Genomic DNA, 72,089 nt, shown 5'->3' on the forward strand with positions numbered 1-72,089 from the left:
TGAGATATTCGGCGTGTGATGAATCAAAATCCTGGGTACAATTAATTACTTTTATTCTGCTCCAAGTTCTTACTTCAACACTTTCGACATTCTTAACTTAACACGCAGTAAGCCTTCCTACTCAATGTTACCGGTTCAAGCGCCAAAGCGAGAATGCCCCTTCCATCCCATGGTAAGTTACATTTATACTTTTTCATCATTTTAATTGGCGCGTAGGAGAGAAGGGTCATTTTCACGACTACCGACAGATTAATTAACAAATGTTCGGGTAAACACAAATCACATTTCTAATCACTACCCACTGAATGCCATAAGTTTAACATAACTCACATAAAATAATTATAATTTATTCTTGAAATCTTATGAAATATCACAGGCGTGATAGAGATTTCTAGCATAGAGTCTGATCAGGGAGTCGTGACACAAGCTATTTTTTTTAAATTCTTTATATGGCAACTTTTTTTCCTATCACATAAGCTGTCAGTTTCAAACTGTCATTTATTTTCATAGTAATTTTATTGCCAGGTGCAGTTCTTATTGAAATTCCCACGTTTTTTTTGTGACACGACTCGCTGGTCAGATTCTATGAGTACCGCGGAATGGTGGGCGGCACGGAGCTACCGTTGTCATTCGAGGCAGAATTCGAGGCAAAAAGAGTACCAAAGATCGGTTTTCTCTTTTACACTGTGAGCCAGAGCACCGTCAGCTTTTCGCAGTGGTGGTAAAGAAGACTGACCAAAATTCCTTCGGCAGCTTTGGCAAGTGCTTTGAACGCGCGACTCCCCACTGGGTAACCCGCTAGATTTTCAGTAATCCTGCCAAAGAAATCGTATTTGGCTCTGATAATGGCTTTGTTACTGGACCTCGAACAGCATTTAATTTGCGTTTCATATCGGAGACGTTCGGATCCTTATTAGCTATACTGCCTTTGTCCAAGCCCTGTAAGCGGCTTGCTTGCAAACTGTAGCTTCTTTACAGGGCTGGTTAAACCAAGGACGTCTCTTTGCTCCCGCACCTATTACCGAATTGGGAATGAAACAATCCATTTTTGTATTGCTGTTGATGCCCCAAAAAACCACCAGTATCGTCTCGGGGATATATATTGGCTGCGCAGGATATTCTGATGTGAATCAGAGCTGCCTACACGGGTACGACGCGTAGAATTCACGCAGTCCGTTCCAATCTGCTGATTTATACTGCCGTACGCGTCGTGAGCTAGTTGGCCGTGGTGGATCGCATGGTGCAAGTGTCCGGACTAGACAGTGATTGATTGATGAACATAATTTTATAAAAAAAAAACCAGAGGCAGTAATCGGATGAACCGAGAAGCGCGTTCACTGAGACGGAATATCCGTCCGGACGTGTGGTCTGCAGAAGGTCTAGTAGAGAGCTTGTATGGTATCGGTTTTCTCGTGGGGGAAATTACCAGTGGCGAGAGTTCATAGGCCAGAGACAATTCGTAAGCAGACCTTCCTGCGTGGTCGGCGGACCAGGACCCAAGCCAATCAATGTAGTAGACGTTGAAATCCCCCAAAATCACCGTAAGACCTGTACAGGCACGCGTAGACGTGAGTGTGGCCACTGTAGTCTACGCACACGCACACCCACAGAACTGACAGGTCAATAGCTGTCTACATAGGCATCAAGGTGGTGACAGCAGACATCCTGCCGGACATACACGACATATCCCGGCGTGTCTCATGAACTTGTGTTCAAGTGTATAGCCGGGATATATTTAATAAGTATGCAATGTCTGCCGGGCAGGATATCTGCGTCTCCATAAGAAACACGATGGTCGGCTGCACAGATTCTAGGTCAGTGGTTCTTAACCTTTTCAGTCCGGTCACCCCTATGACTAACTAGGGAACCTGATTTTACCCCTCCTCCCAATGGTAATGAAAAATAAAACGTGTACGTTTGTTGTTTTGTTATATTAGGCTAGCTTATTACCCCCGTAAAATACCAGTTTTACCCCCACGGGGGTAATTATCCCTAGGTTAAGAACCACTGTTCTAGGTGGTGATGGACTGGGATGGGCATAATTATTATAGGGCCTTGTCAAGTACGTAGGTAATGGTTATAAAGTCTGACAAAAAAGAGTAGAAATTAAAAAGTGGCAACACTGTAGTAAGGTCAGGTTTTTCTTAGATTGATTTGAAAAGGACGACACTACAGTATTGCCACTTTTTAATTTCTACTCTTTTTTGCTTATAAGTGTTTGATTATGCAAAATATTCTTGTTGAAATCAAAAATAAATACAGATTCGCAACTCAATTTCTATACAAATGAATAGAAAGCATTCACATACACCAGAGTAAACACACGAAACTGTCATTTTCGAAACTTTACCTCGGTCCAAACGTTTTCAATGGATTTATAATTTGCGAAAGTGGTACTTTCGTGAGTTCACTATGGTGAAAAATCTTATCTTTTTTTTGCTATCTATGGAGATGCAAAATTGCGAATGTGCTGTAATTCCCAATTCCAATAAAATAATGCATATCTGACAAATTGATCATGATATACATGCATTTTGAAAACACTGTGTGTATACTATATCAATACAACTGCAACGACTACTTCAAAAAAAACAAAATGGAATTTTTAGGAGCTTCAAATCGCTCTCCTCAAAAATGTGTTTTTTACAGTTATGTTAGTTTAGCATGGGGGCAACGATAAGGTACCTTTACCATGGAACGTCACATTTAAAGTCGTGGGCGTGGGACGTCTCTGTATGTCATCTTGCCACATTACCACGTCCTGCGCTCGGTTTGCACAGTTAACAACAACTTTTCTCCTTGTAAAAAAGTTATATTTTCTTCCTCGTAATGATAGTGGTATTTTACAGAGGTTCTAAGGTTGTGGCCCCTGGTGGGCGCGGCAGATCGGCGCTCGGTGGCGCGCTACGACTTTGGCCCAAACCAGACCGATGGAAAAACCCACTTTGTTGTAAGTTCATCACTGACAGAATGACCTGACACTAATATCCGTCTTTAATAAGTATCAAAGCACCAACTTGGCTATGTGTATAGCAGAGCCGCCCATAAACGCAATTTTTTTCACAGTATGTATAGTCGGTTTTTTTTAGCATTAGAAAGAACTTCGCAGAAGTAAGCTTGTGGTTCCAAATCCGGCACTTTTAGCGGTAATAATTTGAAGTAAATTATATGTATTGACCACGCTATATTAGACAACTTAATAATTATTAACAATTCAAGAGCCTGATAAGAACGTCACCAACGTTGTCTCTTAGCTTGTCAAGTCGGTGCAGACTTATGTTACACAAACTCTAAGACCATTTTTGACACAGATTTACCACACAAGACTACCGTATGTTTATAACAAATCGAATCTCGTGCTGTATAGCTAGCATACGTACACCACTAGATTTCTTATGATAGCGCTTCATAAAATGGAATTATCGCGCTTTAAAACCAATAAAAACTGAATGCGCAGACTCATAATCTATCTGATAACAGTTAGTATTTATTTATAACGACATATAAAAGAAGCATTAAGTTTAAATGATCTCAGGCAGATGCGGGCGTGCACATATGGCTACCAGTGTATTCCGTGCATCGTGATGAACGCTACTGGGCACACCCACACCAGTGCGACCCGGAGCGCTTCTCTTCTACCAACAAGCAGAAGATCCTACCATATACTTACATGCCTTTTGGTACAGGGCCTAGACACTGCATCGGTGAGTAAAAGTACTTAAGACTGACCTACGGTATAGCGGGGTGAGCGCTATTGGTCAGACCCGCAGCAGTGTGACCTATCTAGAGCGTTTCTAGTCTGCCAACAAGCAAAATATTCTGCCGTACAAAATACATGCCATTTGGCACTAGACTTAGACACTACATCGGTAAGTAAAGTATATATGTATACTGTACATCGTGAGTGCTACTGTTCACCAGAGTCATCCGGAGCGCTTCTCGTCTGCCAACAAGCAGAATATTCTACCATACACATACATGTATTTTGGCACGAGATCTAGACACTGCATCGGTAAGTAAAGATGTATACATATATGACTACCGGTAGTACCGGTATACTTTACACTGTCAGCGCTACTGGTCAGACCCATACCAGTGTGATCGAAGCGCTTCTCATCTGCCAATAAGCAGACAATTCTGCCACACACATCTTCAGATATTCATAGCAGTGATTTACCAACTTGCTCCAACAATTCATTCAAGTTTCAAGTAAATAGAGTCGCATCTTAATCAAGATCACACCGAAGTAGGCCACAGAGTTCGGAGTTAGTTTCGCACATGTAGAGCTGTCTATTAAGTTTATTGTAAATGTGTCTCCATCTTAAGGTAAAGCTCGGTTGTCAACTGCAGCTGCATTGTTAATGTTGCGGCATCTGTGTTGCCATCGCTGTATCTGTCAATTTCCTTGATAAAACAAGTGACGTTTGCCGCCGCATTACTGGCGCTATAATAACATTTATGGCGCGATTCGGGAAATGAATTAGAGATTAACTAGATACGATATAGTAAAGATATGTGACATCCCACGGGTAAAGGTACCCTATGGCTGTTGGCGCTTACGCTATTATTAACGCCGCTCCAATATTATTGCGGCGCTATGCGACGTAAGCGCCGGCCGCTATGAGGTACCTTTTTCCGTGGAACGTCACATATCTTCACTATTTCATATCTAGTGAATGGCTAATTCATTTCCCGAATCGAGCCGTTATTCTGTCTGATCAAAGAAATTTACAGATACAGCGGCGGCAACAACGATGACAACAGTAGGTAATACAGCTGCAGTTGATATCTGAACGTAACTTTAACGGTTAAGTACATTAGTAGGTACTAGGTAAGTAAGTACCTATAACAAAATCGCTGTGATAAAACGTAGGTAATAACGGCTTTAGTTCAGTTCAAGATGTCAAGCATTTTATTTAGATGTTACAGTAGCATCGCCCGTTTCCCGCTGCATGCTGCAATGCTGCTACAGTCGTAAACAGAATGTATCCTTACAAAGACGTTTGCTTACACGTGCTAGACTCGAAGTCGATTGCAATTTAAATATTAACACTCACATTAGAAATTTGTCGTAACTTATAACGCCCCCGCAATATGTTATAACAGAAGGGTAGGTAATACCTAAACTAAGCAATCTCGCTCATTATTAACCTCCCCTTATATTTCAGGGTCCCGTTTTGCGACAACAGCGGCTAAAGTGTTCCTGTCGCAGTTCCTCCGGCACTATAGCGTCAGCGGCGGTTCCTCGCGACAACTTGACCCCAGGGCCTTCATTCTGCGACCCAAACACGGGTTCACTCTCACTGTCACTCCGAGAAACAACAACACCAATATATTATAGTCAATACTTGATTATTATTGCATCATTTATCAAAAGTCACGGACACTTAACACTAGAAGTGTCACAAAAACTTAATCCTAGGGCTTACATCATGCGGCCCAAAAAGACGACTCCATTCTCACTGTTTAAATTATTATATTCCTATTTATAGTTACTCTATCATAATAATAATTGTCTTTGCAACTTTTGCTATGGCTTTTTAAATAAAAAAAAAACAACGGGTTGCACTCCAGGAGTGCCGATAGAAGTGAAAACTCAATGACTAGTCCAAAATATCTGCAGCACTATGTATAATTGACCCATCCTCCTTTCTATTGAAAAACTTTAATGCCGAAATTGTTGGCCAGTGAGCTTAAATTTGTAGCGTTAATTGTTTAAAATTCGAATAGAAATTGTAAAGTTACCTTGCAGACCTCGCATCTAAATATATTTGATCATGATATTTTGAGTTTTATTCACCAGTATTAGAGTTCACTTTTATTAGCGATTTCATCAAGATGTAGATTTATTGAATTATATTTGAGTGATATAAAGTTAGAATGTAACTGTGAGATCCTCTTATTTCAGCCCGTACAAGATTAGAACATTGAGCTTTATTGCTTAATATAAAATCCAGTTTTAAATAATTGACCTGATAAGATACGTTATGACTAAGTTCTTTGGTGAATAACATTGTCCGTGACACATGACGTCAGCGTTACGTTACGCGTTACGCTGAATCGAGTTTATTATTTTTTCCCCACCTTAAAAAGTTACCAGCGCCGCTAATAAAGAAGTTTTCACTTCAAAAAATATTATTTTCTTTAACCTTAAAATAATGCTGCAGAAAAATAAATAAAACTAACAATGGAACGAACACTGTGTGGGAGAGGCCTTGAAAAGAGTCGCGACTATTATGGCCACAATGCTGCCTCGCCGGCGCCGCGCCCGACCCGGGCTTATTTGACGACGAAAATATACAAAAATTAAGCAGTTAAGCTTCGCTGATGGACGATTAAATTTTAGATTCGTGAGGCCATCTTACAAGATATTATGAAAAAAAGAACTAATGATCCCGAATGAATAGCTAAACTATAACTTAAGGAGCCCACTGATTAACAGTCCGCCGGACGGTATCGGCCTGTCAGTTGTTCGGAACTGTCAAAATTTTGTGTTTTAACTGACAGTCCGATACCGTCCGGCGGACTGTTAATCAGTGGGTCCCTTTAAAAAGGCTCTGAGCAAAAGCAAGTCTGTTTCTTACTTTTGTATTTAAAAGTGTCATCATACTCAATTTTATCTAAGAGTAGGATACTAAGTATTTCGATATAGTGTATTCGTTTTTTTATTAATTAAGTCGGGACTTGATCGTGTCTGGAGAATAATTTGTGAAAATCGTGAAAGTGTACCTAAACCAAAACACTCTTTTTTATAAAATAGAACTCGGAATTATAACAGATTTAAACTATTTAAGTAGTACGAGTAATAGCATTAAAAACATGTAGCAAGCGAGGCATGAAAAAGAAGTTGAGCAGCGAAGCAATCTTCGTATATTCCCGACATTCCCGTACGCTCCACTACTCGCAACAAAAATATCTATTAGAAGTATTAAAACCCGCTCGCTAGCTAACTTCTTTGTACGGATACTTAAAGTTAATGCAGCGAATTGAACTTAAGAATTACTTCAGTCTGAGTGCTGGGAACTAACCGGGATTTCGATGCAAATTATAAAAGGAATGTTTGGAGAAAGTTATGCTGCAAATAAAACATTAAATAGCTTACTCGTACATTATTTAAAATTACTATCTTAAATAATTACAAATTTCACAAGTGCAACATTTTTATCGCATACTAGGCGTTACTTTGAAACCAATAAAATTGCTGTTATAATAACTTCATTTGGGTCGCGCAAATCATCAAATGGCATATGGCGTATTGCCTACGTATTCTAGCAATGCTTATTAAGTAATTTTAGTATAAAGCACAGGTGTTAAATGTGATGAATAATGGGACTTCATAGACAAGCTCATAAAGAAACGACACGAAGCACGAAGAATTTCGTACATGCACCATCCTGTACCTATCTCTATCATACGCGCGTAATTACATATATTCCTGTCCCGCCGATGATGCAGGCGGTCAATGACACTGTGCCAGCGGGATAGCAATATGCGCGTGCGATAGAGATAGAAGTTAGAACCAGGTCAAAGTACGACATTCTTCGCTGCTTAGAGTCCTTACTTTACCTACCTAATATTTTGATAGAAATCTTTTTATTATTATTAAACCAAAGGTAAGTATAAAAGGCGCGTTAAACTTGTTGACAGCACAAATTCAAAAATTAATTAGTTATTTTATGAGCAAGTTCATTAAAATTTTGGAATGGTAAATAACTGCCTCGAGGGCACCATCTATTATATTAGCAACAACATTACGGGTAAGGACGTGCTATGTTTTGTATCTTTTAAATTCATCCGATATTTAATCTTGATTGTAATAAAATATTTTTATAAGAGAAATCTAAATAAGCGCCCACCTAAGTAACAGGGTGGTATAAATAGGGTGCATACCGCGGTTCTTTTACCTACTATTGATATCGTGATTGGACAGTAATAATGTTTTAGATAAAATTCTTTAGACTGTATTTAAGATAGGTATAATTAGTTAATTAGGAATTATCAATATAAAAATTCCTGAGTTCCCCAAATTCAACAGACGACTAATTCAAATTTTGTGGGCCACTAGAAGCTTTATTGATAAAAACAAAATAAGAAATAAACAAAGATAATAAAACTTAAAAACCTACAGATAAAAATTTTGACCCAGATACCCGTCAGGTCAATATAACAAATATACTCACGAGTAACGCCAATAATATCCATCTAGCCCTCATCCAGCCCATACTCTATTGTAAAATACTGGGACGTGTAACTATAAGCCTGTAGAATTGTAGATGATCAATAACATTTTCATTTAGATATCAATTGATATCAAATAGGTAGATAGATTAAGTTCGAATTTGCTCCCTGTTAACAGCAACAAACGCCGCAACGCGTAGCAAGCTTTAACTCTAACACGTCCTATTTATGAGCACATTGTACAATAAAAGAAACGAAAGTTGGCCAATTCTGCCATGCTAGCCCGTCTAAAGCAGAAACGACTTCACAGAGTTGCTGGATCACCCCAGGAGTCAAAACGTATGTCAGTGGTCGACGCGGCAAGAAATGCCGAACGGCCATTGGATTTTACAAAACAGCTCGAGCCATCGCAGTCTATGATTAACATTAAATATATGGGGTTAAACAGATCACTGTGTTACGTTCTTTCCTGTAGACATACATAAGAGTTAAGGGCTATAAAGAGAAAACTAGCGTGTTCGCGCGAACTTTACATTTTTCTCTCCTGTGGGCAATAGTTAACAGCTTGTGGGCATGTAAGTAATGATTTTATCATAGTTCTGTAAATAAAAGGAGGACCTTTTTACGTGGGTAAGGGTAATAAGAAAATTTTCCTTTATAGCCCTTAACTCTTGTGTATGTCTACAGGAAAGAACGTAACACAGTGATCTGTTTGACCCATATACCTTCTCAATATAGGTACCTCCTTAGACGCTGCAATTATCATCTTCAAAGATGCTCTCACCACGATGAGCCCAATCAAAGCCCAATACGAATTTAAGTACGTAGGTACTTAGCGACTTCACATACCTAATACGAGTACATTTACACTTTTGAATTTTATCGCAGCAGTTAGCAATTTCCCACACCGAAAAATACCAAACTGATAATTCCCACCCCATTTTGCTATTCTAGCAATGCTGCCATCTACAGCGTTCTCCGTCGCGCAAAAACGGTGATTCACAAACAATGCACGGGAAGCCCGCTCGCGACTCCGGCGTGGGTTCACATTGAACGAGCGAGGCGACGGCTCAAGGGCAACCCGGTCGCGACTCCACGGCCTATTCAAGCAGGCCAGCATACAACGGTGATCCACAAACAATGCACGGGAAGCTCGCGCTCGCGACTCCCCGGTGGCGTTGGTTACAAAGGCTGTGCGAATGCTGGCTATAATAGGCCGGCTCAGGGTTTTCGCCTGATGAACCAATGTTACATGACCTGCAGCAGCCACTATAGTAAAGCTCTCAAACATTTTTTTAGTGAGACTCTCTGAAATCAAAAATGTGTGGTCTTATGATGAGGTGCTGGTGATGAATCAGATGAATGACACTTTGGGAGTTTCCAGTCTTCGAATATTATCGAACGAGCAACCAAAGCGGAGCGTAGTTCTTACATTCAACTTTGAACAGACAGCTGGCATCTCACCCGAGGGACATGTGTGGTGAATGGTGAAGGAAAACGGGAGTCAATATTAATGGCGACAAAGTTCGCCCACTTTGATTTTGTCCTTTTTTGAGTTCAGTGGTCTGATCTTTGAGTACACCACTTGTCCCGATTCCACTTGTCGATGCATATTAGAGAAAATGAAACTTACCTCAACGGTGTCGCCAGGACTCGGTAAGCTGGTGGGGTGTGGTTGGGGCGACAATGCGCTCGTTATCCCATTATAACGACACATAATGAGCCGGGCACTTTAATTACGTGCGGACTGCCCTGTTATCTGCTCACGACAGGATTTAGTGCGCTAGATAACTAAACATTTCTGACTGAAACACACTTTTATTATACTCGTACCCAGTGGCGGATTTCCCATAAGGCACAGTAGGCCCGGGCCTAGGGCGGCGAGATATTAGGGGCGGCAAATTGTGACAAAAAATTCGCTGATGTTAACAAAAAATAGCTCACAATTAGGCCAGGCAACGAATTCTAAAAAAAAAAGTACCTATAGAGGGAAATGCTTGAAACACAATTTTTGACTTTGTACCTACCTAACTTTATTTGGACTATCTAGGAGGTGAACATATTAAAAGTGCTACGGCCGGGGGGCCGTAGCCCTTGAGCCGGGGGAAGAGAGAGGTTTGAAGTCACATTTTTCAGTTTTTCGCTTATATCTAGGAAACTATGCGTTCTAACGACATGATCATCATACAAAATGAAAGTTGGTTAAATTTGCTACAAGCTACAATTTTTACGATATCTGGAAGGCCATCCAAACTTGTGCGCGAATCGCGGCGCGAAGCCGCGAACGTGAGTGTGGCGTCGATTTCGTATATTGTTGACACCTTCGCGCCTTGTTCCCCGTTTATAGGGTTCCATACCTCAAAAGGAAAAAACGGAACCCTTATACTCGTGCGTCTGGCTGTCCGTCTGTCACAGCCTATTTTCTCCGAAACTGCTGGACCAATTAAGTTGAAATTTGGCACACACATGTAAGTTTGTGACCCAAAGATGGACGTGTAACGTAAATAAATGAATTTTAAATATGGAGGCCATTTTTGGGGGTAAGTGAGAAAATTTAAAAATAAAGATTTTCTAACTATATCGTGTTACATATCAAATCAAAGAGCTCATTGTAAGAATCTCAAATATTTTTTTTTATAATTTTAGGTTAAAAAGTTTAGCAGTTATTCAAGAAAAAAGGAAAAAAAATGTTTTTCTTATGTTTCTTTTCTAGATTTTTTGGATGGTTTTGTAGGATAAAAAGTCAATGTTATTGGTAAAACTGTGACTTAAAATGAATAATGACGTGTAGTTTCTGAGATGTAATAAGCGAAAAACCGAAAAATGTGACCTTCAAACCAAACCATAGGGGGGTCCCCGCTCAAGGGGACTTTTGATATGTTCACCTCCTAACGAGTCTAAAAAAGTTCATCATCATCATCATCTCAGCCATAAGACGTCCACTGCTGAACATAGGCCTCCCCCTTATGGGGGGTGAATGCCATAATCGCCACGCTTGGCAGGCGGGTTGGCGATCGCAGTCGAGTACACCGAATTTGAGGGACGCTGCTGCCCGTCGACCGTCCCTAAAAAAGTTACTAAGTAAAAAATGTGTCCCAAGCATTTCCCTCTATAATACAGGGTGTGTCTGACTATGGGGCTTTAAATCTAGGGCTCGATTCTACTCGCTAAACTGAGCTACTTTTTTTATAGCACCAATCCCGAAATCACGAAATTTTTTTTAGTTTTTCACACATTTTGGTTGATCAGATGTCGACGTTTTCTATGGAAAAGCCAAAAATTTTCCCACGATTTTAGGGTTGGTCCCATAGTAAAAGTAGCTCAGTTTAGCGAGTAAAATCAAGCCCTGGATTTAAAGCCCCATGGTCAGACACACCATGTATATATATCTTTTCGTTGCCTGATCTAAATGTAGTCAATATGATGGGTGCTGATGCTGAGAAAGGGGCGGCTACAAGGCTTGGGGCCTAGGGCGGCAAAGACTGCAAATCCGCCACTGCTCGTACCTATGATAAGCTTTTATTTTATGAGTGAAATTACTCTGGGGATACAAAATTTGTATAGACATTTCTTGAAAGTTTAGCACTTTAATTTATTTAGAATTGTACCTACCTACCTATGTAACATTTAAGTACCTAATGAATATAGAGTTGGTACAAACATATTTCTTCAATACTTACCTATATAAGTACACACAAGTCGACCGAGAATAAAGTTTATTTTAAGTTCAGACTGCGTTTTCACACTGACAGGTTTTATTGGTCATAGTTACATACTTACTTTTTTTAAAATTACGCGGAAGTTTCAAAAGGATTTTATTACGTACCTACCTACCCAATTCTTAAAAAACTACCTACATTTGAACTCTGCTGCGTTCTGATATCTATAGTAACAGCCAATGGCAAGTAAAATTGGTTATTTCATAGCGAGCCAATTTATACACGTGCCGGAAATGGAACATATGTGATATCTGCAGCAGCCGTCACTCCGAGCTTCCGTTCATTTCATCTCTAGATAAATGGATCTGTCAATCCACCTTGCATAATTCAGGTTGCGGAGGTTTTTATAGTTTTAGTACCTATACCTGCTTTTGTTAGTGTTTTTTAATTACTTACACGCACAGTTAGCCACCATGGGATTAACTTACCCTAGAATTTGTTTTTTTATGGGTTAAACATTTTACAGATCAGTAAATACTGACCAGATTTTTTACAATATATGGGTCAATTTCACCAAACGAGCATTTTTGTCTAATTTCCATGGAATTTTGAAATACCAACATTACACAAAAAAAAAATGCTGAGAATTTGATAAAAAATATAATAAATATTAATTTTCTTATGGGATAAAAATATTCATAAAACTATAAAAGTTATTTAAATTTCAAATTTTGGTCAGGGCACGGGAATTAGTGTGTCCATGGAAATTAGATTTTACTAGGACGGAAATTAGAACACGGCACGGGAATTGTTTTCTTAACTTATTTAGGTACTTAAAACTATTATTTATGTATATTTTAATCTACAATAATATACTGCAACCATACTGAAGTGGCATCGGACATATTTACCTTCTTTAATTTTAGTTTCGAACGACAAATCTACGAAAGTATGTTACACTAAAAACTACGTATTTGACTAATCCTTTCCTTTATTTTAATGGCAACTAATCTCTCTTTCTTAGTAAAATGTACATATTTCAAAACAATACTTTGAGTAGTTTCGTAAACTTGTCCGCCTTTACATACAAAACTATTCATTAAAAAGTGTCATTATGTATCTGCATGTAGATAGGTACAAGGTGTATGATCTGGTATATGGTCTTATAGGAAATGATACTAAGAAATAAATACGCACAGTGAGAAGAAGTTATTGTGTAAGTTAATCTGAAGAAATCGAATATGCTGCCTTCATAAATTAATAACCCAAAAAATTGTTTGAACACATATGAGGTAAGGTGGGGTAAGACTATCACCGGGGTAAGACTATCACTTGTATGGAATCCTCATACTGTTAGTCTTGCCCCGATCAAAATAAACTAAGTTAGTCTTACCCCGCCTTACTTTACACATAGGTAATCGGGGTGTCCCTGCCCTGCGGGAAAATCTTCAAAGTGTAGGTTGTTTAAGTAATTTCTCAAAAATATCATAATCTTCCTAAACAAAACTTGCTTACAAAATACCCCCTGGCACTGACTAAAATAACCGACTTGGTTTCACATTACATCCCAAAACTTTTTTGTAGTAGAGTAGAAGAACTGCGTTGCGAGATTTGCATCTTTTTACATGAATTGACATGATCCCATCTCTTTTTGTAGGCTGTCCTACTTTTCGGGTAAACATACCCATACTATACTGATACTATGTATATACATATCATAATACATCTTTATTCATACTCACATCGTCCATCGTAGTGTACCTTTACTTTCCCTACTAATTGTAAGAACTAAAAGGTAACGTCGTTATCGCATATATTTCTATAGGAGTAAAAACTTAATTATGCAGTTATCTTTAGAACGTGACTAATATTGCAGTATTATTAGATTTTTATTGGCTTAAAAAGCTAAAACCTAATTACGTTTCAAATTTGGAACTTGTGGGTATGCTAGAAGTACCTTAAAATAATATTGATTGAGAGTGATTGTGCCAGTGACAAAACTAAGGGATTTTAAAGTGTATTAATTCTTAGACTACATGCTCAAATTAAATGTTATTTAGATAGAATGTTATTGAGATTTGATGGTACGGCCGTGCCACTTTGTTTTGCTCGACTTGGCGGCGGCACTACCGTGCCCCCAGATCCTTTGTCCTTCTTCAGGCCTCAAACTATTTCCATGCCAAATATGTATTATCAGATGATATTGTTTCAGCGGCTTAAGCGTGACGAGATAGCAGACAGACAGACAGAGATACTGTCGCATTTATAATATAGTAAGAATAGGATATATTTAATTTTTCTTGTACCTATTAATTAATAATTATAAGCCTATACGGTGTCCCACTGCTGGGCAAAGGCCTCCCCCCTTGATTTCCATTCGTCTCGATTTTGGGCAATCTCCGGCCAGTCGTTAAGGTATGCGTCCAGGTCGTCCCGCCATCTCCGTCTGGGCCTACCACATCCTCGCCCGTCTTGCGGCACCCATACCGTGGTTATTTTGGCCCACCTCTGTGGGTGCATGCGGCAGACATGGCCGGCCCAGTCCCATTTCAGCTTGGCGGTCTTAGTTCCAACATCGGTAATGCGCGTTTTTGAGCGCAGCGTAGGGTTACGGATTCGGTCCATCCGTTTTACTCCTAGTATGCTGCGCTCCATAGCTCTCTGGCAAACCTTCAATTTGGTCTTTTGCGCCTCGGTGAGTGACCACGTTTGAGCACCGTAGGTTAGGACAGGCAGAATGCACATGTCGACGAGTTTCCGTTTTAGGGTCAGAGGAAGGTCGCCCTTCATCAGCTCCTTCATAGACCAATAGCTCCTCCACGCGTTTTGGATCCGTCTTTCGACTTCTTTATCCTGTCTATGGCTGAAGGAGACTAATTGGCCCAGATACGGGTACTCGTCGACATAATGTATTGTCTGCCCATCTACCTCGACCCCACGTTTGTACCTATTAGAAAAGCTAATTTACAACAACTAACCTATTAAACGAGCAATTCTTGTATATATTTCGGGGATCTCGGAAACAGCTCTAACGATTTCGATGAAATTTGATCATATATGGGCGTTTTCTGGGATGAAAAATCGATCTAGCTAGGTGTCTCTGGGAAAACGCGCATTTTTGAGTTTTTAGGCAGGTATAAATGTTTTCCGAGCAAAGCTCGGTCTCCCAGATATTTAAACTTTATACGGCTTACGCTGTCAGCTGTCAAATTTACAAAATAAAACCATTGTAAATTTGATTCATTTTGTTTCATGTAACCTTAGGTACAGGTATTATAATATGTAATAATTCCAAAAATTGTTTTATGTTTATATAATTTTTTAATATTATAATATGATAAATGAATAAGGTAAGGTGGCGCAAGACTAACAGTACGAGGATTCCATACAAGTGATAGTCTTACCCCAGTGTCGTCTTACCCCACCTTACCTTACGTATTAAAATTGCCCGGGTTATTCGGGTCCACCCTGTAAGTATGTACTATAGTACTTATACTAAAAAACCGTTCATAGATTTTTGTGCATTCTCTGAGATTTCCTTAAATGTAAAATAGAAAGATATACGTCATATTATTATTACATATAATATATATTCAATGCCAATATATATATATGTAATAATAATATGACGTAAACATTGCCAATTAACTTACAGTGCCCCCAATTAAAAATTTGTTGACGATAAATGTAATACTTTCTAATTCCCGTGCCACTTAATCAGCTGTTTTAGGTAAATATTCTATGGGAATTAGGGCACGGAAATTTGAATTCGTAATAAAAAAATTCGCCAAAAATTTAAATCGTGTTTAACCAAACTGTTATGTTATCGCTTACATAAAGATACATAAAGGGCTCCTAAATATGACAATTGTTTTTGAAAAGCTATGTGGGAAATAAAATTTATAAGGGGCATCGAAATTAGAAAAAAATTGTCGCCCACCCGGATTCCGAAATACTTATGCGATTTGCTCGAACACGCCGTGGCTTGACGTACATCCGCTTGCTTTGAGAATCAGCCGAATACTGCCAGTACAGGTGAGGCCGTGAGGCGGGACACGAGGCGGTTCAGATACAGACGTCGGCTGTGAGAGCCCTTTGAGTTTTGCCGACGAAATTTTACTCGCGCGCTCGGACAAAATTTAAACTTCGATCACGAGTTATTTACCACAATGAAGTTAATAGTGTATGTGCTCAGTGATAGTAAATATCATCTAGTTTAAGTATTTGACACTAAATTAGTGATACTAATGTAGAATTTTTCGTAGGATTTTTCATTATGCTCAAAAGTAGATTCCGGACAGGGCACGGGAGTAGTAATTTGAGCCTTTAGGTATACTCTAAAAACCAATTAATCAGTGAATTCATATGGAACCCGGTGTGAAAGTGTGGCTTCTTTATGTAAAAAAAAAATGGTAAGTATTATTTGATGCCAACCCGCGATTTTCATCACGGACAGAAAAAAAATCGTGTTCAGAAATTGACCCATATAGCGAAGGTGGTTCTTGGCCTACTCTGGTTGATTGGCCCTTGCGAGGGATAATGTGTTTTTGCATCGCGCTTTCTACAGAAAGTGATGAAGAAAGTTACATATGGAATAGTAAATGGATGTTAGGATCCTAAATAATGTGTCCTGCAAGAAGGTAAGGTACGAATAAAAGTCATAATCCCCTGTGCCCTAAAAGGTATTGCCCTAATCTCGCACTTCACTCTCCCCGCAGCCCGCAGCGGTAACGCTGTTAATTTGTGGTTTGAGTTAGGTACAGTTGGCAAGGAGGAAGTAAGACATAGGTAAGTGCACAAATTTTTACCTACTCTACAGGTAAAGAAACTACTTGAATAACTTCAGACCCAAGCAAAGGGTCTAACGCGCATCGAAAAACGTTATCTGTCCCTCCATCGCTTGAAATCTGCAGCGGATTTGATAGCCCACGCAGTGTAAATGTTATTTGTACGTCATAATTTCATAGAAGTATGACGTTTAAAATGACACTTGCACTGCGTGGGCTATCAAAATGGCTGCAGAGTTTTTACGGTCTGACTTTAGAGGCAGTAGTAGATAACGATTATTAGGTTTTCGAATGTTGGCGGTAGGCCCTCAGGGCTAGTACCGCAAAACACTACTTTCGTTTGTTTCTTTTACTGCAGTATTAATTTTAATTTATTTGTAGTTTTAGTTTCCTTAAATTTAATGTTATTCAAACTTTATATGCATCCAAAAAGTTTTTTTTGTAATTAAATCTCGATTTTTGATGTTAGCAATAGTTGACCACCAGGTATTTCCCATTTTTGGTATTTTCTTTACATTTTTTCACATTAATGTTGCTGCTTTAAAAAAATTACAAATCTTGGCGAACCATAGTTTTAATTACTCCAAAGAGTACGAGTACCGAACTTTGGTACCGAATGATTACTCTTTTGGTAGTAATGTTTGGCGATTTATTCGATATAACACGCGTCTAAAGTGTTTTTGTCGGGAGCTCAAACAATCTGCCATTTTGACATTGACAGTTGTTTTTGTGTATGCAGCGCGAAGCGCAAGATTTGCCGCCGTTTCTCTCAGATTATTGTGTTATTTTCTATTTGGACGCCAGATGCAATTTATTGTGGCCTTCGTGACACGTAGCACATAGTCAAATCACAAATGCCGTGGGTCACATAGTTTAAAATATATCTGTTATCCAAGTTCAAGGCCTATTTCGAAACTAATTCCGAATATAATGTCTCAAATGAAATCAGTGGGCTCCGCTGCACGTTTGGCGGGCTCTCGGCCCTTCAGAGTGTCCATCGAAGGCAACATTGGCTCAGGGAAGTCGACTTGTATCAAGTTCTTTCAGAAAAATCGCAACGTTGAGGCACATCCGGTGAGTTACTGAGATACCTACGTAATTGACAACCAGTAAGATCCAAGCTCATATAATGAGGGTATACCTGTATGACTTCATCAGTAATGTTTTTCATGAGACCGAAGTGATGAGAGCAGTTTTCGACTTGCTCTAATATCTCAAATTACTAAATTAGCGGGCTAAGAGCACTTTACATATGGTATCTTCAGAGAGAGATTAGAAGCTGTCAAAGCTTGCCTGTAGTTGCTAGGTTCACTCCCTCCTCATTTGGATTAAAAGCAAAGAGAATTAAGTTGATAGGTATTTTATTGTCTTTGCTTAAAGTTAGTAATTATAGTAGTAAATAGGGTTAATATCAACTGCACCCTTTTTACTTAGGGTCAACTTTAGCATCTCTGTGGAAAGTAAGTATTGCTGTAGTTTCAAAATTGCCCTGGGGGCTATGATATGAAAACTAACAATATACATTTGTTTTGCAGGAACCCTTGAATGAATGGAGGAATGTTGGTGGCCACAACCTGCTGGGACTGTTGTACGGGAATGTGCACAAGTGGACCTTCCCGTTCCAGCACTATGTGCACTTGAGCCGCCTCAAGATACAGATTAGCCCACCCTCGCACCCGGGGATCACTGTCAAGATGTTTGAGAGGTAAAATGTAGTTTTGGGACCATTACCTATGCCTCGCAAAATTGTTAATCAAAGGGCAAGGGCAATCAAGGTTCATCAAACTCTTATCTCGTGTCAAGGTTCCTTCCCCTAAACAGTGGATGCTCAGAAAGCATGCAGCAGTGCTGACAACCCAGACTGAGGCAGCTTCATAAAATATTTTTATTAAGGTTTCAGGATTGATCAATTATGTATACTGCCTCTTATTCCTGCTGTTCTTGCACTATATGAAATAAAGAAACATGTTGGATTCTGTATTTGCAGATCAGTGCAGAACAGCCGGCACTGCTTCGTAGAGAATGCCAAGAAACAGAATTACTTGGAAGATGCGGAGTACCAGGTATTGATGACGTGGTTTGATTACACGGAGAAAAATCTTGACATCAGCCTGGACCTTATCGGTGAGTTTTAGAGTCTACGAGTTATATCTTCAGAAATCAGAATTCTTCAAAATGAGGAAGTTCTGGTAGAATTTAGAGTTTCAAATACAAACAGAGTTAGATGGCCATTGTTATTCTTAGACCTATATCAATGGTGGTAAAAGTTGTCAGTGGTTTAGAACAACTTTTATTTATAATTCCAAACAATTCTGATTGTCGGGTTATTCCGAAAATGGACTCTGATGGAATTATGGGTAATTTTCGGAAATACCCAAATAGGAGTTTTTCAAAGAAATCATAATAGCATAATATCATTTCAGTATACTTGCGGACGACGCCACAAGTGGTGTACGATCGCATGCTGAAGCGAGCACGCGCCGAGGAGGCCGAGATACCCCTCGAATACTTACAAGAGGTAAGTTCTATGCCCTGGATCACTGAGTACATACTTTGTCACAATGACAGGGATGGGAGATTGACATCCCTAGCGGCCTTCATATTGTCACTGTGGTAAGGTATGAAACTGCCCAGAATTTATATTGCTTAACTGTATTAGACTCTATAGACTCTGGCTGGTATAGAATATTTCTCATCAGCTTACAGTCAATAACGTCAACTGACTGGCTACAGCCCAATACCAATCTTCGCGTGCATTCCGACAAGGTTCATGTTGAGGTTAAACAGTTAAACTAATTAGGCCCACTTGCACCATTCCACCAACCCAGGGTTAACTGGTTAAACCTGGAGTTACCATGGTTATCAGTACAATTTGACACTAGTTTAAGGGTTTAACCGCTTAATCACGGGTTAGTGGGATGGTGCAAGTGGCCCTTAACTGATAATTTGTGACGTTTTCAACCAAGAGGCGACCAACCCACCGAGCCGACATCGTCGGTTGTAGATAAGGTTTATTTCAAATTGAAGCTATAAGAAAATAGCGCCTTTGTCGACAACCGACAATAAGTACCCTTTTGATTGAGAATAGCACATTTATAGTGTTTTTATTAGACTTGATCAATACAGTGACATCTATCCACAGGTACACGATTCATACGAGAATTGGTTGAGCTCCGGGTCCGTGGGCTGCGAGGTGCTCACGATCGACGCGGACCGCGGCCTCGACCGCGTCGTGGAGGACTTGGAACGCTACTCGTACAAGATCCTCGGCGGGAACCACACCAACTGACACTGGAAACTCCAGAGGGGCTAAGGCTGCGTTCACACAAAAATGTACGAGGATACGTAGCGACGTGTTTGTTAATAACCAATAGAATCGCTTAATTTACCTAGCTCGCTCAGCGCGGCTCCAGTGGACAATATCTTATCCCTCACTACGCACATGGATCCGCATGGCACGCATTATTGTTAGAATTTATACCTCTCCTGCTGATAATTATTATTTACTATTAACTGCCAAATAAAAACACCTGAGACATACAACAAAATCAAAAATGATCTTAGGTTCTGTGAACACTAAAAATACTTATGAAAGAGCCAAAATAGCCAGTTCAAATATCAAGTTTTACTGCTTATTTTATTATAGTTACCTCTAGCATTCATTAATTTATAAGTATTGTAAGCAATCAATGGACTGAGTAGAATTAAAAATATTGCCTTATTGTTGAACAATAATCTTGGAAGCTGTATTTTAAAGTTGCATTTGCTTATTAGTTTTAACATTTACAAAAATTTGAGCTTGCAAATGATTGGCGCTTATTTATAACTAACGATTACCTCAATATGTGTTATGTCAGTTAAATTTTATTAAATCAAGTATAACTAAATAAATTATTTTTATCTAAATATTTTTTTATTTATGCTATATCCAGTGAAATAAAAAAAGGTGTATGAGACAAACCGAAAATACAATACAGTGAAACCTGGATAAGTGAGATCTCAAGGGACGAGCAAATTTGTCTCACTTAAAGAGGTTTTCCACTTACCCAGGCTCCCAGTTAGCCAGGTACAAATAAATTTCTGTCTCATTTACAGAGGGTCTCATTAATAGAGGTGAGAATAGAGGATTATATCTCAGTTATAGAGGTGGTTAATAAGGTATTTTGTAAATATCTTTAAAATGTTTAGGTAAAATAATCCTTATCCCTAAATATTTTTTAAGTCTGTTTAAATATTTCTTTGAATTTAATTTGAATGATTTTCCAAAGGATAGCTTTTTTCAATTAATTTTGATACGGACTTCATTGCGTCTTAGAAATTTAATAAATAAAAAAATATTTTTTCGTGTTATTTATCAAAATTTCAGCTCTCATTACGATAGTTTTAAGTACTTACATAAATTAACTAAATCAAACTTGAAGTTGTTTAGACACAATTAGTCAAATGCGGGATTTTGTGGATAGATTATTAAGAGTTAGTAAGAATACGGAAATTGTTCAATGAAGTCAAAGTGGCAGATCATTTTGAGCGGTTTTTCTCGAATATCCCGGTAGAAACAACAAGATCCCTTAATTCATCGCCAGACGTCGCTGAAGAAATTTTGAAGACAAATGTGGCAGAATGTACAGAAATCTTCAAATTTTCGTATGTCTCATCGAATATAGTTCTTAAGACTTTTAGGTCTTTAAATTTAAAGAAAACAGAAGATCTTTGGGGCCTGTCTGTCAAAGTATTAGATTCCATCATTGAGTCAATTACACCATACTTAGCTGAGATTTTCAACAGATGCATTGATGCTGGAATTTTTCCAGATATTATGAAACATAGCAAAATTATCCCTCTGTTTAAATCAGGAACGAGAACAGATCCCACGAACTTTAGACCGATTTCAATACTACCGGCATTAAGCAAAGTGTTCGAGAAACTTATTCTGAATCAACTATTGTCACATTTCAACAGAAACAAACTGCTTGACAGCAATCAATTTGGTTTCACCAAAGGTCGATCAACTACTGACGCCGGTGCGGTACTTCTAAAACACATCTTTGATGCTTGGGAAAAAGCTCAAGATGCTGTTGGAATTTTCTGTGATCTGTCAAAGGCATTTGATTGCGTTAATCACGAAAATTTAAAGAGAAAATTAAGCCGCTATGGGATAAAAGCTAGTGCCCTTGACCTGGTCTCATCGTACCTTTCGGATAGAACTCAGCGAGTAGTTATTAATGGAACTCAATCGGCGGGGTCCCCGGTAGCCCTCGGAGTGCCTCAAGGTTCAATTCTTGGTCCCTTCCTGTTCTTGGTATACATTAATGACTTACCAAAAGTTGTGCAAGATAGACATGATATAGTGTTATTTGCAGATGACACTTCCCTTATATTTAAAGTGGACAGAAAGGAAAATAGCTTCGAGAGCATTAATGACGCGCTATCTACCATTGTAAACTGGTTTACGGCAAACAATTTGCTTTTGAACGCCAAGAAAACCAAATGCATCAAGTTTACGCTACCTAACGTCAAGCAGGTAAATAACAGCAAGATTAAAATAAAAGGTGATACGCTGGAATTTGAGGACCGAACTGTTTTCCTGGGAGTCACTCTAGACTCCAAACTGCAATGGCATGCACATATAGGCACTCTAGCCGGAAAACTTAGTTCAGCAGCCTATGCAGTGAGGAGAATCAAACAGCTGACAAACGTAGAGACGGCCAGGCTGGTATACTTTAGTTACTTCCATAGTGTTATGTCTTATGGAATTCTGTTGTGGGGAAAAGCGGCAGATATTCAGACAATATTTGTGCTGCAAAAACGAGCTGTACGTTCCATCTATGGACTGGGCGCTCGAGTATCCCTAAGAGAGAAATTCAAAGAAGTTAACATTCTTACCGTTGCATCTCAATACATACTAGAGAATATTATGTATGTTCGGAAAAACATCCACGAATTCAAGGTTAACAGTGATATCCATAACTATAACACTAGAAACAAACATAAACTTGCTGTGCCCGCCCACCGCCTCCGTAAGGTTAGTACGTCTTTCGTCGGGAACTGTACACGTTTTTATAACAAAGTCCCCACTGATGTAGTGGATTTACCACTTCATAAATTTAAGTCGCACATTAAGCACTCCTTGTTACGTAAGGCGTACTACACTGTAAATGATTTTATAAACGATAGAGATGCTTTTAAGCCGGTAGCTTGATTTCATTAGTATAATAAGAATTAAATAAATATTGTTTTTTTTTACATTGTGAATTAAATATGCTAGTGTTGACACAGTAGAATTGACACATGAGACAATGATGTTCTCGCTTGATTATATTGTTTAATTTAATTTTAGTTTTGGACACTTGGAGACCTTATACATCTCTAAGTACATATTTATTTATTTGATTTTTATTTTTGATTGTACATACTTACCTATATTTTTAATGTTTCTGACACTTAGAGACCTTTACATCTCTAAGTCAACTTAGGCTAGTAATTATGTGAAGCTATATTACTGTCTTTTTATGTAACATATGAGCACAAAATGCCGTGTCTTACAGCTACATGTTATTACTATTTTAATATTAATATAGGCCGGTAGCTTGAACATGTCATGCTCGCTTAAAAGTCTTTGCTTACGGTGGCGTTGTTGATCGGGTCGCCACTTTCCCGAATGAAGGTTGAGGGAGGCGATGGCTGAGATACGCGTCATACTCGTGAACGGGTGCTGTTTGTGGAGACTGGTCTGTTAAGCTAACACGAGCTATTATACTTAGTAACTTTTATTAATTAATTACAGTGAGACGCCTCATTCTGTTCTCGTATGTTTCTTTTCTTTTAATGAATGTATTAATTATACAGGATATTGACTCTTGGAGACCTTATACATCTCTAAGGATAACTTGATAAACTATATAATCTTATAGTTCTGACACCTAGAGACATTTACACCCCTAAATATTATAGATTTTTTTTGTGTGTGTTTTTTTATCTGTATTTTGTATGTAATTCGACATTAAGAGACCATATACATCTCTTAGTAATTGTAATACGTTAGATTGAATTGCTAGTTTTATTTTATAAAATTGTTGATGTTATTATTTTTGCTTTTATGTAAATTCAATGTTGACGTGTAAAAGTGCCCTTGTGGCCTATTTGCTGAATAAATGTTGATGTTTTGATGTTTTTTGATGTCAATCCTGAAAAAAAAAAAAAAAAAAGTTAGAGAGGTCATAGATTGACGTTATCTCAGATACAGAAGTCAATTCCCTATAAAATTCTAAAAAACAATTAGGAAAATGTAATCTTATAAATATAGTCTCAGTAAAAGAGGTAAAATACACTCTCTGTCTCAATTATAGAGGTCAATGTGACTATAAAATCACAACAACGAATCCCAGTTAGAATAGAGGTTCGTTTTTTCTCAGTAACAGAGGTAATTCAGTGCGAAAGTGTCGGGACCGCACCATGAGTCCCAGCTATAGAGGTTTCTCACTTATCCAGGTCCCACTTAACCAGGTTTCACTGTATTTGCAAAAATAATTTCAGTAAAAGAACAGTAATAACTGAGATATTGATTTATTATCACAAAAGAATAACTTAATATTTCTATATTTAAGAGCTATTTTGCGCCGAGACCATCTATTTACATGCTGTCATAATATTTCATAAGTAGGTACTGAGCAGGTTCGATTTCGATGATTCAATGTAATTCTTTTATCGATTCAGTTTTAAGTTAAGCTCGCAAGGTCTACAGCTCACAGAGCCACTAGCGTAGTAACTGTTCCTCTGATAGAACATTTTAATGCCAGTTATTAGGTGTCCTCGTTCCTTTTTATTTTTAGCTCAGACCCCATAGGCATGAATGTATAGCACAGAAAACCAATAACGATTTCTATTTCCTCCGAGGTTTCTATACGAGCTCAGACACAGAATAAATAATAGTACTAACAACAGAAGACTCACTCTCTAACAAAACGCGTCTGTTACGATCAGCACAGATATGGCCGCTAGGTGGCGACAGCGCCACGCGCGGCTTATGGCAAACCCCAAAATTGAGGCCGAACGGATGCACTTTTAGCTACCTGTAGCAAAGCGACGAAATCGCGGAGTGAGACACGCCTGGCTCAGTGCAAAACAGCCCCTAAAGCTATTAGACTAAGTTGGGGGGGGGGGGGGGGGGGGGGGTATCAGTTCAGCGGTAGAGATGGTCGGCGCGGATGTTGGAGGCGATCTCGGACTCCCACTTGTCGCCGTTGAGCAGCAGTTTCTCCTTGTTGTACAGCAGCTCCTCGTGCGTCTCCGTCGAGAACTCGAAGTTGGGGCCCTCCACGATCGCGTCCACCGGGCACGCCTCCTGCACACACACATGCTCATATTCTAATTAAATCTATATCCGTTATTCTTCTCAGTTTCTTATAGGTATGAGTGTCGAGCGAGCGAGCGTGAAGTGCGGGTGTCTCTGTTTCAGCTTTGACAAAAATGCTCTTGTATCTGTCTATCTGGCTGGTTTCCTCTGCAGCGCGCATTTCTCAACTGATTCTCGCGAAATTTTGTTAACAGGTTCGATGTTCATAATAATATGGATTTTTGGACTATGTAGGTATTTATTTAGTTTATGACTTGTTTTTTCAAAACTTTGGCAAAGTCTACATTCCTTCAGCTGGCAGTACTACTAGTAAAATTAAAATACAATTATTAGCTTGTTTAAGTACTAGTTATTTCATGCTATTAACTCTATTAAGCGCCTATCAACGTGCTCACTAGCGCCACTGCTAAATAATTGTAATTATTCAAATTTAACGATAGAGATTTTAAAAAAGGGGCCGCCACTGTGTTGTACTTTGTATTTATTTAAGTACCTTTTGGGCGATTGTGTACTACAAGAAATTTTAGTGTCCGGCAGTCCGAGTTTTTACGGTCCGATATGGCATGAAAAAAACGGACGATTGGCCTAGCCCGCCCCCGCCCGGCCAAGTCATGAATAATACTAATTCCAGACGCAGTACACAAGCATAATAAAATACGTAATAGTATACGTCTTAGGAACAGAATAAATTCAATGCCTTCCAAAACAGCATTATATAGGAAAAGTATATTTGGAATGGCCCCACAATTTTTTAATAAAATACCGAGTGAATTAAGAAATTTAGAGGATATGACAAGTTTTAAAAGTAAAGTTTTTAAATATTTAGTTGACAAAACATATTATAGTGTAAGCGAATTTTTGTTAGACTATAATTAATGGTAACTGTGCACAGCATGTAGTCACAGTCCATTAATGACAAAAAATTGTACGCCTTATGGCACAACATAGTGATACAACAGTAACACTATAAGATCTGTACTTATGTACTATTCATACCTATGTTGGACAAATAAACGATTTTGTATTTGTATTTGTATTTTGTATAAACACGTTTTTTATAGCTGTCATCTCGGACCGGAAAAAAACTGTCCGGAATGGGGAAAAGTAAAATATCGGACGGTAAAATTTACGTCCAGTGCACAAACTATATACATTTAATGGCGTGCCATAACGGACGGTAAAAACTCGGACTGCCGGACAATAAAATTCGTTGTAGTGCACAATCGCCCTTTGAATACATCAAACTAGTTTTTTATGTTGCTGGATTCGTCGACCTATGAACTCAACAGCCGTTTTAACTTTGGACGCATAGATTGTTGAATCCAGCAATGTAAAAAGTGTAAAAACTATTATAATGTATTCAAAAGTTACTTAAATACTACATAAATAAAGTAAATAGTGGTTAATTTTGAAATATCTATCGTTAAATTTAAATAAACACATTATTTACAAGTGGCGCTAGTGAGCACGTTGATGGGCTCTTAAGGCGATATGATTCGACTCATCAACGAATCTGAGGGGGTGAGGTGCGCGGCAAACCGTGAAGCCCCGCCCGCGCGTCCCGAACCGCTCGACGAGCACGTGAGCGCGCGCTGTGCGCGGCGGCGATAGCAAACGGGTCACAGTATAAGGATCTTATGATGGCAGTATTTTAACCATACCGTGCAAGGGTCACGTTTTTATAGTTTTTATTGTATATGTATATATTTTTTGCATTACGTGTTTCTGATCATTATATTTAGAATTATTATTTTTACAGAGCCATGTGTACTTATTATTTAGTGATCGGTAACAACGTTTTAATTTAATGGCAGCGTAGTAGAATTAAAGTACCGAAAGGAAATAAACATTTTAAGGTGACGGTCAATTAAGGTAAGGTATTGTTCATATAAAGGTAAGGTATAGGTAGGTAGGTAGGTAGGTAGGTAAGGTAGGTAGGTAAGGTAGGTAGGTAGGTAGGTAGGTAGGTAGGTAGGTAGGTAGGTAGGTAGGTAGGTAGGTAGGTAGGTAGGTAGGTAAGGTAGGTAGGTAAGTAGGTAGGTAGGTAGGTAGGTAGGTAAGGTAGGTAGGTAGGTAGGTAGGTAGGTAGGTAGGTAAGGTAGGTAGGTAGGTAGGTAAGGTAGGTAGGTAGGTAGGTAGGTAGGTAGGTAGGTAAGGTAGGTAGGTAGGTAGGTAGAACCTTAATCAATCGTGGTGAGAGATTAGCATTTTACTCTTAAATACGACAACCTGATAAGAAAACGCAAACATAATCGAAGAGTTTGTATACTACATTGTAAAACACCGGTTGAGTAGAGAGTAATTTTTTTTTATATGACAAATGGGATTCGGTTTTTGAGTATCAAGGCATACCTAAATAAAGAACACTATTCAATAAATTTCAGCAAATCGCTTGAATACATCCCGAAAAACAATACATTAAAGAAAAATAATAATAAAATCATAAGTCAAAAACTGTCACTAGTAGGATGTTGATACTCAGCAAAAATATCCTTCATTATAAGAGGTACTCACAAAAAAAATATTTTTTTTTTTTATCGGGCTTAGGGAAAACTCAGTTAAAGGTCAGATGGAGGAGCGGATGATGGAATTGAATTGATTGGCAGAGCTAGACAAAGATAAGTCTGCAACGATTTTGATTTGGTGTAACTTTTAACTTTTTTCATATTATGAGAAAGCCACATAGTGCTTTCGGTGGGGGGTGTTTAGTATTAATCCTTAATACCTACTGCTATACTGATTTACTTGAGGTAGCGAGGCTACTGGCCGGCGACACACAAGCAATGGTCTAAAAAGTAATAACTAACGGTGTCAGTGTCACCAAAACATCGCGACAGAAAGGATATCTGAATTCGCAAAATATACCATAAAACAGTGCCTTGAAATAACGAGGAAGCCAGCAGCGAGCAATCCACCCGCCGAGGCCTCTGCCAGCTGCAGACCACAAAATCCCGGTAAGCCCTTCTACAATCTGGTAAAGCAGTATAGTGTAGCGAAGGAACTAACTTAAAAAACTACAGTCCACTGGCTTTACGCCACACGTACATACCGTAATGTAACAAATTATTTTCAATATTATGTTTTGTTTCTTCCAAATATCTATTAAATAATTAACTGATTGTTGTTGAAAACCTGTTCAAGGACGCCGAATTAATATCTACTATTCCACGTCCTTGAACAGGTTTAAAACATCAATCATTTTCTTTTTCTACCAGATATGGTTCAGTCAAATTAATTTCTTCTACCTTTCTTAGCTAAACTCTAGTTCTACCTAAATTAGCCAGACTCTAAAACCAGTACAGGCAGCAGCGGATATAGATAAGCAGAATAACTGTTCAAAATGATCGACACAGACCTTATTATCTTGACATTTCCGTGTCATCATTTTGATTACTAGGCCCCGTAGCTATTTCTGCTGCTGACTGTACAATCCAGTAAATTTTAGTGAAACTTTTATATTTTTATTCAGTCTAGCGTATGCTTTATGTTTATTTATTACTATCGACCCGCCCCGGCCTCGCGCGGGTTAACAAATCGCTTAATAATCCTATAAACTTTTGTATAGGATTTTGCTTTGTTCGTCATTCCCGCAGCTCGACTTTCGGCCTCGCCCAAAATTACTGGGGGTGGAGCATGCTTGGACATTCGAGATAAAGCTCCGGGCCTGACGACCCTCCGCGGGGTCGGCCTTCAGCCTCCTTCGGGCTCGCCTAACCTACTTGGAAATTTGAATTTGGCCTGTGTCCGCCGCCATTTTGGATTTTTCAATTTTTTTTTCACATAGTAATCTTGGGCCTCCAAGCTCGTCGCATGCCAAATCTCAGCGCACTCGGACCAACATGAAAAAAAATTAAAAAAAAAAGTCGCCGTGTGATTTTTTTTAAATGCAGTTTGTTTTGTCTTGGGGCCCTCTATGACATTTGGTCGAGCACCCCCCACCCATCTCGCACCGTTTAAAAGTTACCATACAAAATTAAAATGACCATTATTTCCGCCATCTTGGATTTTTTCCAAAAAAAATTTTTCATAGGAATTTAGGGGCCTCTATCTTCCGCCATGCCAAATCTCAGCGCGCTCGGACCAACTTGAAAAAAAATAAAAAAAGTCGGCCATTTTGAAAAAATTTAAATGTATTTTGTTTTGTCTTGGGGCCCTCTATGACATTTGGTCGAGCACCCCCCACCCATCTCGCACCGTAATATGAATACTTTTTGAGATATTGGGGAAATTAAAGATCTCTACTTTCCCCCCTTTTTTTGCTTATAACTTTTGATATTTTGTGTGTGCTACTACACGCTTCGAATACATTTTTCTAGGCATTATGACGAATCTAATGAGGTATCACACGTATTTTTAGGAGTATTATCTCTATTTTTCACCGTGTTCAGTTTCTCGAACAAGACTAATACAACCAAGCACAAGATGAACTGCCTGTAGGCACTTGGAACTCTCAATTATATTTAATTCATGTCGACCGTGGTCAAATATTAAAATTAGTGATATGTATTTAGTTCTTAAATAATTGTATTGCGATATGCTTATTATGGTAATTTTTTCAATTAATTCAATTTGACATTTTATATTTATATAAATTTATGATTATGATGATGAATTTGCACGCTTGACGGGCCTGGCACGTTGCATGCGATCCAAAGCCGGGCGCCTTCGGCATCCTCATACTAAAAGCGTAACACTATACATATATTGTAACATCCCCATACTGTGTCAATCCAAATAAATAATTTCTGATTTTCAAAGGAGTCAAAGAGCACGAAGGAATATAATCATTTTGCAGATCGGACGTAGGTATATCAGTAAAGGTGAAATACTGTAAATATATCATACTTACATACTCACAATTATATTATCTAGGAATATAATATTATTTACCTACATTGAAATTGGTTGCTGACCTAGTGAAAATACTGAAATATTTTAACTGTTGATGTAGTAAAGCTAGGCGCTTTCAACCACCTCGTAAAGTATTAGATGCTTCTGTTATCAGAAAGTGTGTTTTTATAGCACTTAGTGACTTTTTCTTACGTTTCATATGCTTTGTTTCCCATTGTTTGTAAATGGTAAAATCACGTGACCGCGCGGAACACACTGACACAGGTCCGTCCTCTACAAGCGCTGCCGCGCGACTGAAGAGGGCGTAAGTGCGTTCGCGAGTGATTGCGCTTGCGGATTTAGTAGGTATTGAAACATAGAAATTATTTTAATGATGTTACCGAGACAAAGTGATCCAAAACGTCTAGATTATCTTATTACCTATACATTTGTGTAAAAAACAAGTCTAAAAAGTTTGTATTGTAGATATGGTTTGGATTTATTGTTAAAAAAAGGCGTAACTTTGGAATTTTTTTCTATCGAGCAAAGTTTATCTAATCATGTTTTTGAGATCCAAAACGTATCTGCCAGATCCTTAAGTATAAGATATATTTTTTTCACAATTTTAAAACATTGTTTCTTATATTTCTAATGGATTAAAAAAACTGGTTCGCTTAGCTCCTACGGAAAAAGCACGCCTTAAGGTAAATAATGAGAGGTTGAAACCTCTTAGAACAGAAAGCTGTGGCCTTAGAACCCCTGAGAATAAGACAAGATATCTTTTCAGCTCCTTATTAGCTCAAATCGGCCCTTAATATATCTGTGCCAAGTAAAGAATTCAAAAATTGTAATTACTGATGAGGTATAAAGTGTTACCTGGCAGAAGCCACAGTAGATGCATTTGGTCATGTCAATATCATATCGCGTCGTACGCCTAGAACCGTCCGCGCGCTCCTCCGCCTCGATTGTGATAGCCTGCCAGTGAAAGTGTAAGTTAGTTATTTTAATTTTTACAAAAACCAAACAAGGAGTGAATATTTTAAGTGTTAGCTGCAGAATTGCATGGATACATAATAAATGAATTCATTCATTGATGCAGCGCTCCGCAGAAGGGTATTCTGCTCAGCTGTTTGAAGACTAACCTGAGCAGGACAGATAGCCTCACACAGCTTACAGGCAATGCAGCGCTCCTCTCCAGATGGGTAGCGGCGCAGCGCATGCTCACCTCTGAACCGTGGGGACAGAGGCCCCTTCTCAAATGGGTAGTTGATGGTTGCTGGTTCCTGGAAACATTGTTGATGTTTTAAATTTTTCTCTGGGACTGTTAATATTAGAAATGCACCAGATTGGATTTAAGGAACAGTCAGGATATAATCATGCTTGTTTATTATTTTATAACAATTTAAACATTCCACTCACTTGCACGCAGACTCATTTGAGAAATGAGTGCACGCGAATGTTCACTACTCATGCTATATAGGTATAGTTCCACCAGCTGAATATTCAGCGGCCAGATACTGAATATTCAGCTGATGGTTTGGGCAAATATATATTCCACCACTATCTGTTACTGTGTTAGTGTTACTTAATACTATATTGTTTAGTTCCATTCATAATATCATTTGGCATAGTAGCAATACAACATATTTATTTTTGGTCACTTGTATACAAATAAGTAGTCCATTCTGCTAATTTTTTTTATTTATATAGCCCTTTATTCTGAACATGATTGTTGGTTTTTAGTTTTGAATGTTTATATGAAGTCTCTTGGTTCAGTGTGCCTGTCGGCAAAGGCCTCCTCCAACTCCTTCCAGTATTTCCTCTCTCTTGCCACCCTTGTCCAGAGTGGTCCCACTGTGAGTATAATTTCGTCTTCCCATCGTGTTAATTGAGGGCCTTGCGATCTTGATCCATCTGTAGGGTGCCACATGAGAATTCTTTGGCTCCACTTCTCTGTCTTGCATCTTATAGTGTGGCCTGCCCACCTCCATTTTTGCATGTCTATGTGGGTGAGGATGTCTGTCACTTTTGTTCTGGTTCTTATGTCAGAGCTGCGGTTTCTATTCTGTAATTTTACACCGAGCATGCTCCTCTCCATAGCTTTCTGGCACTTTGCAAGTTTATCTCGTTGTTTTTTAGTAAGAGACCAAGTTTCGCAGCCATAGGTTAGACATGGAAGCACACATGTGTTAAAAGTTTTGCTTTTTATCCGCATACCAAGGTTGCTTCTCATGATTTCTTTGAGTGACCAATATTTGCTCCAGCCGGATGCTATTCTTTTTTCAATTTCTTTATCCATTTGGTTCTTGAAAGATATTATTTGACCTAGATATACATATTCTTCAACATAGTCCAGACTGAATCCATTAACTGCAATTTCTTGTCTCCTAGAATTTGTCATCAATTTAGTCTTGTCTGAATTAAGCTCCAGTCCCACTGCCTCACTCTGTTTTGCTAGATCTAATAGCATGCATTCTAGTTCTTTTGGGTTTTCCTCAAACAAGACTATGTCGTCGGCAAACCTGAGGTGGTTTAGGTGTGTGCCATTTATGTTGAGGCCAAGGTGTTCCCATTCGATTAGTCAAAATGATAATTATCATGCAAAATTATACTACCGACTAAACTAAACAAGAAAAGGAAAAGAGGTAGACCATTTAGAAGATGGGTGGACGACATCAAAGCCACAGCAGGAACCACATGGACGAGAGTTGCCAAGGATAGAGAGGAATGGAGAAGGTTGGAGGAGGCCTTTTGCCAATAAATGGCACACATACAGAAAAAAAAACGCAAGAACTGTAGAAAATAATGCAATTTACTGGCTGAAATAAAGGATTATTACATTACAAACTAAACAAACCTTAAATATATGACCCAAGGTGACTGCGAATCCTCTCGCCAGCTCCGTCCAGAACATGGTCTGTGCAGCCTTGTCGGACAGCACCTTGAAGGACATATCCTGCGGCTCGGGGTTCACGTACATGTAGCCCTTCTCCTGCAGCGGGTACTCGCCCGCCTTGCCCGCCGGCGCGCTGTACGCGCGGCTCAGCGCGCCGCAAGCGCGCACTACAACACAGATACTCTTATACTTGGTCTACTTAACAAGGCAAGCAATAAGTTCGTTTTATTACAGAATTGTAGCCAAATAGGAATAATAAGCTCAAAAACCTAATGTAAGTAGTGTATAATAAATGAAATGACGTCGCAATCTCAGTATAATAATATAATTTTTCGAAAGTAAATACGCAGAAGAGGTTATAAACAACACAGTTGCGTAATCGATATTTTAATGCCATAACGAAAAAGCGCTTTCATGGAAAATTATTAATGATAGATATAGTCGAGCACTGTTATTACCTCGCGTAGACACCGAAAATATTTTTGCTAAGGACATTTTTCAACCCTATTTAGAAATAATGAATTTTGACGAGTGAAACTTCAAACTGCTGTCAAAACTCAAAATACAGTCCAAAAAAACCGATAACGTCAAATTTGATGTGGTTATCATTTGAGCAGCTGTTAAAATCGTCCATTTGAAGTGGATCTTTTTGTGTTGCTTGAGTAAAAACATTTTGTTATCTGTGAGCGGTAGCCCACGTCAAAACAATACGTGACGTTTACAAATTTTTATGTTCGGTGATATCGCAATAGCTGCTGTTAATCTGCGAAAAATTCGCCACGCAGCATGGGAGATGCATCGGTCGCAGATACCGATTCTAACAAACCCAGTCCTCAAAGCGAGGCGCCGTCTGAGACGGTAAAACTCCGACTATCTAGTGATTTTGCATTTTGTGAGAAAAAATCTTATTTCCCCCTTGTTAACAGGACCGGGGTCCTTTCGGCGGGCTGGAATTTCAAGTTTCGGAAGTGGTAGAGAGGTTGGAAGCCGGAGTGAATGCTCACGAAGCCGGCGATGACGAGAGACGGAGGGAACCGCGCAAAATCAGCGCCGGGTTCTTCGAGCCGGAAGAGACTTCTATGGATGAGATTTTGAAGGTTTTAGAGGAGTTGGTGTTGAAGACGGACCCTAGCTGCGAGAGCGCGGAGCCGCCGCTGCTGCCGACGGACGCGGTGACGCGGGCGGCGATCCTGTCGCACAGCATCGCGGCGCTGTTCGGCCGGCTGGAGCGAGGGCACGCCGCGCGACTCGGCGCGCACATCGCCAGCGAAACGTCGCGGTGGATGGCGCACATGTTCAGGTATATCAATCAATATTATCAGATAAACTCGTACAATGCAACCTCTACCCGTGGTAAGCTCAATAAGGTTTGCGTTTATTAGTAGGTACCTACAACTAAATTAACAGTTAATAGTCTTCAACAAAGGAATGTACAGGTTTTTAAAGACTGCAACACACAATACATGTAGCACTCCTGGAGTTGCCTTGGAAGAAGTTCCTTGTGGGCATCTTGAATAATTGATAGAACTGTTATATCAGATACAAAAGGTACTACTTTAAATACATAAAAACAAATAAACTCAAACATTTACTAAGCAAATAGGCCACAAGGGTTCATAATTACTTTGAGATGTATAAAGTCTCTAAATGTTGAATTAGGTACATGAAAAAAAACTATACTTTATAAAACAAACTTTAAAAGATGTAAATGTCTCTGAGTGCTACAAGTATATAATTATCTTCAGACAATAACCCTCTCAAAGGGTTGAATTGAAGTATTTTATATTGAAAGATTAATTAAAAGAAAAGATACAAACACTTTCTACTGCTCTTACTGGGATTGAATGTTCAACATCCAGTTGCAGTGACTCATACATACCTACTACAAGTGAATGATGGCATGTTATCTGATATCATATGACATGGCATTGTGTTTGTTGATGTTTAGGATGATGCTTGCCAATATTAACAATGCTGGATTACTGCAATCCACTTGTTGGAATGTCAATAGTTGCTGCTTATGTTCATTATTAAATGTTGCTTACAAACCATAATGAGTGCAGGCTTTAAACCAAAGTTTTCACTGCAAGTAATTGCTTTACCAACTAAGCTATTATGTAAAATGAGTTGTATTTAAAATTACCACATATTCTTCATTTATTCTCAATTGAAACCTCTTAGTAAATAAAATCCAAGATGTAAAGTACCCTATTTTCTAGTTTTCACCCTATTTTCCAAATTTAATCAAGATCTGATCAGCCGTTAATGCAAGATTTAGGAACAAACATCTGAATATTTAAACATACAAAGGTTTATCTTAATAATACAAATAAGATTTATTTTATATAAGTACAGTTTTGTTTATGTCCAAAATTATATAAAAAATATACCAATAAATAATTTCTAGTTTGTACCTTACATCATTATGGCCATTATGAGATAAGTGGACTTTTGTACAAATGTTATTTCTTATGTCTTTGCTTAGATATTCAGAACATTAATACTACCTACTACATACATCATAGTCTATGCATAGTATGTAAAGCAAGCGTGCCTAACAACAATCACACCCATAAAGCGCATGTCCAATACATTCTACACGCATATTAGTACTACGAGGAAGTTTAGTACATTAAGTATGGTGGTATTAATGGCTCATATCAGTTACCTTGAGCCTATCCTGATTAGATTGGCTCACAACGGAATTAGAGAATAAAATTCTTGAATGTATTATGTTTTCACTCACATGTTAGTATAACCAGTAAATAAGTTTTTTTTAACAATAAAGGAGTTGACTTTTATGGTTATTTACAGACAAAAATACTTGTTTAAGTTGATTAAAAGCAATAGGTAGGTGAAATTTAAAGTTAAAACTGCAAGGCGTGTGATCGCGGGTTCGAACCCCATTGAGTTTTCGGAACTTACTTATATGTAGTACAAAATAAGTCTATATTCTGTAAAGGTAACTATTGAGAAGAAACTGGACTAATTTAACATACGCATGCATGACCATCTCAAAATATTTACAACCACTTGTGATTGTGATATGGGTATGCTAGTCCAAATAGTTCCCAGTGCTAATTTAGGTTGCGGGCATAACTGGGACTAATTAATCATAAAATAAAAACGGTCATGACCTACTTTACTGATAGTATGTAATGCTTGTTGATTGTTTTCCATTATTTTTCGGGTTCTGAATGTTCAAGTGATAGCAGCGTTTTGTTTCTAATTTATATTTTATTCTGTTTGTTGTTTTAAAATGATTAGATGTTATTTAAATGACACAATTTTCAATAATATAAACAGGCAATAATGCTTTGAAAACAGACCTTGCGACAAAATAGATAACTGCCAGCTAAGTGCAGCAAGGTGCAATGAATTCAATCGATCCTTGAAATGCGGCAACCTAAAGCAAATAGCCTGCAATTATAGGTGCGGTGAATACAGGCCCTTTGAACGCCACGTCTCTCGTGCGTCGCGCGGCGCGGAATCGCGAACCTTCCCGGGATGCACGAAGGTTGATATTGGTCTGTAGCCGCGCGCGACACACGACGGTCTTTGGCGCTTTAACCTAAATCTGCATTCAAACTCGCTTAGTCTTTATTCTGGACCTTGTTATTTGGCACCGTTTCCCTAGAAATTTCACGCATTTATTCTTACGAGTATTTCGATTAGCTAGGGTAGATGAATGTAAAGAACTGTACTGTGTAACTGATGGGACTATTAGGAGTTCGGAGACACAAATGGATTGTGTTTGGTGTTTGCAGACTGGCAGACTACAGTGCCTACTACCATCAAGAGCAGCTGGAAGGGCTGGTGCGAGTGACTCGAATGCTGCTGCACTGTCGCTACCCGCGCTACCTCGAGGATGGAGGTATGCCACGATAATGCAATGTCATTTGCATTGTTACCGGTTTTTCAAAAGCACGTCTATTACTATCAATGAGATGTCATAACTTGCCTCTTTTTTGTAGCGTTGGCATTCGCGACGCGCCTCCCGTGTATATACAGCTGCGTGGCGTCTCCTCTGGGCGTCGTACAACATTTGTGCAGACAGCTCGGTTTGCCTCTGGCCTGCGTACGGCCTGTACCACAGCACCCGCGCGGTAAGTCATTCCGGCAGATAATGAAAGGAAAAGAATAAAGGACCATAGATGTAGATTAATACACGAGTAAGTAGTTGTCAATTGACATTATCACAATATTACAATAATATAAGATTTTTAGTCACTTTTTTATAGGTTGTTACTGTTACAAGTTACAAAATGGCACATATATCAAATTCCTTACTGTACTGACACTACTGACAAAGGAGATCTAAAGTATTTTTTTTTGTCAGGACGCGGTATGGACGTGTCTGCTCTTGAACGACTCTGCGAAGAAGACTTAGCGGCCGAACGCACACCACTCCTAGCACTAGGAGCCGCCGGGGCAGCCCCCCTCGGAGGCGGAGACGACCTCGTAGCCTTGGCAGATGCGTGTCACCGCCGGGGGCTACATCTGCATGTACGGGGGCATAGCCTGGCGCTGCCCGCGGCGTTGCCCAGAGACGAAGTTAGTAATATTGTCAATAGACATGCTTAGGTGATCTCACATCAGTCTGAGCTCTAGGAGCCGCCGGAGCAGCCCCCCGAGGAGAAGGAGACGCCCTCGTAGCCTTGGCAGATACGTGCCACCGTCGGGGGCTATATCTACTTCGCGCCTTCGATATCATAAAAAACCGTCAAGATTATTTTTGTGCGATCAAGGCCTGTTATAGCTAGTTAGGTAATAGTAAAGTATACTGTTTACTGTAAGTATACTGTTTGTTTGCCGTGTGGTGCCGGCCTATAGAATAGCACCAACCCAATTCTTCCCGTGGGTGTCGTAAAAGGCGACTAAGGGAAACATAACCAGGGGGTGGGCAGCAGCGCCCCCTGCAGAACAATTACTGAACTGCGATCCCCAACCCGCATGCCCAGCGTGGGGATTATGGGCATTACCCCCCAAATGAAAACACACGCCAAACGAAAATAGCCCCTAGTTCCCGGCCGCCAAGCTATTCCTGGCCATGGCAGCGGCCACGGTAACGGCGAGGCAAGGGGTGCTAAGAATCCCCGGGCTACGTTAGGCTGCCATTCATTACAAAATTTGACCCTGGCTACGTTTAACGGACGCACTCTGAGGCTCGACCACCATCTAGCGCAGTTGGAAGTGGAGTTAGAGAACATTAAATGGCATGTTCTAGGGTTATGTGAAATCCGTAGAGAGGGGGAGGATACCCTATCGTGAGGGTGATAAAACATCCCAGGGTGGCGTAGGTTTCCTCGTCAATAAGGCCCTCTCTAACAACGTTGAAGAAATCTCCAGTGTGTCGACCAGGGTAGCGTACCTGATCCTTCGGCTGTCCAAGCGCTACAGCATGAAGGTAATTCAGGTTTACGCACCGACCTCGGCACACTCTGATGATGAAGTGGAGGATATGTACGAAGACATATCCAAAGCCCTGCACAACACCACTAAGGCCCACTTCAATGTTGTTATGGGGGACTTTAACGGCAAGGTGGGAACCCAGACGGGCAACGAATCCCGGATAGGCCCGCATGGTTACGGAGTTAGGAATCACAGGGGGCAAATGCTTGTCAACTTTCTTGAGAAAGAGGGACTGTTCTTAATGAACTCCTTCTTTAAGAAACAGCCTCAAAGGAAGTGGACATGGCAAAGCCCCGACACTGTGACTAAAAATGAGATCGACTTCATCATGACGGATAGCAGGCACATATTCAGAGATGTCTCAGTGATCAACAGGTTCAATACCGGATCTGATCACCGACTCCTCCGAGGCTCTCTGAATATCAACTTAAGGCTTGAAAGAAACCGTCTGATGAAGTCCACGCTCCGCCCTAACCCAATCCAAATTATAGCGGGTACCGAGAAGTTCCAGCAGCTTCTCAGGGATAGATTTGTTGCCTTGGAACCCACCAATGACGCTGACGAGACCCTACATAATCTGATCGAAACTCTGAGGGACGAGGGCGTCAAATTCTGCAGAACGCAGCAGACTGGCAAGAAATCCAAACTCTCGGCTGAGACCCTCGGATTGATGACAAAAAGACGGGAAACTACCCAAGCGACTTCGTCGGAGACGTCAGAGCTGAACAAGCGAATAGCGAAGATGGTACGGCGCGACCTTCGGAGCTCCAATACACGCCTCATTGAAGAGGCGATAGAGCAAAACCGAGGGTCCAAAGTATTCACTCAGCAGCTTGGCAGGAGCCACCTGACGAAGCTTAAAATTCGCGACGGGAGGACCGTATTGTCGAAGCCGGAGATCTCCGCCGAGATTGAGGATTTCTATGGCCGGTTATATGCTGCACATGCCCCTCATTCCCAACGAGACGATCATGATTCCAGAGCCACCCTGACACGCCATTACACCGACGAACTGCCAGACATCAGTCAAGACGAGATCGTGTTAGCTCTGAGGCAGCTTAAAAATGGAAAAGCCCCCGGTGAGGACGGAATAACATCAGAGCTTTTGAAAGCTGGAGGAACCCCTGTTATACAGGAATTACAGAACCTCTTCAACGCCGTCCTTCACAGTGGGAGAACTCCAAAGGCGTGGAGCGGGAGTTTAGTGGTGCTCTTTTTTAAGAAGGGGGACAAAACCCTCCTTAAAAATTACAGACCCATCTCGCTCCTGAGTCACGTCTATAAGCTGTTCTCACGAGTGGTCACGAACCGTCTCGCCAGGAGACTCGACGAGTTCCAGCCGCCAGAGCAGGCAGGGTTTCGCGGAGGATATGGCACCATAGACCACATTCACACAGTGAGGCAGATTATACAAAAGTGCGAAGAATATAATCAGCCCCTGTGTCTAGCCTTTGTGGACTATGAGAAGGCCTTTGACTCTGTCGAGACCTGGGCTGTTCTGGAATCCTTACAGCGATGCCAAATAGACTATCGTTATATCGAGGTGTTGAGATGTCTCTACGAAGCCGCCACCATGAGTGTCCAAGTACAGGGTCAGCAGTCTAAACCTATCCAATTGCGCAGAGGGGTGAGACAGGGGGATGTTATATCCCCGAAACTGTTCACAAGCGCGTTGGAAGATATGTTTAAGACGCTGGACTGGAAAGGTAAGGGCATTAACATAAACGGCGACTACATCTCACACCTACGATTCGCAGATGACATAGTCATAGTGGCGGAGTCGCTAGAGGAGCTGAACCGGATGCTGGACAGCCTAGCTGCGGCCTCGCGACGCATCGGTCTTGGCATGAATTTGGATAAAACTAAAGTCATGATCAATGGCCACATTGATCCAATACCGATAGTCGTAAATGGCCACCTTCTCGAAATCGTTTCGGAATATACTTACCTCGGGCAGATTCTACAGTTAGGTAAAAACAATTTCGAGAAGGAGGCCAAGAGGAGGATCCAGCTGGGCTGGGCAGCGTTTGGGAAACTACGCCGAGTCTTCTCGTCATCCATACCGCAATGCTTGAAAACAAAAGTTTTCAATCAGTGCGTCCTACCCGTCATGACCTACGGAGCCGAGACATGGACACTCACGGTAGGGTTGGTCCACCAGTTCAAAGTGGCTCGGCGAGCTATGGAGAGAGCTATGCTCGGAGTTTCTCTGAAGGATAAGATTCGTAACGAATACATTCGACAGAGAACCAAAGTTATCGACATAGCTCAAAGAATTAGCAAGCTGAAGTGGCAGTGGGCTGGCCATATCGCACGAAGAACCGACAACCGCTGGGGGAAACGTGTTCTTGAGTGGAGACCGCGACTCGGCAAACGTAGTGTAGGACGCCCTCCGGCCAGGTGGGATGACGATCTGCGAAAGACTGCAGGCAGATGTTGGATGCGGCAAGCTGAAGACAGGGCGCTATGGCGCTCTTTAGGGGAGGGCTATGTCCAGCAGTGGACTAATATAGCCTGATGATGATGATGATGATGACTGTTTGTTTCAGAGTTATAGTATAGCTGACTCCGTCACACTCACGCCGGGACCCTGGTTCGGCGTTCCCGGCCTCCCCACTGTCGTATCCTTTTTAAACGGCGAAGATCGTGCAGAACATAGTGAAAAGGGACAAAAAATAAATATACTCGCATTTTGTAAATTAAAAAATAATAAGTGATAAAATAAATTTCCTGAAATTATGTTACAGACATTTTACAAAATTCCAGAGCCCATGACGGCCAACGATCATTCCAAAGGTGTCAATCCGGTCAGTATTCTAGTGAACCGGGGAACCGGGGTAGTATTCTAGTAAAGTGTCAACATCGCTCGTCTCATTCGTTTTTCTTTTATTTCTTATGTCGCATTCGCACCTCGTTCTTTATTCGTCTCGTTATTTTTTGTCACTATCTCGTTCGGTGCAAAGTCTGCGTACCGTACTTAATCGTAACGAATCGAAGCGTGTTATATTTTGTGTGTCGGTGCAGGCGGGCAGCCGCGAGGGCGCGCTGGCGGCGCTGGGGGGCCTGGCGGGCGGCGGGGGCGGGGCGGGCGCGCTGCCGCTGTGGGGCGCGCTGCGCGCCGCCGGCGCACGCCGCCTCGCCGCCCGCCTGGCCGCCGCCTTCCGCAACGCGAGGACGGCGAGAGCCATCGTGGCGGAGGCCGGCCTCAAGATTCTGGTACGTTATTATACTATTTTTCCTACTCGTCGACTATAATTCTTGAATTAAGATTTCTTATACCAAACTTCAATTGGGTATTTTTAATGTATGGGCTCCCAACTCAACTATAATATTCATTACGATACAGTTTAGTAAACTATAATGAAACTGACCAATCACAGCTCGCCGCGATCAAGAGGACGAAACAAAACCATAGCTTAAATTAATTATTTATTTTAGGTTGTATAGTAGAAACAATTGGTTCATAAGTCAGAAACGCGCATGTGACACCCTTAATATAGCAACATCCATAGACTACGAAAACCACTTAGTGTTGCATGTTAGTCTCCATAGGCTACGGTGGCCAAAATCGAGAAAACAACTGTCTAAAAATTAAATTTAGCGCGGAGCAAGTACCAGGGCCTCATGAGTTACGAGAAGGTGTCGTTAACTAACGCGCCGGGCGCGGTGGCCGGGGCGCGTAGGTAGTATGAATAAGGTATCCCGGCTGCTCGCGTACCATCTTAGCTGCATAGTGCATACTTTTGGTTTGCTTTGTTTGTATGATTCTACTAGTTTAAAGTATTATTTTTGTTGACTCGTAGAAAAAGTATTGTATACAATAGTGATATAATCAAGCTTTTCAATCTCGTACCTGACTTAGGCAACTCAGCAAGCTTCGTTGCCTAAACACGGTACTCGACTGAAAAGCTCTCTATTATATCACGATTGTATAAAATACTATAATACGATTGTGATATAATAGAGAGCTTTTCGGTCGAGTATCGCGTTTAGGCGACGACCGAGTGGGGTACGAGATTGAAAAGCTTGATTATATCACTATTGTATAGGTACAATACTTATTCTACGAGTCGACCAAAATAATACTTTAAACTAGTAGAATCATACATGTAGGAGGTTAACAAACTAAAACTATACAACTGAGATACGCGAGCAGCCGTGGGAGCGTTCCATGAAATCGTCTACCGAAACGCGATTTTCTGAAGATTTTCAGGTACAAGAGTTTCCTTTTCTATGACAAATGGTCAAAAATATGCGCTGAAAAATAATTGGCTACTTTAAATGCCGAAAAAAAAGTCGCAACACAGGAAATAAAATGCGTTTGTACGGTACAGCCCGTGGAATGCTCCCGTGATACCCTCATACTCATAGCCGCAACCCGGCGGAAATTAGTCAACGACACCTTTTCGTAACTCATTGCTAAATTGAATGTTTAAAGTGTTTAAACAGTCTTTTTCTAGATTTTTGCCACTGTATCCTATCGAAACTAACAAATAACGCTAAGCGGTTTTCGTAGTCTATGGCTGTTCCTATATTATGAGTATCACATGCGCGTTTCTGCCTTATGAAGCAATTGATTCTACAATAGTCACAACTCAAATATGTCTCAAACAAAATTATCTTTTATTTTTTCACAGAGCGCAGACCCCGGCGGCGATGAACCACCAACCGTAGATCTAGTTGTGAGTACTTTTCTGAAAACACCATTAATACCTACACCCCGATTGTCACTTGCCTCTCTGATCATAATAACTTCGAATATGAGAAAGCTAAACAAATCTCTTACTTTGTATAACAGGAGGCAATATCGCGGGCATCGGCGTGCGTTACATTTCAGTTTGCCCCCGAAGACTCGGAAAAGCCGCCGCCATATTACGACAAACTCAACTCGTGGCTCGGACAAGTACTGCAGCGGGAAGCAGATATGGTCAGTTTTTTTATTGATTTCTAAGCCTATCTCGATCATTAGTGACAGCAAGATTTTCCATAACGATAACATGTTAAACAACAAGAGTAACCTAAAAACTTAAGAAACTGACAATTTATCAACACGTCAGACATGCGGTGGTCCCCGGCTACTATGTCCAAGGCAGGGCAAAATCATCCGCGTTCTATGGCAGCTTTTGATACGCTGCCACGAAGTGCTGGAATAATCTTCCACCAATCTGACAGAGCAGTACCTACTATTGGTTGCTTTACTAAACATCATGATTAAAAGTTTACCCAATGGACCAACAAGGTTCTGCTGCCTGAAGCTACATGTAAAAAAAACGAAAAAAAAGCAAAAAAAAACGGTCACCCATCCAAGTACTGACCACTTCCGACGTTGCGACTTTGGTCAAAAATCACGTTTGTTGTATGGGAGCCCCATTTAAATCTTTATTTTATTCTGTTTTTAGTATTTGTTGTTATAGCGGCATCAGAAATACATCATCTGTGAAAATTTCAACTGTCTAGCTATCACGGTTCGTGAGATACAGCCTGGTGACAGACGGACGGACGGACGGACGGACAGCGAAGTCTTAATAATAGGGTCCCGTTTTACCCTTTGGGTACGGAACCCTAAAAAACAACTTCTGTTCACCGGATGTCGCCTACACACCCGTAGGCACGACGCACACGGTTAGCTTAGGCTGCCGGTCGCCTTCCCTGCGTCCCCGATGCCTGGCCTCGCTCAAACGGTATCACCGGGCTAGGGGTCGCGGGGTTGGATAAACGGCCGGTGGCGAGAAAGCTGGCCCACACTGGACACACAGCCGTCCCCAAAATGACGAGCGACCGACCGCCCCACAAGGTGGGGCGCGACCAGATGCAGCCTCCGCAGCCCAACGGCGGAAGAGGCCCCTCACATCCTCCTATAAGGGGGTGTCAAATGACATCCACACACACAACTTCTGTCCTCCTTCGTTGTCGTCTTAGTACTTTAGTTACCTAGCAATTGAATTACACATCTGTTTCAACTGTTTTATTTGCTTTGAATTTGCCATGTGTTTTATTTGTATTGATATGTTGTCTGAATAAATGATTTATATTCGCATTCTATTCTAAAAAGTATATTCAAGGTGAACTTAATGTCACATTTACTCATTTGTTCACTTTTATTAGAAATTGCACTTTATGAACTTGTGTATCATTTACCCCAACTTGCCCGTCGGCACATTTTCAAGGGGTAACGTCAATTTTCCGTCCTCGGCGACAGATCAGCATAGAAGTGTGCGAGACGGAGAGCCACGGCGTGGTGCTGCGCTACTGCCCGCTGGAGGGCGCCGCCGCGGGCGCGCTCGACGCGCTGCCCGCCGTCCTCGACGCGCAGGTCCACGTGCTCAGGGCCACGGCCGCGCTCAGGGAACCTTTCTTACAGGTACCTAACAACAATCATCTCAAATTGCGACTTTATTGCCAAAGCGATAAGACAACATTATTTAAAAATGTAACGTGTTGTGCAGCACGTGGCGGCGCTGCCGTGCCTGGTGGCGGCGCACGTGCCGGGCTGGGCGGGGCTGGGCGGCGTGCGCTACGTGCCGCCCGGCTGGGAGGACGCCGCGCCCGAGCGGCAGGACGCGCTCAACAGGTACGCCACTATGCTCCGCTTTCATCGCACATGCTCGTAAGAGGTGTTATTACACGTAGGCGATGCGATTCAAAATAGTATTTTATACAATCGTGATATAATGGAGAGCTTTTCAGTCGAGTACCGTGTTTCCTAAGTGAGGTACGAGATTGAAAAACTTGATCATATCACTATTGTATACAATACTTTTTCTACGTGTCAACAAATAGTACATTTCGATGCTAGTGCGGAAGGTATGTCATTACTTCACGAGTACCGAGATATCTTGCCACGAGCCGCAGGCGAGTGGCAAGACTCGGGACGAGTGAAGAATGACATTTCCGCACGTGTATCGAACGACGTTTTTTAATACAGTTGCGAAAAAATAAGAAAAACATTGTTAATCGTACACTAAACAAAAGTGGTAACAGTGACAGCTCGGTTAGACGTCGTCTTTAAGTATATTATATCTATGGGCGTTTGGCAGCTATTCCGTTCCATTCAGTCAACTTTTAAGAACGGAATTTTCAATATTGAATATTAAAAAATAAACGTGTTATAATGATGAAGAGGTAAGTAATTAAATATGAAATATGTAATATTTTTCGTATTCTTACATTAACGGTAGGTTTTTATGCTGATTACGACGTTTAAAGGAAACTAATATTAACACTCATCAATAAGTAGTCGTGAATTGGAACAAGTATAAATTTAAAAACATTTGGAAAAGTAAAAAGCACTAGTTCGAGATAACCAACTTTCCGCACGCTAAACAGCTACGTAAAGTAGCACTTTTTGAGCAACTGTATTAAAAAATAATATTTTAAACTAGTAGAAAGAATCATATAGGTATACAAACCAAAAGTATACAGCTAAGATACCCGAATAGCCGCGATACATTCATACTCGTACGCGACCCGGCCGCCGCGCCCCGCGCTCTGCTGGTTGGTCAACGACACCTCGTAACTCATGAGGCCCTGGTACTTGCTCCGCGCTAAATTCAATTTTTAGACAGTCTTTTTGTCGATTGTGGCCATCGTAGCCTATGGAGAACAAGCAACGCTAAGTGGTTTTCGTAGTCTTATGGATGTTGTTATATTAAAGGTGTCACATGCGCGTTTCTGACTTATGAAGCAATTGTTTCTACTATACAACCTAAAATAAATAATTAATTTGAGCTATAGTTTTGTTTCATCCTCTTGACGCTGACGGCGTCGAGCTGCGATTGTTCAATTTCATTATAGTTGACTAAACCGTATCGTAATGAATATTATAGTTGAGTGGGGAGCTATGGGCTCCCCACTCAACATTAAAAGAATCCGATTGCAGTTTGGTATACGATAGCTTAATTGAAGAATTACAGTCGACAAGTAGAAGACAAACCTTCATAAACCAAACAAAGTAGTATTTCTTTTGTTTTACTGTTTTCTCACAAACGAAATTCACGAAAAGGTTCAAATAAAAAATAAAAAAACCGGGCAAGTGCAAGTCGGACTCGCGCACGAAGGGTTCCGTACCATAAAGCAAAAAAAACGGAAAAAAATGCAAAAAGAAAACGGTCACCCATCCAAGTACTGACCACGCCCGACGTTGCTTAACTTTGGTCAAAATCACGTCTTGCTGTATGGGAGCCCCACTTAAATCTTTATTTTATTGTTTTTAGTATTTGTTGTTATAGCGGCAACAGAAATACATCATCTGTGAAAATTTCAACTGTCTAGCTATCACGGTTCGTGAGATACAGCCTGGTGACAGACAGACGGACAGACGGACGGACGGACAGCGAAGTCTTAGTAATAGGGTCCCGTTTTACCCTTTGGGTACGGAACCCTAAAAAAAAATTATGTTCTTTACAAAGTTAAAGTTTCCGTATGTTAGATAGAGTTAAACCAAGAAAAGTCTGCAGCGATTTTGATAACCCACACAGTGCAAGTGTCATTTTCAACTTCAAGCTTCTATGAAATTATGATGTATAAACAACACTTGCACTGCGTGGGCTAGCAAAATTGCTGCAGACTTTTCTTGGGCTAACTCTAACGTGTATTTCGGCCAGGCAACTAGTGGAGGCCCTGCGAGCGACGGACGGCGCGTTCAGCTGCGGCGAGGCGGCGGACGGGCGCGCCTGCGTGCGCTTCGGGATGGTGACGGCCGACACCGACGTGCAGGAGCTGCTGGAGCTGGTGCTGCTGGCCGGCAAGGACGTGGAGGACTCCTCCCGGGAGCTCACCGACATGACCGAGGTGCTCAAGAAGGGTACGTACACCACACCGGCTGCCGGAACGAGAGGAGGCCGGACGGAAGCCTCGGCTGGTTGGATTCATCTCTTGCTTCGGTATATATGATATATCCTTTCGACAGGTATCGAAGAGGCGGTGGCGGACCTGGAGCGGGAGAACGCGAACCGGCTGTGGCAGGAGGGGCTGCTGCGCCGCGTGCCCGTGGTGGGGCGCGTCGTGGACTGGTGGGCGCCCGCCGCCGTGCCGCCGCCGCCCGGCCGCCGCCTGCACCTGCAGCACGGCACGCTGCAGCCCACCAGCGACATCTACAGGTGGCGAGCTGTTACACCCGTACAGGAGGGGCTGCTGCGTCGCGTGCCCGTGGTGGGGCGCGTCGTGGACTGGTGGGCGCCCGCCGCCGTGCCGCCGCCGCCCGGCCGCCGCCTGCACCTGCAGCACGGCACGCTGCAGCCCACCAGCGACATCTACAGGTGGCGAGCTGTTACACCCGTACAGGAGGGGCTGCTGCGTCGCGTGCCCGTGGTGGGGCGCGTCGTGGACTGGTGGGCGCCCGCCGCCGTGCCGCCGCCGCCCGGCCGCCGCCTGCACCTGCAGCACGGCACGCTGCAGCCCACCAGCGACATCTACAGGTGGCGAGCTGTTACACCCGTACAGGAGGGGCTGCTGCGTCGCGTGCCCGTGGTGGGGCGCGTCGTGGACTGGTGGGCGCCCGCCGCCGTGCCGCCGCCGCCCGGCCGCCGCCTGCACCTGCAGCACGGCACGCTGCAGCCCACCAGCGACATCTACAGGTGGCGAGCTGTTACACCCGTACAGGAGGGGCTGCTGCGTCGCGTGCCCGTGGTGGGGCGCGTCGTGGACTGGTGGGCGCCCGCCGCCGTGCCGCCGCCGCCCGGCCGCCGCCTGCACCTGCAGCACGGCACGCTGCAGCCCACCAGCGACATCTACAGGTGGCGAGCTGTTACACCCGTACAGGAGGGGCTGCTGCGTCGCGTGCCCGTGGTGGGGCGCGTCGTGGACTGGTGGGCGCCCGCCGCCGTGCCGCCGCCGCCCGGCCGCCGCCTGCACCTGCAGCACGGCACGCTGCAGCCCACCAGCGACATCTACAGGTGGCGAGCTGTTACACCCGTACAGGAGGGGCTGCTGCGTCGCGTGCCCGTGGTGGGGCGCGTCGTGGACTGGTGGGCGCCCGCCGCCGTGCCGCCGCCGCCCGGCCGCCGCCTGCACCTGCAGCACGGCACGCTGCAGCCCACCAGCGACATCTACAGGTGGCGAGCTGTTACACCCGTACAGGAGGGGCTGCTGCGTCGCGTGCCCGTGGTGGGGCGCGTCGTGGACTGGTGGGCGCCCGCCGCCGTGCCGCCGCCGCCCGGCCGCCGCCTGCACCTGCAGCACGGCACGCTGCAGCCCACCAGCGACATCTACAGGTGGCGAGCTGTTACACCCGTACAGGAGGGGCTGCTGCGTCGCGTGCCCGTGGTGGGGCGCGTCGTGGACTGGTGGGCGCCCGCCGCCGTGCCGCCGCCGCCCGGCCGCCGCCTGCACCTGCAGCACGGCACGCTGCAGCCCACCAGCGACATCTACAGGTGGCGAGCTGTTACACCCGTACAGGAGGGGCTGCTGCGCCGCGTTCATTGCTGACTGATCATATCAACGAATCCAGATCAAATTCTTATCCAGTTTTTACGATCAGGGCCGTATTGCATAATAAACTACAACTAATATTACAAGCGGAACTCCTTTTCTAATTCCACTTATAGAAGTTCCGCTTGTAATATTAGTTGTAGTTTATTATGCAACACGGCCCAGAATAAACCTCTCGGTCGTACAATACCTTAATTGCTACTTATTTCCTTCACACGGTACATATAACCGGAGAGAATAAAGTTTATGGAGAGTTACTGTCATGGTAAATTATATAACCGCAGTACATTTACTGCCATCTTTCGACAGATGCTTTAAACTGTTAGAACGCCATTGGATTTTGATCCTTATTCTTTCACTGATATGAGTTAATTTGATAAATATTGTAATTAACGCCATCTACTCGACAGTAGGCCAAAGGTTATGGCGCCATCGCTCGAACAGATTGCACCATAAGCCAAATGGCGTTCTTACAGTTTTAATCTTCTGTCTAAAGATGGCAGTAACTTTACTGTGGCACCTAAACTGATTTAATAATAATCAACAGGTACGTCCAAAAGAAGGCGGAGTCGGAACCGGCGCGCGCACATTCACCGGCCAGACAACCGGCTACCGACCAGTAGGCGAGTTGGCACATGTTGCCGATGTGGACACGTGGCGCACGACATGTTGCCGACGTCGGCACACTCGCCGCCCACCGTCGACAGGCTCGCCATGTAAATCGGCTCGCGACCTGACCTTTAAGCCCCATTTAGACGGATCAAGCTTACATGCGATTTTCGTTACATTACGGCATTTAAATAGTCAATCGACTGGAGTCATTGTACTCTGTATTTAGTTAGCAATGAATCGAATATTGTCTGCAAGTTCTCGCGCCGTATAAATGGTGTTTGAGTATTCAAAAGAAGTGGAAGAAATTGTTAACAAATCCATTTATCTTTTTATTTCCATAGCACCTGCTTTTTGCTTGTTACTTTGTATATACACTTTAGGTTACATCTAGGTAGCTTCAATTTACAACTAAATGTTTTAGCCGCCTACAGATCAAAATTAAACAAGACAAAAGCAATTTTGATTTGTAAAAATTAAAAGTAAATATATAATGAAATGGGACGCCTTTTTATTGGCCTCCGGGCGGCTAGAAGATTTGTCAAGTAGTATAAAATTGTTTACTTTTTCCTCCATTTCTCTTGAACACTGTTTATAAGCTACACAACGCGACATGTTAACAGTTTAGGATAAAATATAACAATCGGTACGATTGTAAATCTTTATTCATTATATATAATTTTATAGCTATAAATGAATTGCTCCGGCGGTCGAGCGACGACCAAAGATTGCCGCGATAATTTTTCAACAAAAATGTAATATTCCGCCAATTTTTAAGCAATAATTTTATAGTGCGAATTGAATAGGCAACCAATTCAAAGCCCAGTGGCATTACTTAAAGTATTATTTATATAATTTGAATAAAATTAAGTGGCAAAGTGATTCATTATTTATAGTGGAATCTTAAAGGTGTCAAGCACCGGAGTTACCTGGTCAGTGCCTTAATTTTAACCTTAATTGCTTTACCTAGGTAATTGTTCAACGATTTTGACTTTTAACGTCGTGATTTGGCATTTTTGTGGTAAAACCGTTTGTAGGTAGGTAATTGCAAAATTCTTATTGTTTACATCGATCGGTGACAATTTTCATGTTTCTTGTCAAACAGTCTCCTTGCTCGATAAATGAGTGAAAATACGCACCATGGCGAAGGCCGAATAAAATCATGTTATGGTATAAAACTATTCATGACATACAAACAGACAAACAGTGGAGGCTTATGATATAACCATCTGCAATGTAAACAAGGTGCTTAAGTGTCGCAGCTCTTGAATGTGTAAAGTTAAGGTACTGGCGACGTTCCTCCTACTGTGGTTAACGAATACAATAACAATTATGATTGTATTCTTGACCGCACCCATGTCTATTACTGATAATGGTGAGACTAAATTATTATTTGTACAAATTTATGTTATCAATAACCTGTATAAAATAAATAATATGAAAATTTATAACTGTCTTACAATTTAACCCCGACAATCATTTCTCACTACGTTATGGCTGATGCGTTCCATCTAGGGTTGCCAGATGGTCGGGATTTGGCGAGATTCTCCCGATTTTTAGCATGGGTTCCCGATTCCCGACAAAGTGAAAAGTGTCCCGAAAAACAGCTTCACGTTGTAAAACAACAATTTCAAGTTCCGAACTGTCGTCGAGCGAGCGAGCGACCCGCGTCGAGTAGCCGACGTTGTGGCAATAATGTAAAATATCGTTGTATTTAATAGGTACAATTACTTTAATTGGAATGTTTTTTTTTCCCGACTTTCAAGTCCCAAAATCCCGAAAAATAGATATTTTTTCCCGATAATAGCGCCTTTTGATCTGGCGACCCTAGTTCCATCAGAGATTCGCTTCACGCTGAGTGAGGGTTAATGAAATGATTATATCGGTTTTTAATAAACACATCCCTCGCTACGCATCCTAGCATATCTCTGGTGGAAATGCATCCTAAATATGCCCACATTTTGAAGTCAATTACGTAAGCCCAAAAATTTTTATTTTGAAATTTGTTATATACGATGTCCAACATACAAAGTTCAATTCTTTACTGGGAAAAAGACAGTAGAAAAACAAATATAAACTTATGAACTAAATACATCTATAAATAATACTAAATTAAAACTAACAACCCTAAATATATCTAAAATAAAATAAGGAATATAAAAACTACTCAAAGAGGCCTCCCCGCGCTACCCCAGGCGCAAAGGTGCCCATCACACTCGCTGCGTTACCGCGTTGAATTGCGATGGACAGCCTTTGCACCAGGAAAAACCCGGAGCGCGGGTCAAGGCCCCTTTCTCGCATGCGACGACCTACTTCCCTAAGGAATGTTTTTGCTTCAGCACACCAACACCCGGACGTCTCTACGGCTACTGGGACAAACAGGTAATTGGTGAGCGCCGAGTATTTTTGGTGTTTGGTGTGCGCCGCCACCTCAGCGGCTGCGCCCGCCGTCCGGATGGTACGACAAAGGTGTGAGGGGGCAAAAGTGCTTACACACGTAGCGTCCCATAGTAAACACTTGCCTTTTTCCCATGGCACCAGTGTCAGGCCGTCAGGCCTTTTACCATCCGACCGACTGAGGCCTGGCGGTTCTAGCGTGGAGGGGATGTTTGCCGACACTTAATGCCCTGCGGATGATGTCGTTCAGGGCATTCTTTACTCTACCCTATTTAAAACATCTTAAATGATATTACTCGAATCAATTCCTTTCGCGCCAATAACCACAAAACACCATCGCCAAGGTCGTATCAAAACCATAATACCTAATGCGTCAGAGCGCGGCGCGCTCACCGCTCATTCTTTCTTCCGTGGTACCTAGCAACCTTGTCTCAGTACGTCTTAACTGTCGAGGGATGGATCTTATAGCTTCACAATAAGGTTTAAGAATTATCAATTAACTTAATGACCGATTTCCTTTCATTCCAGCTGACATATTTATTCTTTATTCAGGTAAACACTAAGTACAAGTTTACAGCTCCAGCCAAGGTACTTATACTGTTAATGGTACATATTCTACATCTACATCTACTCCTTCCTTGCCGTATCCGGCAATGGCGACTCCATCAACAATTCTTATCCGGATTATGAAATACATTACATACATTATGTTGTCAGTATCATAAAATTAGAACACTTATTGTATAACACACTTTTCGAATTAAATCTCAGAAACTTAATCTATTAACTCTATAGATATTACTTAGTTAGGTATTACTGGCATTACTTAGTTACATAGAGATTAAGTGGTAACATAGGTAGAGTTTAAAAAAATCCAAATACTACGTTGTAGGGACGGCCACTTGTGAAAATGTAAAACTCAAATAAATAATAATACGTAGGTAATATATATATACCCAATTAAGAGGCGATTCACAGATGGGGGTTTGCCCTCACGTAACATTAGGTTTAGGTACCTACGTCTCTTTGAGGTTTAGGTATCTTCGTCCGAACAGTTGATGTTCGGACTCGTCTTATTTGCCTCCCAGACTCTAATCCTCAAGCAACGCATTAAATAGGTACTTTTTGACCCTAAACATATTGACTCTACCTTTGTATACATTCTGGAAATTGCTACCTTCGTCAGAAACAATATCGAGATGTTTGAATTCAGCAAAAGTGCACGTAGAAAAGATAAAATTGTCCCTCCGGTACCAGTCGTAGACATATACAAAAAAACCGGGCAAGTGCGAGTCGGACTCGCGCACGAAGGGTTCCGTACCATAAAGCAAAAAAAAACGGAAAAAAATGCAAAAAGAAAACGGTCATCCATCCAAGTACTGACCACTCCCGACGTTGCTTAACTTTGGTCAAAAATCACGTTTGTTGTATGGGAGCCCCATTTAAATCTTTATTTTATTCTGTTTTTAGTATTTGTTGTTACAGCGGCAACAGAAATACATCATCTGTGAAAATTTCAACTGTCTTTCAACAACAACGGTTCGTGAGATACAGCCTGGTGACAGACGGACGGACGGACGGACAGCGAAGTCTTAGTAATAGGGTCCCGTTTTACCCTTTGGGTACGGAACCCTAAAAAGGTCCATTCTACCAAGCCATACAAATTAACAACAAATTACCCTCCGATATGAAAAACATAGAAATCAAAAACGCATTCATAACTAAACTCAAGACACATTTGATAAAGAAAACCTATTATACTGATAAAGAGTTTATGGAAGACGATTAATTAATTTTTTACAGAGTAGCCTCTATTTGTTTAGATTCACAAATTAAAAGTACCTACCTTAGTGCTTTCATTATGAAAGTAGTTAAGTTTAGTTTGTATAATTATGTGTAAGCTAGTTATAAGAAAAATTGCTACACCCCACCGGGGTCCATGCGCAACTTAACATAATTTGTAACATCTATGTAATACCATGGTTTGCAATAAAGATTTACTTACTTACTTACCTTGGAAGTATGTATTGTCCGGCATGACAACACCCTAGCTTCGGAGATAAGTACCATTCCGCATCGCTAACGACGCTGCCAATCCAAGACGACTCGCTGACCGGGTTTAGAAGTCCCATGATCTTAAGTTAGAGACGAAGAGTAGTAGAGTAGTCTACAAGGCACTAATCATACAAATTTTAAACCCAGTAGGTTCGGAGATAAAGGGGGGGGGGGGATGGTCAGACAGACAGACAAACGCACGAGTAATCCTATACGTAAAGTGTTTCGTTTTCTCCTTTGAGGTACGTAATAATAAATATATGAAATATGATTGAAAATGCATTGGGTCACAATTAAAAGGTCATACTTACGTCATCAAAACAAGATTTTTACTTTGACGTCGTAATCTCTTACAAGTCTTACAACATGCCAGCAATTGTCAGTTTACTCTTCTTAGAATTGCTAATTGTCATTAAGAGTTAGGTACATACCTATAAACCTATAATATCGTATTTCTGCGCCTAAACGCCTTTTAAAGCAGTCGGTAACGCTGGTCCCGCCTCGTTGCTAATGGCGCGATGCAGGCGCTGCCATTGAAACTTACAATTTTTAGAGTTCCGTACCCAAAGGGTAAAACGGGACCCTATTACTAAGACTTCGCTGTCCGTCCGTCCGTCCGTCCGTCTGTCTGTCATCAGGCTGTATCTCACGAACCGTGATAGCTAGACAGTTGAAATTTTCACAGATGATGTATTTCTGTTTTGCTTTATGATACGGAACCCTTCGTGCGCGAGTCCGACTCGCACTTGCCCGGGTTTTTTTACTGTGGCATCTAGAATAAGAAAGACAAAATTTACATCTTTAAGGGTTACATCCATTAATTACATCACACGTTTAGGGGGAGGGAGGGGGTCAAGAAAATGTGACATGAGGGAGGGGGGAGACACAAACTTTGTGACGTCACTTTAACTTCATCAGTAACCGAAAATTTATTTGAATTATTTTATTCGCTGTAAATTTAAATAACAAGTTTTTAAAACGATAATCGTTTTTATTCGTTTAATTTTCTTTCCTAAGCAGTTTTGCGGGTTACAAAATTACTAATATTTTTTTTTTTTTTTTTTTATTATGAATGGGCTTACTCATGGCCACAGACTAGCCGAGGCGTAGACGTGGCCTACGATGGATGGATGGATGGATGGATGGTGGATGGATGGATGGATGGATGGATGGTGGATGGATGGATTTATATCGTCAGAAATATTTTGATAAAATATTAATAATACTTAGCGAACTTGGCGATTTCGTAGAAAAAATGTGACGTCACACTAGGGGGGAGGGGTTTGCCAAATGTTACCAAGTGTGACAAGGAGGGGAGGAGGGGTCAAAAAACATAGAAATTCGTGTGACGTAATTAATGAATGAATGAATAAAAACATTTATTTTCAGGCAACTATTGGCCCATAGATAAATACCTTAAAACTAGCATACATATGATTACAAAATATATTAATGGATGACCCCTAAGAACCGAACTTCGCCAATGGTTACCACGCGTCTAAAGTGTCTAAATAATTATGTTACGCTAGGTTATGGCTGTTGTGAGTAACGTCGTGGTTAACAATGCAGGTTCGTTCCGTACGCCAGTCCTTTCTCACTCGCAAGGCAGAGGCGTGTCCGCCGCCATAAGTACATGAGGAGGCAACAGATGGGATGGGAATGATGAATGATTCGTATGAATATGCACCATCTGTGCCCGACGGGTCGAGAACAAAATAATGTGTATTCTACCCAAAAGATACTAAACTTAACCTCCTAAAAAATTATGTTGCACAAGAGATTGTAAGGCAGAGTAACTCGGCACCGTCACGTCATGGGTGCTAATTAGATTGAGCTTTACTCGCAGCTTACGAGGATTATACCCAGCCTCGGGATTAACGCAGGCGAAGGTAAATCAACGTCTACCTTTATTGCCCGTATGTTACAAACACGATGGTTACGGTGGGAGGTGGTGGTGGAGGAGGTAATGGTGGGATTCCACTAAAGCCAACAGGTACGATTTTGAGAGATTTCACCTTTCGAGCACCTTTCGAGGTTATAAATCGTATTGAGTTTGAGGTCCATGTGTCACCGTACCCGTCGTGTTTGAAAAATACTATAGTTATGCATACCTACTTGTAAATAATAAATAAATTCATCGTCAGGTAGTCTCTCAAGTGGATTCCGACATTTTAAAACCATACGACTATACACAAGTATATATATGGTAACACTATAGTAACAGCACCAGTCATGGGACATTTAAGAGGAAATTTGGAGTATTTATGATATTTCCCTTATAAATGTAAATGGTCTACCGCTTAGCGTGTTAAAAGATGAAAGTCCTATCCGTCTTTCATGTTTTAGGCGTGTTGTATCAAAGATACTGCAAGGAGTTTCCACATACTTAACAAATTAAAACTATGTTTTTTTTCTCCAGTCATGGACACCAAAGCTCCAGTAATGGGCCCCCGGTAATGGACGTGGATCCAGTAATGGGCCCCCTATAATGGACATTGCTCTATCAGTATAAAATATTGAAATGGGGAATAAGTTATGGCAAAAAAATCATTTTTTGGTATAAGCTTTTATTGCTGAATGTATTTTTCTTTCCACAGCCAATTATTATTGTATTAGATCCATCGAGACAATTCTAATGGACCCAAACAAAATTAGTTAGGGTTTATTGCGATAAAGTTCCCATGGCCACCTCCTGTCTCCATCATCAGATCAGGTCCATGATATCATAATATTGCATTATCATCTGATTTGCATACTTAATTACGTACTTACACAAAATTTCAACTGAATCGGAAATCGAAAAGTGGATCAAATTCAGCTACCAAGATTCGACCTACACCTAACTAACAGGGCAAGTTAAATAAAAGTTTGGAAAAACGATATTAATTTATCCGAAGTCCGAGAATACCTCCTGGTTGACATATTTCGTAACTATATTTTACTTCTGTATTGTTTAAAAACATGATATTATGGCATGGCAAGCATCATTATGTCAATTGTCCCATCATAGGAGGTATGCAGTTTTACAGCTCCTATAATGGGATTGGGCCAAATACCACTATTTTTTTACATCTGTGGAGTCACAACATAGTGTGTTGTATACCTTATCTCATGATAAATGCAATTAAAAAAACACATTCTAGTTTTCATCAAGTATTAATTCATTAAAATTTAATAAATTAACTCACCTCTCTTAGCGAAGTTGTTAAGAATTCGTAGTGGTATTTTTTTTCAGTGACACGACAACTTTTGGGTTGACGCCAATTTCTTAAAAGATAACCGAATTTAATAAAAATTGAAACATAAACAGCTCTAGGACTCTTATTTATGATAAAAATATATCCAGTGTTTATAAACTACTTTTAGATACTTATTTTAGAGGAATTGTGGTGTTTTGTCCCATTACTGGTTCCACGTCCATTATAGGGTCCACTACTATACTACATTTTTGGCACAAATTTACTAGCATCACGTTATTATTTCGTGGATTAGCAATAGTTATTTGTTTTACAATGGGGCAAAGTTGTTGTTTAACCGCTCGTGCTAATATTGATACCCGAGCAAGCGAAAGATTCCAAAATTGAACCACGAGCGTAGCGAGTGGTTCGAAAAATGGAATCTTGAGCGTTGCGAGGGTTTCAAAGCACGAGGGTTAAACAAAATTTGCCCCCGAGTGAAACACAAAATTTTTCACCACACCAACCCGAAGCAAATATCAAACAAAATCAAACCAAATCAAATCCAAATGAATGTTATTAAATATTTATCATCCAAAATCATAATTTAAAAGTCAATTCTACCAGCAAACATAAGAAAACAACTCAAAATTTGCATTTGATTACTTTGCCTCACATGTGGATAAAATGCAACTTTGCTATTCGTTTTTGAAGTGCAAAGTAATTCTTTCCGAGCTGGTGTGGTGAAAAGTAATTTATTTATTTTCATTGAAATGGAAACCCTAGACAGAAAAAAATAAGGTAAGTTAGTAGGTACCCTAGTAGCATTTTCGTTGGGGCCCACGGTGCCAACGGTAGGGAAAACGTTGGGATGAGGTTCGTTCCGTAGCCAACATTAATTTTGTATTGGCCCACCATCGCATTTACCAACATTCGCTGTGGCACAGATGCCCAACAATGGGCCTTTGTGTATTTTGGTACCGTTGGCTAAACAACGATAATATTCGTTGGCCCAATGATGACATATATCGCATTTACCAACATTGGCAGTGGCACGGATGCCCAACAATGGGCCTTTGTGTATTTTGGTAACGTTGGCTAGTCAACGATATCATCCGATGGCCCAATGATGACAAATATCGCATTTACCAACATTGGCTGTGGCACTGATGCCCAACAATGGGCCTTTGTTTATTTTGGTAACGTTGGCTAATCAACGATATCATCCGATGGCCCAATGGCGACAAATATCGCATTTACCAACATTGGCTGTAGCATTGATGCCCAACAATGGGCCTTTGTTTATTTTGGTAACGTTGGCTAATCAACGATATCATCCGATGGCCCAATGACGACAAATATTGCATTTACCAACATTGGCTGTAGCATTGATGCCCAACAATGGGCCTTTGTGTATTTTGGTAACGTTGGCTAATCAACGATATCATCCGATGGCCCAATGATGATAAATATCGCATTTACCAACATTGGCTGTGGCACTGATGCCCAACAATGGGCCTTTGTTTATTTTAGTAACGTTGGCTAATCAACGACATCATACGATGGCCCAATGACGACAAATATTGCATTTACCACCATTGGCTGTAGCATTGATGCCCAACAATGGGCCTTTGTGTATTTTGCTACCGTTCGCTAATCAACGATATCATTCGATGGCCCAATGACGACAAACATCGCATTTACCAACATTGACTGTAGCATTGATGCCCAACAATGGGCCTTTGTGTATTTTGGTAACGTTGGCTAATCAACGATATCATCCGATGGCCCAATGATGACAAATATCGTATTTACCAACATTGGCTGTGGCACTGATGCCCAACAATGGGCCTTTGTTTATTTTGGTAACGTTGGCTAATCAACGATATCATCCGATGGCCCAATGACGACAAATATTGCATTTACCAACATTGGCTGTAGCATTGATGCCCAACAATGGGCCTTTGTGTATTTTGGTAACGTTGGCTAATCAACGATATCATCCGATGGCCCAATGATGATAAATATCGCATTTACCAACATTGGCTGTGGCACTGATGCCCAACAATGGGCCTTTGTTTATTTTAGTAACGTTGGCTAATCAACGACATCATACGATGGCCCAATGACGACAAATATTGCATTTACCAACATTGGCTGTAGCATTGATGCCCAACAATGGGCCTTTGTGTATTTTGCTACCGTTCGCTAAACAACGATAACATTCGTTGGCCCAGTGAGCACAAATATCGTATTTACCAACATTGGCTGTGGTACTGATGCCCAACAATGGGCCTGTGTGTATTTTGGTACCGGTGGCTAAACAACGATAATATTCTTTGGCCCAATGATGACATATATCGCATTTACCAACATTGACAGTGGCACTGAAGCCCAACAATGGGCCTTTGTGTATTTTAGTAACGTTGGCTAATCAACGATATCATTCGATGGCCCAGTGAGGACAAATATCGCATTTATAACTATAGCCGGTCAAGCAAGTTTGTCACTAGAAAAGGTCGCGAAATTCAAATTTTCTATGGGACGATAACCCTTCACGCCTACATTTTTTAAATTTGTCGCTCGTTTCTAATGACGGAAATGGCTTGACAGAGTATAACACCATAAACAAATAAATAAATATCACACGAGCATTTTAACAGAGGCCAGGGGCTGCGTGACGTCATCAAAATAGCTACCAGTTGAGTTTGCTTGTGGCGTCACTAGATGGCGTTACTGTCTCCAAACATCGAAGTTATAGTTATTTTCTCGATTATTCCGGATATAATCATAATATTTTTTTTAAATAACTTATAAATCTAATAGCTATAACTATAAAATTTATACATAAATTTAAAAAATTGTATTTTACCAACATTTTCTCAATTTAAATCTCAAAAAACATAAATCTCGCTTACGAAGTTTCGAAGTGCGGTTAGTATATATACAAATTAGAGTGTATAGTAAGTGTACTTGCTTCGGCAGTACATATACTAAAATTGGAACGATACAGAGAAGATTAACAACAACTGCTGCCTAGGGCCTTCATGTGGATACAACCAATGCCTACCGTAGTGTAATTGTAATATTTATCAGCAAAGGCCCAACGTCGTATTACACAACCACTTACTTAACGTAGGACAACTGTAGGACTCGTAAACAAAAGCCCATTACATAATTAGACTGTAGGGCACACTATAAATTACACAACTATTTATCTACGGTAGTATTGTAAGAATCCTACACAAGGCCCAACGTTAAAGTTACAATGTTGGCCCTTTGTGGGACAAGTTGTGTTGGGCCTTCAACCTGGTGCACGACTACCTACCGACCTACCTGACTTTCCGTTGGATAATTGTTGAATTTGCAAACAGAAGCACAACGAAAAAATTGCCCTTTTTTATTTTTTTGCAGTTGGTCCTACAGCAAGCCATACGGCCAAATGTAACAATTAACCAACCGTCAAACAAATGTGTATAGGCCCAACCACGGCCCAACCAAAACCACCACCGTTGAATAATTGTATGATTTATTTAAATAGGCCCAACGAAAAAATTACTCTAATGGCCCTCTGTTGGGAATCTTCGGGAGGGCCTTTGTCGAGGGCCCTCCAGCAAATCGTACGGCCAAATGTAACAATTAACCAACCATCAAACAAATTGTATAGGCCCAACCACGGCCCAACCAAAACCACCACCGTTGAATAATTGTATGATTAATTTAAATAGGCCCAACGAAAAAATTACTCTTATGGCCCTCTGTTGGGAACCATCGGGAGGGCCTTTGTCGAGGGCCCTCCAGCAAATCGTACGGCCAAATATAACGGTTGCCCAACTAATACGTAAACAAAGGCCCAACAAAATCCCTACAAGAAAATGCTATTAGGGTAGGTATATGTAGTTACAAATTAAGTTATCAATTAATAAGGTTTTTTTCTGTCTCTTAAATACATTTGAACATTATTAATCAAATAAATTACAACATCCTTGTACGCATAGTACATCTGAGTAGATATGATTCTTGATGGTTGATTGCAATCTTATTCATTTATTGATAACCAAAAGGTATATGAGTACTAGCTAGGAGCACGTGTAAACGTGTTTACGTTTTACTTACTTAATTCATAAATCGATGTATGGCGCAATCGCAAATACAGCAATTATTATAAAGTCATTAATTCATTTTATTTAATACTGACGCGAGAAATGTGCGATAGTTGCATTGTACAATCCTCTTTACTCGCTGAGTTCATTAAGAGGCGTTAACAAGGAAACGATTCTTTATTTTTCACAACAAACAACCTCTGCGGGTGAAACTCTGTATTAGCATAAGTTACCGATAAGGTAAGGATTTACGAGTGTTAGCTCATTTATTTTACGATTCTTGTGGACAATAAAAACGGAGTTATGATTTATTTGTCTACGGCTCGGCTGAAGGACGAAGGAATTACTACATGAGGTAAAACTGCGTCTTAATACGGGCAAACTTCATTAATCAATAATTTGTAAAAGGAAAGGCCAAGGATATTTTGACATTTATGACCTAGATTCTCTAAATTACATATCTTGTTTGTGACATTATTAATGATTAATATACCTAATGCGCGGAGCACTGGTGGCCTCTAGCGGTAAGAGCGTGAGACTTTCAATCTGGAGGTCGCAGGTTCGAACCCCGGCTCGTACCAATGAGGTTTTCGGAACTTATGTACTTATGTACGAAATATCATTTGATATTTATCATTTGATATCGCTTTCCGGTGAAGGAAAACATAGTGAGGAAACCGGACTAATCCCAAGAAGGCCTAGTTTCCCCTCTGGGTTGGAAGGTCAGATGGCAATCGCTTTCGTAAAGACTAGTGCCTACGCCAATTCTTGGGATTAGTTGTCAAGCGGACCCCAGGCTCCCATGAGCCGTGGCAAAATGCCGGGACAACGCGAGGAAGATGATGATACCTAATAGCTATGGAAACTTAGCAAGAGACAACTCCAGATTATAACGAGGGTGTTTGGCTGGCCATTATCTAGACACGCGGCAGCGTGTCAAGCCAAGTTCAAGCAAAGGAACTGGCTAGCCAGCGCCGAGTGTAATATTACACGAACCACTTGGTGCCACTTTTGACCCTTCTATAACTCAAAACATCTTTGACGTAAACACATAAAACTACGTGTGTTTAATTATATCCATAAGGATATCTAGAAGCCCAAATTTCATGAAGCTAGCTCAAACGGTTATAAAGGTATAGATATGAGCGCCGCGCCGGCGCGCCGCCGCCGCCGACGAAATTTTCGCGCCGCCGCCGCCGACGCTGCGCTATCGGCGTGGCATCGGCGTGACCTTGGTAGATACTAACTACTTTCAGAATCAGATTTTATCTAGTTTAGATCTTTAACGGCGCCACTCTGAATAGCTTATAGACATTTAAAAGGTAGTTTAGGTCCATAGCATCATCATCTCAGCCATAAGACGTCCACTGCTGAACAAAGGCCTCCCCCTTGGATCTCCATTCGTACTGGTTGGAAGCGACCCGCATCCAGCGTCTTCCGGCGGCCTTAACAAGGTCGTCCGTCCATCTTGTGGGTGGAGGTCCATATAATTCAAAAATATCGAAGGTAAATTCAAACTTTTCTGTCTGGTAACCGCGCTACTAGTCTTAGGACAACGAAATTACAAATTTTGCCAGCTGGTTAGGTAATCCGTCATTCGCCGCGAAATTAACCATTGCAAGCATGGCTGAATGTTTTGAAAATGTATAAAAAGCGGTTAATATCAGATAATAAGCGTTTTCGCGTCCAAAGGAAGGGCGTCGGAAACGGCTCTCATATAAACTTGGCCATTGTTCAAATTTCAAACTTTCCTCTCTCGAAGCTCAATATTTGGCCTCGCATCGCTCGCATGGAAGTATGCCGCTATCTGAATCGCCAAGTTTTCGGCTCTGTTTGGAGCTCAACTTTCGGCCTCGCTTTTAAAATGTTTGGTCACTGGTTTTTGTCCGATCTTAGCTCCACTGCAGCACGGGCTTTGGCCTCGCACGAAAGCGCCTGTATGGAGATACAGGCGCTTTCGTAGTTTTTACATTATGGCCTCGGTCTTTATCGGCCTTCGGACTTGTTTACACTGGACCACTAGTTCTAAGCTCTGCTCTCTTGCAGCTTGATCTTCGGCCTTGCACAGAAGCGCACCGCAATCGGCGCTCCAGGCATTGGGCCGTCAGCCAAGCTCACAATTGGCGTTCGATTCTAAGCTGTATGCTTAATACCAGCAGCTCAGCCTCTGGCCTCGCATGCTCGCATGGGAAGGCGTCGGAATCAGGTCTTCGGTGTTAAGTGGAGCTCGGCCTCGAGCCTCACCTTTAGACATAAATCGGTTTTGTTGGGTTGATTTGGTTAACGAAAAAGCTTGATTTTCCTCACTTCGGCTCTTTAGAATATCGACAAGACGTTTTCCTGATGATACAGTCAATCCGCTACTGTTTAGTTAGCACAAAAGATAAGGGCCTCGCAAAGATCTTCCGGCCACGGCCTCACCAAGATTAAGACTGGCTCTGATGAAGCGCGATACCGTTTATGCGAGTGTTTATACTATATCAAACTATTTTCGTACGTTTATTCAATAAATTATCCTTGAAATTGAAAAATGCACTTATTTTATAACTTTCCTGCAGCAAAAACATGTTTTTTCGGTAAAATTTCGGTTTGAATTATTTTTTCATTAATCAAAGATGTTTCAAGGCCACGCCGCCGATTCGCCGCCGCCGCCGACCGATTTTGACCGGCGCGCCGCCGCCGGCTAAATGCCTATCGGCGCTCATATCTATAAAGGTATGAAGGTCAAAAAGTCGTAAATTTTAAGACTGACTTATGACTTATAGTACCTAAACCTAACCTACTTCCAGATGACCTAGAAGGATGAAATTTGGAATCCAGCTTGGTCATTGTGTGTAACCGTAGGAAAAAATCTAAAAATAAAATAAAATTAAAAAATAGGGGGGGTCCCCATACAAAAAAAACACTTTATTGGGACTGACATATAAGTACCTAAACCTAACCTACTTCCAGATGACCTAGAAGGATGAAATTTGGAATCCAGCTCGGTTATTGTGTGTAACCGTAGGAAAAAATCTAAAAATAAAATAAAGTTTAAAAATAGGGGGGGTCCCCATACAAAAAAAACATTTTTTATTGGGACTGATATAAGTACCTAAACCTAACCTACTTCCAGATGACCTAGAAGGATGAAATTTGGAATCCAGCTCGGTTATTGTGTGTAAGCGTAGGAAAAAATCTAAAAATAAAAAAAAGTTAAAAAATAGGGGGGGTCCCCATACAAAAAATATTTTTTTATTGTAGCGTTGGAACCGTTACAAGCAGATATTTGAAACTACCCCAATATATGTATTATTATATTTGCTATATTAAAATAAAGTTTAGTCAAAAAATAAGTGGTGCCCCATACAAAAAACTTTTAATACGCTCTAAACAACCGGCCAACGGTGTGTCGTCGGCGGCGCGCGGTACCACATAATTATACAAAGAACAGAAGTAAAAACCATACAGCGGAAACACAAGAAAAAACATTAAATCTCAATACCTGCCTAGTTTTCTTTACAAAAAGTATTGATATCCCACCAAAAACATAAATGTAAAAAAGGAGAGCCAAGTTCAATACAAAAATTATGCTTGGCTGTGGGGCTCGCCGCAAAAAGAATGGAGATCTAAATGAGTGCCACTGCCAAGTTCTATGCAAAATCCAAATATGTATTTATAGGAACAAAATAACATTATAAACAAGTATTAAACTCTATTTCTTTGCTTTATTAGATACCTATAACAATTGCTGTTATTTAAAAAAATGTGAGATCTTAAAGTAGGTTAGATTTGGCTTGGCCAGGTTTTATCAGAATTACAATATATATAAAATGATTGATATAATGAAAACTGGCCAAGTCAAATCTAACCTACTTTAAGATCTCACATTTTTTTTAAATAACAGCAATTGTTATAGGTATCTAATAAAGCAAAGAAATAGAGTTTAATACTTGTTTATAATGTTATTTTGTTCCTATAAATACATATTTGGATTTTGCATAGAACTTGGCAGTGGCACTCATTTAGATCTCCATTCTTTTTGCGGCGAGCCCCACAGCCAAGCATAATTTTTGTATTGAACTTGGCTCTCCTTTTTTACATTTATGTTTTTGGTGGGATCATTATTACGGAGTCAACGGAGTCAGATGCCAAGATGGGATACTCTGACAACACCGATTGTCGAATGTGTGACGAAGAGGCCGAGACATAAGACACCTAAGTGTAGTCAGGTGCGAATGTCACGCCCTCGCCAGAGTCGCCAGACAAAAAATGGAGGACTTTGGAGCACGCTCTCTGGAACCAAAGGAATCCAAAACGCTACCGATGAGCTCCATCATCCGGCACATGGAGATGGTCGAAAAAGCTCTTGAGTTCTCGTAGTTGAAGGTTTCTTAAGGGGGCAATGGTACAAAAGATCCGTAAGGGCTCCCAAAACTATTGATAAACACGGTTACAATGGAATATATGAATACTAGATGAGAACCCGGCTTCGCTCGGGTATAATAAAAGATAATACTCATTTTGGATTAAATAATTATTTCATTTTAGACTAAACGTTTATCAAGGCGGCGGTTACCTATCCCATCTCCGAAAACTTTATACTTATGCGTTTATTAAAACCTCGATCTTTCCCCTTTTTAGTTGACCTTAATAATGTTTGCCCGAAGAATCATTGCCAACATTTTCAAGAGCCCGGTTTATTGCAGGTTTAGTTCGAAAATGACTTAAAATGTTTTTTTTTGCATTTCTATAGTGATTATAGTAACCTCTATAGTGATTATAGTAACTGATATTTAAATAACCGGACCTAACGTAATCGTTTTTTGTCAATTTTGACCCCCCCCCCCCCCTAAAATCATCCAAAAATTCGAAAATTCTTCGAATGACCCCGTTTCCTCCTTTTTTTTTTTTTTTTTTTTTTCAAGAGGGGAAATGCTTTACGCATACCACCCCGGCGCGGGGACGGGCCGGGATGGTTATGTGGGACTCCCTGTTGTGGGCTCATGAGACCCCAGGTTTACCCACTAAAACCCCTCTGTTGCCGCCTCGCTGCTATACGGCGAGGTCCCAGGAACGCCGAAGTACTCTTCCGCAACCTCGCCAGCAGCCGTCCGGACTCGGACCCGACTCTAGGGGAAATCACCCCTTCACCTCAGTGGGCGCGTTGCTTACACATCGCGCCCGCCCACGCAGGGACCTTTGTGCGGGCGACAGACGTCCCCGAGCCTGCCGCCCACAAGTGCCCTTATGGGGGTAACCGGCGGTCGTATGCCAACCGCCGCCGCCCCACGCGCTTGCGGCGCATTGGCTGAGAGGCCGGATCTTCCTCCCTGCCACGCTCCGCTGCCTCCTTCTGCACCATCACGTCCTCGCAGAAGGAGGCCACCGCCTTCCATCGACTCTCCCCACCAAGCATGGCTTTTACTACCGCTGGCAAGGAAAGGTCTCTCCCCACTACGGCCACGAGTGCGGCCCTCTGATCCGCCCACGCTGGGCAAATGGCCAGCGTGTGCAGCGCCGTGTCTTCGGCATCGCCGCAGTCGTGGCATTGCATAGTTGGTTCCCGTCCCGCCCTCCTACACAGGTATCTTCCGAAGCAACCATGCCCCGAGAGAACCTGAGTAAGGTGGAAGGAGAGGAACCCCTCCTTTCTTCTGATCCATCGCTCCAGAACGGGTCGGATGGCTTCGACGGTCCAGTGGCCGGCACTTGGCGCCTCCAATCTCTCTTTCCACTTCTGGAGGAGCACTCGACGGGAATCAAGTCTCCACCGTCTGACCTCCTCCAGAGGTGGTTGGACCCCCCCGGCCCGCGCCTCAGAGACACGCCAATAAACATCAGCGAGCGCTGCTGCGTCGAGGTCCCAAGGCGGAGTCCCCGCCAACAAACACGCTGCCTCGTGGGATACGGAGCGGTATGCTCTCACCATCCTGACCGCCATAACCCGCTGCGGCCTCCTCAACTGGGCTTGATTTTCGGCGGTCAGGTTGAATGCCCAAATGGGCGCCCCATATAGGGCCATCGACCGCACAACACCCGCGTACAGTTTCCTGCAGCCCACATTCGGTCCACCGACGTTGGGTAGAAGCCGGCTGAGTGCCGACGCCGCTCCAATTAGTTTGGGAGCAAGGCCCTCAAAGTGTTTCTTGAACGTCCAACGGCTGTCAAGGACTATGCCTAGGTACCGCATTGTCGACTTGACACCAATGGATGTTCCCCCCACCATTAAGCTGGAACCCGCCGGAGGGGCCTTCCGAGGCCCATGGAAACACAAGGCCTCTGATTTGTTAAGGGCCACCTCCAGCCCCAGCCTCCTAATCCGAGTCACGACCGACGCTACTCCCGCTGTGGCCCGAATTGACGCCTCCCTGAAGTTGTTGCCGCGAGCCGTTACCAGTGTATCGTCAGCGTAACAGGTCACGCTCACCTCCGGCAAGTTGGCCCCCCTCAGCACCCAGTCGTACCCGATGTTCCACAGGAGTGGTCCTAGAACAGACCCCTGTGGAACGCCGCACGACAGCCCCTTCTCCTCCCAAGCACCGCGCGCAGGGTACCTAACGGTTCTATCGGTGAGGTAATCCTCCACCGTCTTCCGCAGGTACTCAGGCACGAGATGGTGCCTCAGTGCCGCCTTGATACAAGCCCAGGGCAGGGAGTTGAAAGCGTTAGCGATGTCTAGAGACACCGCCAAAACCACCTCACCCCGGGACACTGCTTCATCCGCAAGAGCCTTCACCCTCGCAATTGCGTCGATCGTGGACCTGCCCCGACGGAAACCGAACTGATGGACACTGAGGTTCGGTCCCAGCCCCTCGAGGTGCCGAACTAGACGAGCAGCCACCACGCGCTCCAACAGCTTACTGGCCTCGTCCAGCAACACTATCGGCCTGTAAGCCGAGGGCGAGTCCGGCGGTCGCCCCTCTTTCCGCAGAAGGACAAGTTTTCCCGACTTCCACACACGAGGAAACCGCCCCTGTGCCAAACAACCGCTGAAAAGCGCCCTCAAGCGCGGCTCGAGTGGGCCCAACGCCAGAACCCAGGCCCGACCGGGGACTCCGTCGGGGCCGGGGGCAGTGTTTTTGGCTCGGAGCCGGAGCACCGCTGCCCCCAGTTCACCCTCCGTTACTTCCGGCGCCTCACCCAAATCTGCTACCCTCCCCCTGGGACCCCGTTTCCTCCTACGTCATGCTACCATCATCCGATGTCCCGACCCCCCCCCTAATTTGAAATGACGTAATTTATGAATAGCCCCTAACGGCCTAACCCACTTTTCAATCTCAAAGGACGGAACCCAAATTTCATAATTTCATGCACCCATCCAACCAACCCAAAGTGGGTTAGGTTAAATAACCTGACCTAACCTCACCCACTTTTCTGTTAGGAGTTTGGTTCTATAAGGATCGCAGTTCCAACCTAACCTAACCCCCTTTTCTGGTAGCAGTTCGGTTCTGTAAGGATCGTAGTTCTAACCTAACCTAAACCATTTTTATGGTAGCAGTTCAGTTCTTCAAGGATTGCAGTTCAAACCTAACCTAACCCACTTTTCTGGTCGTAGTTCTGTTCTGTAAAGGCAGCAGTTCTAACCTAACCTGCTTACTTGTTGCATTTCGGTTCTGTACCTCTCACCTAAGGGGCTGTCCATAAATTACGTCATCGTATTTGACCATTTTTGAATTTTTGACCCCCCCTCCCCCTAAAATCATCCAAAAATCATGCTTCGAATGACCCCGTTTCCTCCTACGTCATGCTAGCATCATCCGATGTCCAGACCCCCTCCCCCTTATTTGAAATGACGAAATTTATGAATAGCCCCTAACGGACTAACCCACTTTTCCATCTCAAAGGAGGGAACCCAAATTTCATGCACCCATCATGGCACTAAAATGTCAGTATGGAAGTTGTGAGTACAATTTCATCTCAATTCACCTGACGATTTATAAAAAGACATGCTGACGTTATTTTTATTTATTTTTACTTGAATTTACAAAAAATATATCTTATATAAAAATAGTACAATTTACTACAACAATCAGTCTTTTGCAATTAAATACATATAAATAAACGAATTAAACTAAGTATATCATATAAAGTTAGCCTTTCACAAAACCAAGTATAGTAAGGCTATGAGGTATTCCACCAAAGATTAGCAAGGACCATGATTAATCCAAGAAAGATACGGTCGGCTAGTATGGCGGAATGGAAATAATTAGTAATAGCTGAACTTTTCGGTGTATGGGACAGACAATAAATCTAGTGATTACGTCGACACATAATCCAAATAAATATATTACATTTAGGTATTTAAAAAAAAAAGTAAAAATATAAAAATTCACAGAAAATTTGTAAAAAATATTAATAACATTTTTTAAATTTATACTCATAGAGAAATATTTGCTTTATGACATTAAGCATGAATCACACAAAAAATAATTATGAACCCTACATTTAAAGTAAGTTACCTACGGTTATTATTAAATTCAGTATATTTCTGTCCTTAAAAATGGTAATAGGCTATTTTTTCTCTCATTATTTCCAAATTATAATAAGTACAAGCGTTGCAATTTAATCGTACACTAAATAATACCGTATGGTGGGTTTTATGGGGTTGTGCTTTAATTTCCTGGTTAAAAATGGTAATAGATCAATATCATATGGGATTTTCGTTATGACTTCTCGATCGTCGAATACTGTAAAAATCGGCTTGAAATATGATTCGTAACACAAAAAACCATCAAAAACGTTATCGCTGCTTTAAAGTTGCCGCGCACGAGCCAGCGAGCTAACGCGATTGGTCGTTGCATGGAGCGGGGCGACGGAACGAAGAAACTTCCATCGCCCCGAGCGCGAATATTTATAAAAGTATTTAGTATATTTACTATTTACTCGGTCAAGACATGTGTACCAGTGAACGTAAAAAATATGCGAGACTAGATTCGAACTAATTATCAGCTTTAATCTAGGCAAGAGTGCTGTAAATAAGAAAGTTAATTTTATATAATTGCAGGCTTTCCGTCTTTGCGTGCGCGTTAAATTTAATATAATAATAGGCCAATTATATAGGGCTATTATACTGAAACACGCCCAATTTGATAGCAGAAAAAGACGAGAAATTAAATTTTTTTAGGGATATCAAATCTTCGCGCCTATAAGTTTAAACCATTTAAGGTTTCAATAGCGGTCATTTAAGTACCACCCCTCACCACTAAAATGTATTTATTAAAAACGACAGTTGCTAATGTTCCCCAAAGTAAGCATTTCTAGTTATTGCTGCAATACAGTGGTACCGGGCACCTTGCGACGCAAGGCCGAGCAGGAATCGCAAACCTTAAAATATTTGCACTAATTAATTGAGTTAGGATTTTGTTAGTACTCTTTAATTGAATAGCAAGTTAAGTATTAGAAATACCGTTTTTATTCGATTTTTAATTAAGTAATTATTGTTAAACTTATTTTTACCGTGTGGTGCCGGTTAAAATTTCACTAAGTAACATCATTTATTTTGGCGACTAGGGCAATAAAAGTCGACACCATAACCAACAAATTAACAAACAACAAACATTTGCAGTAATATTCCAAAACTCGATTGAACGCAAGCGCACCCGAACATGGAATGACTGACTAAAATGGCGGACCAAGTGTGCCACTCCCCTGACTCAGAGTCCTGTCATAAAACGTAAGGCCGTGGTATTAACGTCAGCGGGTAGGTGAGCGGCGAGCGGTGACTGCAGGTGCAATAAGGTGTTCAGTTAATGTTTTTATAATTTGAAATGACTTCGTTTCCATGTATAAATAACCAAACAGACTTTAGAAGCATTTAATATTTTATGTGTGGCCGTATAAATTATGTTTTGTAAATTAACTACAATTATTCATATTTGTGGATAAAACAATATACATACTAAATTAACATTAAATAAATACATTATTTGTGACATAAAAATACATTGCGCGTATTTAGCTACTTAGCAAGCGCTTTGTTTAATTACGATACTTGCAAGCAAGTAGTAAGTATATGGCTCCATCCTATCCTGTACCACGGTCCACGATATACAAGCGATAACATTTTTGCGACAGTTTTGTATAGATAATGGGTTTGTCGCTAGAAAATTACGATATCGAGATAAAAGTCAGGTCTATGAGCGCTATATATTGAAACCTATAATGGTTTTTACATACATAAATTTGCCGCGCTTTTTCTAGTCATGCTGATTCACTACACTATAGAAAAGTAATCGAATTGGTTCAGATTTAACGTTCAATGCATATAAATAACACAATTAGTAAATAACATAATTTTGGACTAAGTACATACCTACATGACATCAGGCTATGGTTTGGCGCACCGTGACCTTGAATGTGTTACGGCTGTTAAGTGGAGTCTAGACGGGATGATCAAATCGACCGATTTGATCAGAAATTAAATGGGGGTCAATCTCCAAATTAAGCAACAATTGAACAACTGTACCGATATTTGGATCCTCAGAATAATATTGAGAGTAGAGATGCACCGGATAGTGACATTAGTGACGCACTATCCGGCCGAATACCGGATAAAACATCCACATCCACTCACTTGCACGCGTAGGTACCTACTCATTTCGAACATAGAAATGAGTCCGCGCCAACGTTCACCACGAAACAGGTTAAAACCTGCACAATGCGCACCTAAAAACCGAAATTGGTATTGTTCCGCCGGCCGAATATTCGGTGGTCGGATACCGAATATTCGGCCGATGGTCAGGCCGAATATCCGGTATCCGACCAAACAACTATCCATTGCGTCTCAAATTGAGAGTGGCAACACTGTCGTAGGTCGTATTGCCCCTTTCTAGCATATACGTCCCTCGCTCCTACACTCCCACCACATAGGCAGGTTGCTTTGTCAGTTATTCAAGGCAAATTTTCAAGTCATTGGCTTGCTGTTTTTCCATCTAGAAGGTCGTGAAGCTAAACTACTGGTGAGTTTTTGAATTTGTACCTCAGTTTAGCTGACTATATTGAAATAGTTATTTATTTTACAAGGGGGCAAAGTTGTTGTTTAACCGCTCGTGCTAATATTGATACTCGAGCAAGCAAAATATTCGAAACATGGAATCTTGAGCGTTGCGAGGGTTTCAAAGCACGAGGGTTAAACAAAATTTGCCCCAATTGAAACACAAAATCTTTCACCACACCAACCCGAAGCAAATATTAAATGTAAAAATCAAATACAAATGAATGTTAT

At 41.4% G+C, this 72,089-nt stretch overlaps 4 protein-coding genes across 4 annotated transcripts in view; 3 read left to right on the plus strand and 1 right to left on the minus strand.

Annotated features, from left to right (window-relative positions):
• The window catches only part of LOC134667778 (cytochrome P450 9e2-like), a 17,431-nt gene extending 11,623 nt beyond the window's left edge, over positions 1 to 5,808 (plus strand). Inside the window, exons 9-11 of the mRNA XM_063525188.1 lie at positions 2,850 to 2,950; positions 3,536 to 3,704; positions 5,169 to 5,808. Of these exons, the coding sequence (XP_063381258.1) occupies positions 2,850 to 2,950; positions 3,536 to 3,704; positions 5,169 to 5,341 (443 nt within the window). The 3' untranslated portion in view covers positions 5,342 to 5,808. The remainder of the gene's footprint in view (positions 1 to 2,849; positions 2,951 to 3,535; positions 3,705 to 5,168) is intronic.
• An 11,549-nt stretch (positions 5,809 to 17,357) lies between these two features.
• Positions 17,358 to 20,466, plus strand: LOC134667779 (deoxynucleoside kinase-like). Its single transcript, XM_063525189.1, has 5 exons — positions 17,358 to 17,698; positions 18,160 to 18,329; positions 18,612 to 18,748; positions 19,048 to 19,142; positions 19,767 to 20,466. Exons 1-5 carry the CDS (start codon positions 17,555 to 17,557, stop codon positions 19,911 to 19,913), a joined length of 693 nt encoding a protein of 230 aa, XP_063381259.1. The 5' UTR covers positions 17,358 to 17,554; the 3' UTR covers positions 19,914 to 20,466.
• Positions 20,467 to 24,761: 4,295 nt separating this feature from the next.
• LOC134667575 (NADH-ubiquinone oxidoreductase subunit 8-like) lies at positions 24,762 to 33,319 on the minus strand. The gene is made up of 5 exons (XM_063525007.1): positions 33,162 to 33,319; positions 32,665 to 32,870; positions 30,950 to 31,090; positions 30,684 to 30,782; positions 24,762 to 24,965 (listed from the first exon to the last, which is right to left on the minus strand). The coding sequence occupies exons 1-5, from the start codon at positions 33,196 to 33,198 to the stop codon at positions 24,804 to 24,806; spliced, it is 645 nt and encodes a 214-aa protein (XP_063381077.1). The 5' UTR covers positions 33,199 to 33,319; the 3' UTR covers positions 24,762 to 24,803.
• A 38-nt stretch (positions 33,320 to 33,357) lies between these two features.
• Positions 33,358 to 50,603, plus strand: LOC134667576 (pyridoxal-dependent decarboxylase domain-containing protein 1). Its single transcript, XM_063525009.1, has 15 exons — positions 33,358 to 33,561; positions 33,630 to 34,003; positions 36,471 to 36,577; positions 36,678 to 36,809; positions 37,043 to 37,257; positions 40,665 to 40,736; positions 40,863 to 40,922; positions 41,140 to 41,331; positions 42,753 to 42,797; positions 42,914 to 43,042; positions 44,315 to 44,476; positions 44,562 to 44,686; positions 46,719 to 46,918; positions 47,024 to 47,213; positions 49,091 to 50,603. The coding sequence occupies exons 1-15, from the start codon at positions 33,490 to 33,492 to the stop codon at positions 49,164 to 49,166; spliced, it is 2,151 nt and encodes a 716-aa protein (XP_063381079.1). The 5' UTR covers positions 33,358 to 33,489; the 3' UTR covers positions 49,167 to 50,603.
• Positions 50,604 to 72,089: the final 21,486 nt, after the last annotated feature.

This window comes from Cydia fagiglandana, chromosome 9, assembly GCF_963556715.1.
Source record: "Cydia fagiglandana chromosome 9, ilCydFagi1.1, whole genome shotgun sequence".
Lineage (NCBI taxonomy): Eukaryota > Metazoa > Arthropoda > Insecta > Lepidoptera > Tortricidae > Cydia > Cydia fagiglandana.

Excerpts from the sequence above, each read along its gene's own strand:
- LOC134667575 (XM_063525007.1), bottom strand. The coding sequence starts at position 33,198 with ATGTCCTTAGCAAAAATATTTTCGGTGTCTACGCGAG. Across the intron at positions 31,091-32,664 it reads CCTTGGGTCATATATTTAAG|GAACCAGCAACCATCAACTA; the intron begins GTTTGTTTAGTT and ends CAATGTTTCCAG. Across the intron at positions 30,783-30,949 it reads AGGCTATCTGTCCTGCTCAG|GCTATCACAATCGAGGCGGA; the intron begins GTTAGTCTTCAA and ends TTTCACTGGCAG.
- LOC134667779 (XM_063525189.1), top strand. The coding sequence starts at position 17,555 with ATGTCTCAAATGAAATCAGTGGGCTCCGCTGCACGTTTGGCGGGCTCT. Across the intron at positions 18,749-19,047 it reads CATCAGCCTGGACCTTATCG|TATACTTGCGGACGACGCCA; the intron begins GTGAGTTTTAGA and ends ATATCATTTCAG. Across the intron at positions 19,143-19,766 it reads CCCTCGAATACTTACAAGAG|GTACACGATTCATACGAGAA; the intron begins GTAAGTTCTATG and ends ATCTATCCACAG.
- LOC134667576 (XM_063525009.1), top strand. The coding sequence starts at position 33,490 with ATGGGAGATGCATCGGTCGCAGATACCGATTCTAACAAACCCAGTCCT. Across the intron at positions 41,332-42,752 it reads AGGCCGGCCTCAAGATTCTG|AGCGCAGACCCCGGCGGCGA; the intron begins GTACGTTATTAT and ends ATTTTTTCACAG. Across the intron at positions 44,687-46,718 it reads CGGCAGGACGCGCTCAACAG|GCAACTAGTGGAGGCCCTGC; the intron begins GTACGCCACTAT and ends TATTTCGGCCAG.